This window comes from Streptopelia decaocto, assembly GCF_964273445.1.
Source record: "Streptopelia decaocto genome assembly, chromosome: 1".
NCBI classification, from domain to species: Eukaryota; Metazoa; Chordata; class Aves; order Columbiformes; family Columbidae; genus Streptopelia; species Streptopelia decaocto.
In genome coordinates this window covers 136172809-136244733 of record NC_138663.1, presented here as the reverse complement: position 1 = coordinate 136244733, position 71925 = coordinate 136172809, and the positions used below count along the sequence as shown (strand labels likewise).

Sequence of the window (71925 nt, the reverse complement as noted above, 5' to 3'; positions counted from 1 at the left end):
AAGCAGCTTTATTCCAAGCCCTGGCTCTGACCCCGTCTCCTGCTGCTCCTGATTGGGCTCCCTGACCCATCACTTCACTTTATCTGGGACTGTCACCTCTTTGCCCTGCTCAGGTACCATGGGACTGTGCTGGTGAAGGTGCTGCCCTGCCTGTGCTGAGGTCACCCTCAGGTTCCTGACTTCCCTTCCTTGCAGAGTAGCCCTTACCATGCTGCTCCTGGACACGTGTCATGTTGGCACTGTCAGACGTATCCTGCTATGTTCATTTAATGGCAATAACATGCACTCAACTTTCCGGTTTTTTGTCAGGAGAAATGGCTGAATGTTGCTGCGGTGGGTCCAGAGAGACAAGGAAGTTATGCTTAGAGCCCTCAGGGAGGTGCTGGCATCCAGGTAAGCTTGCTTTAGTGCACTGCACACATCAATACTGAAATTCTTCCCATTGTCGTGGTTTTGCTCTCTACTTTTCTGAGGCATGGTTGTGGTTTTCTTTGAATTCTTCCTGAGACCAGGATGTGTTTAAGTGTTTCAAGCACATAATAGGCTGCTGTTTCTTGTACAGAATAATGCATTTCCTACTTTCAATTGCATTTGCCCTGCACAGGCCAATGCATATAATCAGCACACAGATGTATTTCTCCCAGCTCATTTTCCTGCTTATCATTTTTGCTAGTATAACATGGCAGCTGGGTCTGCAGTCCAATAGAAATCAAATTGGTCATTGATCTTAGAGCAGAGTTACTACAATGGCAGCTGAACAGCTAGCAGTCTTCAGAGATGTCCCTAGTATGTGTGAATCTCCCTGGCTCTGTCACCATACTACAGAAATCCTCTTTGCTGGATGTCTGTGTCAGGTACCTTACAATCCATTACACAGCTGTGCTTCTCTTCTCCAGAGGATACCCCACTGGGAGGTGAAATTATGCTGTTTCTCCAACATCTTCCACATCTGCTCATGGCCTGTATGTTATCCACCTTGCCTCTTGAATTGTTTCTGTGGGGGGCTGTGTGTATGATTTATTAGTTGGCTTTCCTGCATCATGAAAATACACTTGCTCTGATGTAGGAACCATTGTTTTGATGCTGTCTTTGGTTCGGTTCAACTGCCCTTAGTGCTCTTTCCCTAAGCCTGGATCTGTGTCTCTGGACAAACTGGAGTTCCCTCAGTTCAGAGGTGGGGTCACTTACAGAATCTTTAGATCTTTAGTGGGTCTCAACGCTAGATTTGTTGTTGTTGCTTGAAGTACATGTTTCTTCTTCTGTGTATGTTTCTTCTACATTATGTTTGTATAAGCACCAATACATTGTAACTTCTCCAAAAGCACCTTCTCTGAACTCTAATATCCTTCTGGTCACTGTACTCACCAAATATATTGCAGGTTTACCTATATCATGTGGGTGTGGGGTGTTTATCTGCAACCAGTGAATCTCACCTACTACTCAACCGTTTTCCCCAGTGAAACGTGAAAACAGTAGCTTTAACTTTTTCAACTTAACTCCATATGCCCCTTGACCAACGGATGTTAGCACCAAAGCAGGAACACTGCCTTGCAGGCTTGGGCACCTGGTTTTGAGACTGGAAATAAGAATACCCCTGCAGCATTTCTGCAAGCTACTTTCTTTCCATGCAGTCTCCTTCTTGCTATGGATCTTGCAGAACTACAGGCAGTCATCCTTTTTTTCATTGCCACATGCTCACTGAGTAAGAACCAGAAAGGGCTCCATCTAGAAAAGAGAAGTCTCCTTAGGAATGAACACGTCTTTTTACAATGATATGGCAGCCAGCATTAAAATACACGCATGTAGACTGACTTATCAGTTCCCCCAATATTTTCTTGCCACTTCAACACAGACTGCTACATCAGAAAAGGTGTCCTTTGATGGATCTTCAAAATCACTGCAAAAGATGTTCAAGGAACTGTGAGTCTCAAACAATAGATGTGTAGGTTTCAAAGGGTGGAGTCTCCACTTTGTTTAGTAGTAATTTTGCTATTGCAAAGCAAATGTGTGTCAAATCCCTTCTGTTGGAGGCAATGTCTTCGATCCCTGGTAGCTTAGCTATTCACCTGTGGAAGGAGTCAACAGCTCAGCTCTAGTGACAAATTGTTACCCACTCCTTCCTTACTCCCTAGGTTCTCTCTGAGATGAACTGATGGCTTTGGCTTATTACTTGAGAGTCAGAAATAAGGTGTTGGCAGTTTCTTCCAGAGGTCCTAGGCTACATAAACTGAAATCTTCAATATCTGTCCTTCAAAGATAGCCCCTGAGGATGAGTGCTGCAGCACACTTTTGTAACAGGATCTGAAGATGAACTTGCTGATCAGAGAAATGTACCCTGAAACCTACTGATTCCTGCATAATGCTGTTCCTTTTGCCCAGCCCTGGGAATCAGCTTGTGAGAAGCAGTATGATTGACTTTTCCTGCTTACCCACCCAACATGGTGTACGTGCATGAGCGGCACCACTGAAAGCGAACAGGGGATTGTCTGCATGTGGCACCACTTCTAGGCCAGGGAGAGAGAAATGTCTGTTGTGGTTGGTGTGACTTCAGAGTGGCAATTCAGATTTGGGGACTGTACCTCTGTCCTTCTTTGACAAACAATATTACAGGGTGTATGATCCAAAGAGCTTGCTGAGTCTCACAGGTCAGTGCCTTTGTTTAGACATTTAACACACTACTTCCAACTGCCTGGCAAAAGGAATGTGTTTGGAGGTGTAAATGATTTTGACAATTCAAGTGCTGTGTGTTAATACACTGATCAAAATGCTGAGAATTTTCAGGTCGAGGAGCATCTGTTAAGAGGTAAACCCCTATAGCCTGCGAGACACTGAGGAAATGTTGCAGGATTTCTCCGTCTGGCAGTATTTTTTTCCCAGTTTTAACTAGTGTTGCATCTTCACCACAGAAAGGCTTCTGTCAGGGTCTTGAACACTAAACAGAGACCTCATCAGATCAGTGTTAAACCAAATGGGACCTAACAGGACAGCAGTACCTCCACACTGCTTCACAGCATCAGCACTGATGAATGGCTGAAGCAAACTACCATTCATCAACATGGCAAAATGAATGTAAGGAGTTTAGACAATGCTAAAAGAAGGAGCAGAATCATGCAGCCGATCTGCAGAGCTATTGTTCACGTGAGGTTTGGGTCAATTCCCTGCCTGTGCTACCGATTCATTAGATAAATCTGGGCCCTTCTGAGGTTAATGGGAGGTTTCCTGTTGTCTGCTGTGAGCTTGGCTTTAAACTGTCATTGCCCCCTGCTCCCTATTTGGGAAATAAGGATAGTTCTGCTCACCAGGGAAGGTCTCTCCAGGCTTGCACTGCCCAAGATGTAACAAAAAGCTTGATGTCCTGTGGCCATTAAACTTCCTAAGGTGTCAGTCCCACTGCCTAGATGCGATGCATCTTTTCTATGAAGAAATGCCCCAACTCACTTTTGGTGAGTTGCTACACTTCATTCCTAACAAAAGCAGAACAATTTACATTACAAGTCAGTTGCTTTAGAAGATAATGGGTGAAATCTGGAGCTCAACACTTGGCTTTAGCTCAGTCTGTCTTCTGTGGGGAATATTGTCAGCCGAAGAACTGACTGAAGATGGTATAAGATGCACTAATACTGAAACAGTGCATATCTACAATGCTGTTTGTCCAAAGACTCCAGAATATATTTATTAACTAAGGTGAAGCCTGGGAAAATCAGTTTAAATCTTTGCATTGACCTTAAGCAGCTTTTGGATCAGTGCCAGAATAAGGAAATATGCACGTTCTGGGAAATCCTGGCGTGTAGCAAGAAGAATAATCTGTTTCTTTTTTGGGGGTGGAGTAGAGGCACAGAGGTGAAGTGGCTTGTCTGCTCTGCTTGGATAATCTGAGATTGACACTAGGTAAATACAGACGTTTCAAGAAGTACTGACCATAGGGTGAGGATGTTCAGTTGATGTGGGATGGGCTGAACTTCAAAGTGCAAATTCAAATTGCTTCAAGAAACTTTTCAATTAAAAAAAAATCTCAAAACCTCCCATGGATTTGGTATAGCACAAATTAAGGACAAATGTCTTCTAATTGAATCCAAAAAGCTCCCTTGACTATTCTCTCTTCTCTTTCTGCTTTCCCCCTCCTTTGGTGTCTGTGTAGCTGTTATGTTTTGTTTACAGATAATTGGAAATGGAATACTAATTCATTCAATGGGCCCAACTAGAACTCCAAAGAAATCAGCGATTAATGAGTGTATACTTACAACAGTCTCATTTAGAGGCAATAATGATGGATGGAGTGGCAGCAAGAATATTCTGGCGCATGGGGTGAAAATAACTTAGACTATCCAGATATGGCTCCAGCTTTTCCTGGCTTAAGGAAAAGCTTGGTTCCCCATCCTAAAAGCTAGGAACTGACTTCCTCAGCTGCTGTGGATTCTGTGTAGGACTGACATGGCTATGATCACAACTCTTAATTGACAAATCTCTATTGACTTTCAAACAGCTGAAAAACTAGATCCCCATCTGAATTATTGAGTATGGTTCCTATTTTTGTACTACATATAAAACATAAGTAGCTGTCAAGATGAACCAGAACGTAACAGAGGGGAACATGGGACTACTAAAATCACAGCAGGTTTTGAAGAAGGGACAGTTCAGTTCTACTTTCAGTGTTGCATTCCCTTTTCCAGGAGCTGTATCATCCATGCTGGCCGATGGGTAGTTCTTGTCTCCTTCCCTGGGGGTGCCACCTCTCGACTGTTTGCTTGTAAGCCTAGCAGCGCATCACTACGAAAAAGACTCTCCACTTTGACTTTTTCCCCTTCAGTCTACTTAGACATATATGCAATTTTTTTCACTTTCTTTATTAGCCAATATTAAACTATAGAGAAGTTTAGGTTGCAGTTCATATGGCAGATATGATAAAAATAGAGTGGTTCTAAGTGTCACTGTGGACTAATCACTTCCCAACTATTCTCTGCTCATGAGGAGTAAAGGCAGGTCTGCTTATATTCTTTGCAAATCTTTCCTTGCTTTTATTGGCAGTGCTTCTGTTTTGGCAGCAACCTGTCAAGTTTAGAACTGGCAACCACAGTTTTTTTTCACATTCTCAGATGAAACGTAGGCAACATGTTTTCTATGAAAACAACCTTCCTACTCATCATTAGTGTTTCCAACATTATTGTTCTTGGTACAGAAAGCAAACATTGGTAGCTTTCCCTCTCTCACGACCGTAACTTGAATGCAGCAGGGCTGAACTGATGTGGAGTTTTTGACCAGGAAAAAGTGTCCAGTGAAGAAATAAACAAAGTCCCTCTCAGCAAGTCCAGAATGGCTGAGTCTGTCATATAGGTTGATATCAAGGTCAAGAGTTGTAAGTTGTTTTTTGAATGAGCTGGTAGATCCACACTGTGCCATGCAGAGATACTTAATTCAGGATACTGGAAATGCTATAGCATGTTAGCATCACTGCACCATGCTCTGTCCATGTCCCATGCACCTCTTTCAACTCCACAAACTGGTTCTTAAAAACACATCACACAGGAAGCAAAGCAAGTCCAAGAAGATGGGTTTCTTCTCCCACTCAGTGTGTATAAATATATATATGAGAAAAAAAAAATTGCATGCATCTGAGTCATCAACTGGATCAGGATTCTTTTTGTTTGAGCAATGAGCTTGTTAAATTATTTAAAATCCAAATCCCTGTAGAGACCTTATTTTATCATCCTAGATCTCTGTTGTCCTATTGTGTTTACCCTTATTGGGAGTTTTCTGCTGTTGGTCCCTCTCCTGCAGGAAGGTTGCCAGCCCAGAGCATGCTAGACTCTGGTCCTTCCTCATAAAATGTATGTTTCTCTGTTCATTACACACTCTCACTTTGCAACAAGATCAGGGACAGTGGCAGTCCACTTCACAGCTACATGTGCAAAAAGACCTCTTAACATCTTCCAGCACTGTTGTTGACTCTCTGTGCATTTCATAAAGCTAACAAAATCAGTTTAGCTCATAGCCTCTGTTTCCCTAAGCCTCCTACACAGATTTCTGAATTCTTTATCCACTCCCCTTGGAAGATCTGGTAACCTAAGGTGGGATTTGGTTCCCAATACCCACACATGAGGATCTTAAACATAAACTGTGAGGAAGCTAATGTCTGCTGAGAAGCTTGGAGCCTTTTCTCTTGCCCACCCTGGGGTTAGGATGGATATCCCAGCCCCAGTGAAGAGTAACACAGCTGTTCACACTTGTGCTTCCTTTATCCCTCCTAATGGAGCCTCTGTCCCCTCGACACAACTCACTTCAGTGACTGCAATCATTAAAGGCGTTGGAAATAGGGTCTGAGACTTATGGAAACTCATGCCTCAGGTGTCATGACCAATGAACCGATCAAAAATGCCAGCTCCTCTTAGAGTTCTGTCCCTGAATTCATACCCGATGGCAGATCTGTCACACAGTAGCCAAACATGTTAATACAGCTGAAGCCTTTAGGTGCACTTGTACCCTCAAAACTCAGTGGAGTTGCTGTCATCCTCCAACTGTTCGGTGGCCTAGATGAAATTAGGTAGAAGTCTAAATGCAGCTGCTAATAAAGATCCTGTCTTTCTGCCACAGAAAAAGCACCAGCTCCCTTTGCTACCAGATGTCTGCTTTGGCAGTTCGAATCAACAAGGAGCTAAGTGATGAAGAATGAACCTGGTCTCTAAGAGGAGCCCTCAGGCCCAAGTGGCAATGGTGGAAATGGCAGAAGATAAGTTCTCTGTTGCTGCTGCCCACTGGGGCTTGGAGTTGATGTCAGTTCCTGCTAACGTTGCTTGTCACCAGAATCCAATAGAGCTGCTTGTGCTAACTGTCTCCTGCTCTGGAAACTTTTTCCCTTGGCTCCACACAGGTCTCCTGGAGACAGGTCTGGGAGTGGATGGGCAGAGGTTTCCCAGGAAAAACTGCAGAGTCTGAGGCCAGATGACAAATACAGCTTGTACATGTTCGGATTTTTTTGGGAGGAACATGTATTCTACCTTCTATGCCTGCCTGCTACTATCAGAATTAAACTGGGAAACCAAACTCAGTTGGATGGACTATTCTCAGAATCCAAAGCTGGAAATAGAGCAGGACCACTGCCTGCAGCTTTCACTGAGAATGTAGACATGAAGGCTATGTGTAGTTTGAATTCAGCACCACCACCACCTCTAGCAGCAAAAGTTCTCTCCAGCTTTCATTTCATTTACAGCAACAGCCCTAAATCAGATTGCTCCAAACAGCCAGCTTTGGACTGAGCACAGTGGTTTGGGAGCTGGTCACAGAAAATCAATTATCTGAGAAACTTCTACACGCTTTCTCCCTGTGTTTCCAGCTATGGAACTTTCCCCAGGAAGTTCTTCCTCTGTGCACTGTCCCAGAACAGTGGGAGATCTAACAGTGGCCGTCAAAGTTTATAAAACTATAAGTGACGTAGAGGATATGAACTGTCCTCTTTGGGCAATGGAAGAAAACCTGTCCAGATCTACTAAGTATAAAGGCCTCAGCTGCGGCTGAACCACATGTTGTAAGAAGACTGGGAAAGGGGGCTGAGAAGTCCTAGGGTAAGTTTTCCCCCTTCCCTATACTCTTTCCTTGATATTTGCAGCTGGTCAGTGATGGAGACAGTTCTGATCTTTGTTCAGACCCAGTACAGCTCCTTTTATATGAAGCCCATACCAATGATACTGGTAAGGGTGGATGGAACTAAGTAGGTCCCCAAAGGAGCTCATTTCAAAGTCAGATAGGCCACTCTGGCTAACATGGGCAGAGTATGCCTTCCCTGCAGTCATAAAGCATTCACAAGAACAGAAGTGCAGGCATTCATGGATTTTGACTCTGGATTGATAGGGATGTCCAGAATCACTCCCATGGGTCTCAGAACTTTTACTAAAATCCTCCCAGAACAGCAACACTAAGTTTTGGAGAGACCATCCACATTTTCAACAGACCCACAGAGAACAGAGTCTGGCCTGGAATGCGCGCACAGCAGCAGAGGCACCAAGCTTGTTCAGGCAATCACCCACATTTTTTCAGGGTAAAAATACACATCCAGAAAGACCAGCAATTGGGTTGCCTCTTGCTGAAAGTGTTTTAAATTCCTCTAGAATGCATTGTACTAGAAGAGCATGTATTTTTAATGCAGAGGCATCCTTGTCCTTTGGAGGACAAGGGTGACTCTTTCAGATTTCAGTATCATCCAGATCTCCTAAAAAGTCTTTGAATTGCTGCACAAGACATGGATTCTGCCATTTCAGTTTCCTGAAAGGATTTCTCCCATTCAGCCTAAGCTAGCTCAAATTTGTTTCTGTGCAATAGCCCAGAGGCTCAAATAGGTATAAAAACAGAGCATACATTTAACTCCAAGAATTCAACGATGTGATTTGGGCTTGGCATGGCCACACTCTCTCTCTTCTCCTTTCCTAGGTTTTGCCATTCTAAACATTTTTTTTTGCAGCTATTCTGTACCTATTATGGTAGTTTAATACTTCCCAGCAGTCTGGAAAATGTGACCATGATGTCCAAGTGGCCAATACGCTGGTAAGCTAGGTAGTTAGTGTCGCCACATCAAGTGACTCAATACTCTATAGAGCAGCTGCTTTTCTCACCTCTGGCAGAAAAATGTTTGTTAGCTTTTGTTGTATATTGTAGCTCTATGCCTGTACAGCCTGGTACAGTGATCGGCACAGTGACTGATAGCAACAGAAATTAAGAACTAGATTTTTAAAAGTCTGAATGGCAAATTTGTGTACATTTTGCCAGCAACATATGAGGACACTGCCTTCATATTCTGACAAAGACCAATCTGGGCTACAGCATTCAAACACAGACTTCAGACATGCCAGTGTCTTCATTTAAATAGTGTATTAAGCAACAACATGTGAAAGTTGTTGTAATCACAGGATCACAGAATGTTAGGGATTGGAAGGGACCTCAAAAGATCATCTAGTCCAAACCCCCTGCTGGAGCAGGAACACCAAGATGAGGTTACACAGGAAGGTGTCCAAGTGGGTTTTGAATGTCTCCAGAGAAGGAGACTCCACAACCTCCCTGGGCAGCCTGTTCCAGTGCTCTGTCACCCTCACTGAGAAGAAGTTTCTTCTCAAATTTAAGTGGAACCTCTTGTGTTCCACTTTGAACCCATTACCCCTTGTCCTATAATTGGTTGTCACCAAGAAGAGCCTGGCTCCATCCTCATGACACTCACCCTTTATATATTTGTAAACATTAATAAGGTCACCCCTCAGTCTCCTCTTCTCCAAACTAAAGAGACCCAGCTCCCTCAGTGTTTCCTCATAAGGGAGATGTTCCACTCTCTTAATCATCTTTGTTGCCCTGCCCTGGACTCTCTCCATCAGTTCCCTGTCCTTCTTGAACTGAGGGGCCCAGAACTGGACACAATATTCCAGGTGTGGTCTCACCAGGGCAGAGTAGAGGGGAGGGAGAACCTCTCTTGACCTACTAATCACCCTCTCTCTAATACACCGCAGGATGCCATTGGCCTTCCTGGCCGCAAGGGCACAGTGCTGGCTCATGGTCATCCTGCTGTCCACCAGGACCCCCAGATCCCTTTCCCCTACACTGCTCTCCAACAGGTCGTTCCCCAAGTTATATAATGTCCTGTGTGATTCCTGCTTCAGGAGACATGCCAAGAGGACTGACGGCTGAATACTGCTGTGTGTAAACAGTTTGGAACCGACACTCGTCTGGCCGCAGAACTAATGTGTAGCGATTAAATAAACCACACAACAACCTGGAGCTCTCCTTTGCTCCCTGCCGCATTGTCCCAAGTTCCAGCCTGAACTCGAGCACACGCAGAGGACGCGCCGGCTGCGGGAGAACACCCGCCCCAGCGCTATGGGGAGATTTACACAGCCGCCCCCCGCCGCCCCACGGCCAGGCCGCGCACCGGGACGGCCGCCCCGGGGACGGGGACAGGGACCCGGACCGGCCCCGCGGGCGCGGCAGAGCTCGGCCGCCCCCTGCTGGCCCCGCCGGGCCCCGCCGACACTCTTTGTTCCCAGCGTGGAGGGAACCACACACCGCTGTTTATTTATTTATGGGTTTTGTTTGTTTGTTTTTTCCCCTCCTGAAAATGGACTGAAGCACTTTCCTCGGTTCCTTTGATCGGCCCTTTTGCCGGTGGAAGGAATCCGCTCCCCCGAACTGCTTCCTTTGTGTTGGGCAAGCATTGGCGCTTGGAGGGAGCCTCACCGCCACTTCAGAGGGGCACACTTTGCTTTCTGCTCAACCGGTCCCTTTTCCAGAAGTGCGAATTGCTGAGGATGCTGAGCAGGAATACGATAAACTGTGCCCTGCACAAAAAAGGGCAATAATCCTGCCCAGCTGAGTTGCAAAGCCCAGTTCTTGGGCCTAACTTATGAATTATTTCCATAGTTATGCTCAACTTTGGTGTTTAGGTGATTTGAGATTGTGTCAAAGCTGGGTTTAACTGCATAATAAAAAAGAGGTAAGACTGAAATGTTTTGAATCCAGAGTCCCTTCCCAGACTCAAACAGCTGCTAGTGTTCCAACTATGAGCAAAGGGACAGCCAGACTTGATACAGATCTAACCTTCTCCGAAATTCAGATGTAGCCAGGTTCTTTCTTTGTACAGCCAGCTGAACATTTGGACCCCAGCTGGATGTCCATCCTATTGCAGTGGTTCGCCCATGGTCCTGAACCAAATGTACGGGAAGGTCCCAGCTTCCTGAGGTCCTTAGTACACAGGCAGTCAAGCATCTTTCCAGTTGTCAGGACACTGTGATATCAGCTATCACACGGTCTGCACTTTCACATCCAGGATATGTAACATTCCCTGCCATTGCGTCTGCTGGAGAAACCCGATGTAGTCCAAATCTACTCCATTTGAAAGCCTTTCTCAGGACCTCTTTCTACCTGAGTGCCTGTGGAAATCTGCTGGCACATACTAGCTGTAACGGGCAGTTCAATGCTAGCATATTTATCTCATTTGTATTGTACCATTTACCTCAGTGCTAAAAGCCATAGTCTCCATGTTTTCTGCATCCAGAAAACATGTATTGTGTACTCATTTGAATTCACATTACTGCTTCCCTGTTTCACTGTCACTCCTTGCTTTCATTGACTCATATCTGGTACCAGACAGTATATTTCTGAGGCAACAATCTCAACTTGGGAAAATAAAATCTAGTATCGTGGATGGCTGAGAGATCCTTCTGACTGTAGGTGTCCAGGAGCTGCAGGGCAAAGCCAGCTGTTTCTCTGGGATGCTGTGCTGGGTAATGTGTTTGATGTCTTTCTTTTCCTACGCATCAACTGGAATGTCTGAACACAAGGATGACTTAAAACCTGTTTCCCTGGGACAGGGAAGTACCAGAAATTCTACTTCTGGAAGTACCAGAAATTCTCCTTTTCCACTGCCAAGCTGTACAAGCTTCAAAAGTGTTCTTTGTTGCAAAATCCTGATTGTGTGCACTGTCCCTTTCTGGTACTATTGAGTGAGGGTCTTATCTTGCATATATCTTTTGTAGCTGGTCCTATGTAATTCCAAGATCACTTAGTGAACTACAGCTCTTTGGAGAAACAAAGTCCATGAGACTTTTGTGTCTTGAGAACTTCCTCAAGTTGCAAACTGGTTTGCTGGAGAAATGCCCTACTACTACATATAGAAAACCTCTCTGTGGCATCCTAATTATTGTCATAATGAGTCGTTCCTACCTCCCATGCTTAGAGCTAAAAATGCAGGCCCCCTTTACCCATGGATGCTTTCTCTTTTTGTGGAGAAATGTAAGATGTGTCTATACAGTTCAGTAGATTATACTTCGGATAGCCCTGAGCTAGTGGCAGCCAGTGCCTGGCAGTCCACATAGCACAGCCGCTGCAAGCCCAACTGGTCAGACAAGCAGGGCCTCATGAGACTTCCCATGTTGCTGCCACAGTGCTCTTAGGTCCTAAACTTCTGCTAAGTTTGACTGTGAGTTTCCATCTGACACTCAGCAGCATCTGTCTGATGTCTGTCTGTCTTTACATCTTCATTTCTAAGGGGTTTTCCTAAGCTGTCTCACTTCTTTTGCAAGGACAGGACAGGACCAAAAGCCTTATTTTGCAGTTTGGAGTTGCTGTTGAAGGACAAGTTACTCCTGTGAGTTACAAGTTACTCCTCCAGCAGTGGTGATTAAGAAATTTAATGGGGGCCAAACATACTGAGCAGAATAGCAGTACTGCACCACATGGCACACTAGGGTAAGAAGACCTGCTGACATCCACGTGATTGTCCTTGTTAAGGGCATTTTGCATTTTGAGGGCATTGTGAGGGAGCTACCACCTGCGAAGTACCCTCCCTGTCTCCAAGTGCTGTTGCTTCTGCCAGACAAGCCACCTGTAAGTGCTTTTGTGTACTTCTGTGGGATCTCCAGCAGTCTCCAAAGTGAGAGATACAGTCCAAACAAGACTTCTGTACACTGGTGAAAAGGCAGAGAATGAAGGGTATAAATGTCAAGATTATGAGCACTGCCTCAACCAAATTATGACTGCTTGGAAAGAAAAGAGTCTACAAAGAGCACATGGGTTCTCTCAAAGGCAGCGTGGCACAACTCTTCAAGAGAACCGTTCTGAGATACAAGCACTCACCTTTATGTTCGACATCATTATCTCTGTCCCAGCTGCTGCTGGGAGACCACAATGTCACAATAGCAAATCCCGCCTCTTAGGACCACTTTTTTTTTTTTTTTTTTAATGTCTACGTTTTGTGTATCTGTAAGCAAAAAAGCCTGGTTCATAAACTCCTTTGCTCAGCTTGAAACCCCTGAAGGTGATTGTGGTAAAAACAAAGCTCCCACCCCAGGGTGGACACTGCAGATAATGTCTAAGTGATGGGAAACTGAACAGCATCAGGACAGTAGTAACACATGCTGTTGGACAATAAGGGTGTTGGACGCAGATGTGCACTTTGGGACTTAACCAGGGGAGATATCCTGAGAGCAACTATCCACTGTCACAGATATGTGATGTGTGAGAAAGCTCAGATCTCTTTGCAACCTGAACTGAAGCTGTTTTGCAACACTCAACTGTCCATTTAGCAAGGGATAGGGAATCAGCTTCTAAAGCCGTTCACAGTGCAGCCAGAAATTCAGCACCCCCAAGCCTCATCTAAAATTGAAAAGTGCCTCCAAAGGAATTGTTTGTTGCTTTGTTTGCAAAAAGCGCAAACAGCACATCAGAGAAGCAAAAGTGCCTTGGTGGATTGTTTGGCTGAACACTTAGTCAGGGTATATTGTAATGAGCCATATGCTAGCTTTGCATAGTATTATGGGGTAAGCCAGCTGCAATGTGCAGCTGATTAGTCTGGTTGGAAAAAATCTTCATTTTCCATAACAGGAGGTCAGCAAAGGCAAGCATTCTGGCAGGTGCCATCAACCCCTCTGACTGCTTCTGTCATCTTGTTGTGGATCAGATGAAGCTAGGGGAACAACAGAACCTCTGCTTTATTTTTGTCCTAAGGGAGGGACCCTTCTTTATCCCTAAGCTTGTTTAATAGTAACTGTTTTTATGAACCACAACCCTTTAATTTTCTTATGGAAGAGGTTTCTACTACCTCACCCCGCAGCTGCCATTCTCATTGCCTCAGTCAGAGCTCAGTCATTCAGCGTTCAGCTCAGCTGATGTGGTGGAAACCTCCTGTGATGTAAGGGGATGGAGGACAGGAGGGTCTGGGAAGCTGATGTGTGAGAACACAAAAGTGGCTGTACAGCATGGGAGCAAATGCCCTTTCTGCCTCAAATTCCACCTCCTGCTGTGGCCAAAAGCCAATGCCTGGGCAAGAGTATAAGAAGGTATTTCCTCCAGATAACAGCTTTGAACAGTTTGTGTCTCAGGCACATTTTGCAGACAGAGGTGTTTCCTCTTTGCATTTGATAAACCTCAGTGGACTTTCCGTCTGTGTAGTTGTCCAGCCTTCCTTTGAACCCACTTGACCTTCTGGCATTCACAGTAGTCTGAGCTACGGAGTTTCACAGCTTAGTTACAATGTCCACTTATGGACGAGCTGAAACTTCCTCCATCAGGAACAGATCTTCTTTAGATCTCAGATGTGCTAAGTGCTAAATCAATGATTTGTGTGGCCAGCCTTTGAATGGGTGAGGAATCCCCACCTAGAAGCTGGGAACATCAGTAGCACTTTTAAGATCTTCAAACAGTTATTTGTTGTGTTTCCAAGCCAAAATTAACAACCATGTCAAAATCTACTATAAATGAATACAAAAAATCTGGGAACACAATGTCAATGAACCAAAATGAGTTTTTAGCTCTAAGATACCTGTTGGTTTTTTTTTTTTTTTTTTTGAGACAGAAACTTAGCTTGGGGTTATCCCTTTGCATTTACATATATCTAGTGCTTTGAATGCTCTGGGTCATCATTACGTAGAGACAGAAAGGGGCTAAACATACATGGAACTATATTTCAGAATGGCTGAAAAAGAAGCCATGCAGGTATCTCAGTTTTGGGGTGCCCATGTGAATTTGACATGTGAGCCTCTAAAGAACAACACAACCATGAAGCAGTACTAGAGAGGGGGGATTGGGAGCAATGCAGGAAAACCTAGGAGATAGCATATTTATGTCTGAGTAAGAAGCCTGAATCATTCTAATTAAAACAAAAAATCCCCATAGGCAGCATTGTTAAGACTATTCGTATTTGACATGGTTATTAATGAGGAGGAGGAGGGAGCAAATTGCACATTAATGAACTTCACAGACAATAATACTCTGGGAAGACCTGAGAGCTTCAGTGAGGAGAAATCACTGGCTGAGTGCAGCGCTATTGTCGGGGGTCAAGACCCCGGCATGGGTTCTGGCCTGCGGTGACGGAGGAAGAAATGCAGCCATCCGATGCGGATGATAAACATACTTCGTTTATTGACACGAGCCACTGGCCTTTATAGTAAGGCAGAGCACAGACCTTTATAAAGCAGTTCTATTAATTATGCCTACTCGTCAAACACCGATTTGATAGCATACGTAATGAGCCCATCCCAACATACATAATGAGTCCATCCCCTTCTGTGGCCCCCCTGGTATGTGAATTCCCTTGTTATCTTGGAGCTGCCTCCTGGTACTTGTTTATCCAGGCCTTTCTCAGGAGCTGCCTCCTGAGACTGTGAGACTTGTTTATGCAGGCCTTTCCCAGGCAATACCTTCTCAGTTACCCTTGCTCAGCTCATGCTAACTGAGGCCTACTCATGCTAACTAGAAGAGATCCTCTTCGTAGAGAGGGTCTCATGCCCTTTCTCTCGTGGCCATTCTCCAACACGCTATCACTATGTCTCCTCTCCCCTCTTCCCCTCCCTCCCCTTCCACTCCCCTCCCTTCACCTGGGTTTCTTGCTTCACACCTCTGCTCAGTGTCCCATAGATACACTCCTGCCAAGTCCTGTCCTTCAGGCTGACCCTGAAACAAGACTCTTTCTGCCAACACTCAGGTTTCACTGCAAAAAATGAAAAGTCAGATCACTACTAAAATCAGGCATTTTTGGTGGTATGACCAAAATCCACAAGGTTTAGAATGAAGTGGGAATATGAGAGGCTCAGTTATAACTGGGGCATGCAAACTACAAAATCATGAAATGGTTGAGGCTGGAAGTGACCTCTGGAGATCATCCTGTCCACCTCTTTTACTCAGACAGGGTCAACTAGAGCAGGTTGTCCATGACCATGTCCAGTTGGGTGTTGAGTATCTCCACAGATGGACACTCCATAACCTGTCTAGACAACTTGTTACAGTGTTTGACCACCCTGATATAAACAAACAAACAAACAAATGAATAAATATTGTATTCAGATTGAGTTTCATGGTTGCTTTTTTGTGTGGTTTTGGTTTTTTTTTTTTTGTAATTTGTGCCCATTGCCTCTTCTCCTGTTGGTAGGCACCACTGAGAAGAGCCTAGTCTTCTCTCTGTATTTATACACACTGGGAAGTTCTTCCCTGAGCCTTCTCTGATGTCGGCTGATCAATTCCAGCTCTCTCAGCCTCTCCTCACATGACAGATGCTACAGTCCCTTCATCATCTTCATGGCCCTCCACTGGACTCTCTTTGGGAAGCAGGAGAAGACAGCTCCCCTGATAGCTGTCTTCCCCAGGTGTAGGGCATTGCTGGATGGTATGGACATGCCTAAAGCCCACCAGGTAACTTTGGTATGGTCACAACTGGAGGGTGCAGCAGTCAGAGGTGTTACCTTAGCAGGGCCATTGTGGCAGGAGCAGAGCAAGAGCAGCATCTGGAATGCAGTGTCACAGGGAGGTGAATACAGCAGAGAGCTGCCAGTTCTCAGTTGCCCAGGCAGCAGGCAGAGTCTGTAGCTTGGCTGGCTGTGAGAAAGCAGGGAACATAGGAAGGAAAACTCCCAGGAAGTGGTGCTTGAGATCCCAAGCAAGAGGGAGAAGTGCCTGGGGGTGAAGGGAGCACAGCAATTTGGGAGGCAGTACCCTCTTCACAGGAAGCAAGGATTATCTCCTTCCCCTAACTGTGCTCACTTTGACTCCAGAGTCAAGGAAGGGCTGGAAGTTGATGGGAAAGGCAGCAGCCTTCCCTGGCACTGGGCAAGCTGGAATAAAGCTGTGGTTGCCACAGAGCACGGCTGAACTGACTGAGAGGGTAGGAAGGATGTAGGATGTAGAGTGTCCTGAGCACCCGGACACCTCCTCTGCATCTTGGCATGCTGAGTAATAAAATGAGACAAGTGCGGTTGGCTGAACACCAGAAAGGTCCTGACATTTCAGAAATCCTTTGCTGTTTTGGCTTTAATCAATCCTAACTAAGCCTCAAATATGAAAAGAAGTGCTTAGGGCAAAGGTGACTTTCATACTAAGAGTAAATTGCTTTCATGCTTGTCAATTTGCTGAGAGTTTTACAGCGAGGAAATGGTATTATTTCCCAGGCTCTTGGCATGGTCCTAAAGGTCACATCTCATGACACAACTCTCTTCCTTTCCCTCCAGCTGTTCATCATACGGTAAAACCTACAAGCATAAAGATGCTGCTGCTGCTTTTTGGCACCACCAGGTAAAAAAGTCTCAACAATCTATGTTGCTTCATATTCTTGGAGCTTTACTGTAAAGGTGGAATTAAAATGGACTGTGAAGAGCTCATTGCCACTTTGCATGAATGTTATTTCAGAGATGTATTCATCTCCCTTTCATTCATCTTCTTTCACAAACCAGGCCCATTACTTCTAAGTGAGAACTTCTACCACATGTTCACAGTAAAAGGTCCTCAAATAAATAACAAATATTTTTCATAAAACACATTACAACCAGTTTTATGAAGACTGCTGTAATTGAAAGAGATATGTCCTCATCAGGCATTAAATCAAGAACAACAAGATTTGTGTAAGTCCAGAACTGAACTCTAGTGGCACCTACATAATAATCTCACACCAAATTTGGTTTTGTGGCTTTTCCCCCCCCCCCCCCCAACTATCAGCAGATATGCTATGAAGTATAATTACGGAATATTCCACAGTTGAGGTATGTCAGCATTTAGGGGTCTTGCATTAATTTACACAGCTTAAGCAGCATGCACTGTGTGGGTACAGCTTCCCAGCCAAAGGGCTAACACTGGACAATGAAGTTGCAAACCCACTGAGCACAGACTGTAAATTAGCTGTGCTCTTATGATAGAACTGGGTCAGAGCTAAGCTGCTGCATAAAGAATGCCATAAAACCCAGAACCACCTCACTAGCATGGACCCAGAGCGGCTTTCTTGCCAAGGTCCGTGGGGCCAGCATGCTGCCTTGGTCTAACCAAGGATCCAGAGGTAATCATAAAATCATTTTGGTTGGAAGAAACCATTAAGATCACAGAGTCCAACCACAACCTAAATCTAGTACTAAACCCTGTTCCTAAGAGCATCATCTACACATCTTTTCAACCCCTCCAGGGATGGTGACTCCACCACTTCCCTGGGCAGCCTGCTCCAGGGCTTTACAACCTTTTCCATGAGGAAATGTTTCCTAATATCCAACCTGAATCTTCCCTGGTTTCTTCTCATCCTAACACTTGCAACTTGGAAGAAGAGACCAACACCCTCCATCCTACAACCTCCTCTTTACACCTTCCCTGCTGAACAGCTATGACCGGAGCTGCTCTACCCTATGATGACACCCCCCCCTCCGCCTAGCGCCCATCTCGCTGTTGGCAACTCGCCCAAGGCACCTCCGCTCTGCATCCCTGGCAGCCCTCACGCACCCGACAGGCCTCTCACGCCCCCTCAGGCACCTCGCACTGCTCTCACAAACCTCCTCGGGGCAGCCCTCGCAGACCCCACACTGCCGCACGCACCTCTCAGAGTGCCCCCCCTCACAAACCCCCTCACGGTCCTCTCGCACAGACGCGCTGGCAGCGCTGTCACGCGCACGCACTCGCAAACGCCTCACACTCCACCGCTTCCCAAACCCTCACGCCGCCCCTCCCCGCTGCTGACGGCCAATAACAGCCAAAGGCGCACGCGAGCCTCCCTTCCCTTGCCCCCCCCCCTCCATTTAAATGAGGAATGTGCGCGTGCGCTAACGGCCGTAACGGCAATACGGCGGCTGTTGCGTTTCCGCTTCCCTAGCAGGTGCCGGGGAAGGAGGAAGGCTGCGCATGCGTCTCTGGGTGGGCCGCTTCCCCCCCCGCTCTACCCGGCGCCTGCGCATGGGCTCCGCCTCGCACCTCCCGCCCTTTCCTCCTCCTCCTCCGCGAGGGCCCGGCCGTCACTCTGCGCCCCGCCCCGGAGCCGGGGATGCGCTGCCCGGCGGCCGCTCTTCGGAGCTGCGCGGCCGGCGGGGAGGGGGATGGAGGTGGAAGAGGCGTTCCCGCTGGTGGGGCAGATGGGGCCCTACCAGGTGTATCTGTGCGTCCTGCTGGCCGTGCTCCTTCAGGTGAGAGACCGCCTCCCCTCCCGCCCCTTTCGCAAGGGCGAGGGGCAGCGCCCTGGTTGGCGGTGGGGAGGCGGTGCCGGGAGGGAGGGTGCCCCCACCCGCACAGTGTGGGTGCTGTGAGCAGATGTCCTCTCAAGTGGTTGGGTGGATGTGCCAGTAGTGATTACTGCCTGGTGTGAAGGCTGGTGTTGGAGGTCTGGGGGCTGCTGGTGGCAGTAACTGGTCTCCTGCTCTGGATTTAGCCTGCAGCAGTTTGCTGTGCTCCTGGGGGCAAGGGTGATCTCTGTCCAAAGGCAGGGTGAGCTTCTGCTGAATTAATTTGGGGCAAATGGCTGATGCTGTCTGTGCCATGTTGTCTGGGAAGTTATGCCTTGTGTCACTTGGTGGGCAGATTGGGAGTATGCAGTTTGTCAGGTGAAGGGCTGGTTGAAGTGAAATTGAACTGAGATTTCCATGACCTAGACTGGAAGAGAGTGAGTTCTGTCAGAGACTCTGCTGGGAATCTTACACAGCCTACAGTTAATGGCCTAGGCTAGTGATTTCTAGGTTGTGTGTGGCTTGTTTGTGGTGGAACTGTTTGAAGAGCTACATGTGGTCACTGATACCTCTGTGTGCAGAAGTTCTTGTCTAATCAGGTGGTAGGCTATGACTTCATATGGTACTTTGTTTTGCCTTGACTTAACTCTTAGAAAGTAGGGGCAGTGTCTCTGCATTAGGCATTTGAATGAGGCTCTACATTTTAGGTAGTCAGTTTTGTATTCTTTGAGAAATAAAACTGGAACTCTCATAAGTTTTGTGATAAAAATAGAGTCCAAAGTAATAGTGGAATGCTATAATATAATTCAGAGACTACATGACCAAGTGATGTGCTCTGCAACCAGGTTTGTCGTCTTCCAGCTTTACTTCATGTTTGTGCCTGTACCTGTGAGAGTGGGATGGGGAGACGAGGATAATGCGTGCACCTTCATAGTCAGGCCTAGGCATGACGTATATTTTCAATCTGGCAGGAAGTTGGTTTACTCTTTGTTAACTCTTCAATAACTTAATTGTAGTGAATTCAGCTATGCTGACAAATGCTGGGTTACTGTCACTGCAGAGACTTACCAGCTGCAAGAGGGAAGAGGGGAACTTAAGTGTCTTTCTGCTTCTGCTGACCAGTATTTTGTAGTAATCAAGAACTTCCAGTCATGAGCTGTAAGACTTGAAGATGTCTTCTCCTGGCATCTAGAGGACTGACAGAAGTATTAAGAAGCTTTATGAGATGACCAAAGAAAATTCAGATGCCCAGTCCTGTCATTTGAGAACTCTGTACTTGGTTGCAAAACTATCATGATGGACAGTAAAAACTTTGTAGGTTTCTGTTTCCTTGTACTGTTTTTCTCTTTTTTTTTTCCTATGTTTTTTAAATACTGATTTATCTGATTAATTATTTAAAACTAAATATTGCTTAAAGCTTGTTCTCCAGGTTGACTCGCTAGAAAATTTTTATGCTCTATGAAGATTAGGGATTAAGAAAGCAATAGTTGTTTTTTCTTCCAGTATTGGCCATGTTCTGGAATGAATTGCAACCATGACAAATGCTCTGTAGTCCTAGAGTTTTAAGTAGTGTATATCAGCTGTTCTGTAACACTTTTGTTTTCCTTTTAATGGATTAACTTGTATTTCTCATGAGAGAAGTAAACAAGGAGTTCTTTACAAATCCTGGAACTAATTCAGAATAAGGAAGGAAAAAAAAGGTAGCAGGTTTGCAGGTCTGTTTTTTAATTCTCATATTAGCTTTAATTATTGAACTTTACCAAAGAGGATCATCCCCTGACTGATGTGTACAGGAATATGTAAGGGATTCAAATGTGAAGCTTGTTGTCTTTCAGTTCATTAATAGATTTGTACTTACACAACTGGTTCCTGCTTGAGTGGTTGATTGCTTTCTGTGTTCCTTTATTGGTGCCAAGTTACATAATGTGTCACTGGGATGTGCAAGAGCAAGACTGAAGGCAGGTTCCACAACTGGTGTTAGCCTTCTGTCTGGTTTATCGTCAATCTTTGGAGGATGAAGCCAAAGGTAAGTAATGTATCTGGTGTGTGTGACAGATGTCGGTAATCATGGGCTCTTTTAGTGGATTAGATGCAGCAGCATCTGACTGCAGAAATAGAACTCCTGTTAGTCTATGTTGCTGGCTTTACCATGGACTTATTATTCCATTTTATTGCTTGTTTCCCTGTCCCTTTCCACATGCTCTCTCATTTGGCTTGTGTTTTCACATTGACCTATTAGTATAAAAATAATTCTACGTTCTTAAATATAAGAATATCACATGGGTGAAAACTATTTTTGTCTTTGCTGTGTTAAGTCCCTTCATCTCTGATGCTAATATTCTCTGCTCTCCCTAGCCTGTAAGATTACCAACAGATGTGCTTGCTTTCCTTGTAGGTTCTTGTGCTTTTTCATCTCTGCATGTTTCTTATCTCTTGAGTTTCATACTTTATAGATATTTTCCCTCATTTTAGTGTTTTTCTTCTCATATAAATTTCTACAGTAAACTACTTCTGCCATGTAGCCTTACTGATATTCCAGGGTATCTGGTCTCTGAGCTCTAATGACAAACATAGTTTAGCTCACAGAACTTCTTTGAGGCAAGTTGTACCAAACACTTATGTCTGTATGGGTGGGACTTTTGTTAATGGTAGTCAGTTTTCACGTGGGTTTGAGTGAACTGGTGCTTGACCTGTTGAATGCCCTTACTGACACTCTGGCAAAAAACCCTCTAGATTGCTTGTAGTCAGAAATATGTTTGTGTGTGTCATCAGTGTAAAACTAGATTAAGTATATCTTGTGGGCTGCTTTTTTTCATCTTCACTGATTTGTATTATTCCACTGCTACATGCTGCTAACTTGCTATATTTTTTTCTAAAAATAATCCTAAATGGAAGGGAGTCATGAATACCTTATCAGCTGCCTGCATTTCCATCTTCCCTGAAAATATGTTCTGTCTTAATCCAAACCAGTGCATCATCTATATAGCTAAGGTTTAAATTTGTGCTTGTATGCAGAGGAAAAGTATGATCAGGGCAAGCTTGAGGTATGGAAGAAACATGAGGTGTAACTTTGAGACCTTCACTTCTTTACCTGCATCTGAACTGCAAAACAGATGTAATTTAGCTCATATTTAGGTGGCTCTTAAGTGTCATTCACAATTGCTGGGTCTTCTTGCACTTCCAATATCACTACATTCACTGTGACACTGAAACCACATGTATGTGACACATCTAGTTAGCTGTTTAGTTTAATTTACAAGGCAGACTTCAGTTTCTGTGCAGTTCAGTCCTAGAAGATGCCTGTTCAATGTGCTGTTGTAAAGACCTTAACAGAATAATTGCTGATGGGCAATAGCAAGAAGCATGAGTTTTGGCAGAAGCACAGAGTGATAGACATTCTGAAGGCCTAGGAACAGAGGGAAGGAAGCAAATTGTTCTGCCTATTTACATTGGAAAGAAAACAAACAAAAATCCCAAACAACAACAAAAAAGCACAAACAAAACTTTTTTGTAAAAGCGAAAGCTTCATGCTATGTGAAGAGTGAAGTTGTCAGAAGGAACTCTTGCTGGGGTTCTTTAGCTGTGGCTGAATGCTTTGCTTTTGCAATGTCTTTTTAACTGGAAATGGAAGGTGCCTGGGAGGCACTGTGTCAGCAGTGATGGGCATCTTGATATGAAGTATGGGTAAAACAAATGGGGAGATGTTTTCAGATTATTAACAAAAAGTAATGTTATATGAAATATCTTTGCAATGGGATGATATTTGGATTCAGTGGGAACTGAAGCAATCCTATCTTCTGCTCTTGAGATGGCTTTCAGCCTGAAAAACTCTTGTCATTATCCATCTAACCAGTTTACCTTCTGAGCACCCTCAGAAGTTGAGCCTGGGAGTCAACAGGCATAATTATACTGGATAGCAAAGACTATGGATTAAAAATACTTGTACTATGACACATGATCTCACTTTCCTTCTTCCCTGCCCAAGTGTACACACAGTCTCTAACTTCCTGTGTTTTTTAAGCAATAAATTACCTGTATTTTTCCACTAGCAAGCCACATCATCAAGGCTCTCCTCACTGACATTTCCTCCATTTTAGAGACTCTAATTGCCTTTTCTCTCAGGTGGTAAAACTAGTAGATGTGTAATCGAACTCAAAATAATTGTTTCCAACTGTTGCTCTTTATTTTTGACCCAAATAAGGTTTTGTGCTCTGAAATGCCTTTTTTTTTTTTTTTTTAAACTGGAGTAGTTAATACAACTTATTCTACTTATAGGTAATGTAGTCCTTCATGTGCATTGTTTGCATTAAGGAAAACCTCTGTTTGCTTTTTGCAGGTACCAGTCCAGTGGGACTGGAGTCCTTCTGGAGCAATAGCATCTGGGTTTTTAGGTCTTGTCTGTTTACAGTATAATCTCTGACTAAGGTTGGGGCCTAACCTGGTTAAACATTGTATTTGTGTTCTCCTGGTCATTTTCCTAATCCTGGTGGGCTTGGTGGGAAAGGGTGTTAAGAATTTGCCTTGGAAGGCACAATGAAGCTTTTGAGATCCTCAGGTAAGGAAAGCTGAAGAGAGTTGTCTGTATAGCTTATTCCAGCTTTCTGTTTGTGGTATGCTGTGTAGTTATTGGTGTCTTAAAAATATGTAAAGACCAGAGCTTTTCAATCTCTTTGAATTTGCGGACACCCCTACAGATGTTAAATCCTTGTATGGGTGAATTTAAGATTGCTGACAGCTTTGTGGTTTGTAATTATTTTTCCCAGAACTTTAAGAAGTAATTCAGGGATTTCTGGGCCTGTAGGCTGTAAGTTGAAAATCACTGGTTTAGCAAATTCCGCCACAAAACTGGAAAGAAATTGTTCTTTCTTTTCTGGTGCATCATGTGGCTCTGAAATAGCAGTAAACCCGAGACTTTTTTAAATTAAAAAAAACCCAAAAAACAAACCAAAAAACAAACCAAACAAACATGAACAAAACACAAGTAGTTCCAATTGCTTATCCTCAAGCAAGTCCTTAAAATTAATAAAGGAATGAGAGCAGCTTATAAAAATGTCATCAATGTCTTTTAGTCTGGATACTTAAATAGCATGAACTTCTGAAGTAATCAGTGTATGTGTTTATCGCATCTTTTTACCAAGTTAAATGCTTTAATTGTTTGATAGCAAGGAAGTCCAAGCACAACCAAGAATGTGCTCTTCTCATAGTCTTAGCAGAACTACTTCTGTGAGATCAGGTTGCTAACCCAATATTCTTTGGCAGTGTCCCAAACCAGCATGCTAAGGTGAGAACTTCAGTCTCTTATGATACTGGCTGGGACTCGGATGTGTTGATAGCCAAAGCAGACTGGGAGATATAAAGAGGAACAAGGGTGAAATGCCAACAAAAGAATAATTATGCTTGTGGAAGGAAGAGCTAAACTCTGCCTGATACTTGTCAGCCCACAATTCCTGTTGTTTTTTTACCAGCAGTTGCAGTTTTTTCCTTTATGTTATCCTACAGTGCCATTAAGACAGCTCAGTCCTGTGCTGGTTTATAGTCTGTTCATAAATTGATATAGGAACTTATGGCACTTTTTAGCTTTCTTCTATAAGTACTTCTTTACGTAAAAAGGGGGGAATGGCACTTTTGATGTGGCATTGATGAGACTGTATAGCTGGTGTTCAGTTGGAGACTCTTGGCACATGATTGCACATTAATGTAATTTAACTTTCTTGAATATTCCCGTGCAAGCAGAGGTAGGATTTATAGTACTTTTCATAATATTGATTCTTGTTTATTGGCTTGGTTCTCTAAGTTACCAGTGTGTGAGCGTTTTTGGCAGAAAGAAACCAGAAGTTTACTTGTAGATATTTTAATAAGGTGCCTGCCTTTTGTTTTTGAAGGCAGAAAAATAATTCTGCCAACTTCCTTATTCATGTTCAGAGTCCTGTCAACCTATGGTGTGAAGGTGACTTTATTTCCCTTGCTCATGGTGATACAGTTGTAGTACTGCCAAGTCCTGTTCCAACCTTCTGAGGTGCAGTATATGCGTCCATGCTAGCTAAGTATGTTTGCTTTTCTTGAGTGTTGTTGCATGTAGTCTAGCATACTACAGAAATGCAAATGCTTTAGGCTATACTGCCTGAAGCAGTTCTGGACTCACGTTTTCAGTCTACCAGCATGCAGTCAGCTGCTGCGCTGTTTAAATGTAGAGGAAAACTTCTGTTAATTTCTGTCACTGAACTCTCTGCTTTGTAGGGCAAAGCTGGGAGTTTTGGTGGTGTACTTTGTAATGTACCAGAAGCTTTGTAAGCACATGCTTCTCCATTCTAGGTCTCTAGAAAATTCCAGGTCTCCTTAGTATCACATGCATTGCCTGTATCTCCGATGTTATTTTAAGGAAAAAAATGTATTTATGGTTATTTTTAAAGTTTCTGTGGTAGTAGCACACTAGGTGTGTTCATTTAGTCAAGAGACTGGTATACCACAGTAGTCATACTGAGCACTCTTCAGTCCTGTTAGTTGTTTCATCTGTCCTGGAGCAAACCAAACAGATAACTATCTTGCAAGATTTTGCTTCAATACAAGACTGACAGGCTGACTTCTTAACGGCAAACTCATTATTTGTATCTATAGCACTGTGGAGAAATCCAGCTTCCAGGAAGTCATAGCAATCTGTCTTTTAATGGTAAATTTTCTTGTTTGTGTATTATGGTGTTTGGAAGAACAGGATGGTGGAAGAAGTAGAAGAATCCAGTGCTGTTGGCATCATTTGATGAAGTATGCATATTCACAATTGAACTTACTCATGTGATCTTTTATGAAGAATGCAGTTCTGTTCTTGGACAACCCTTTGTGGAACTTTGTTTTGACTTTCCTTTGTCACTGTCTGCATTCCACTCTGTTTTGCTCTCCACTTATACACTCTGTCTCCAGATATACCATCTGTCCTGGATTCATTGACAATAACTGAGCAATCGTAAATGGTATAGATTTACCTAGAAATACTGGATCTCTCGGATGTCACTAGTGAAAAAAGTGCAAGGCTGAAAGTACTTCACTAAATTTTGCTGGTAAAGATCACTTCTGCATGTTGGCAGAAAAAGGGTAGATTCATTTGTTGTGATAGACTACAAAATACCTATTAAAGTGACTTGAGCACCTAGATGAGTGTTCTATCTATAGGTGCAGTACTATCACCAAAGCTATAAGTGGTTTTGTCATCATTAGGTGGTCAGGAGTACAAGTACAAGGCTACTATCTGGTCTGTCTTTGCAGAGAGCTTGTACAAGGAGGTTTTTTGCTCTTGAGACTCAAACACTTGCCTATGATGATGGGATGTAAAGCAGTCCTTGTCCGTGCATGTGCTGTTTGGTGGAAGCAATCAATCTCCTGACTAATTGGCATGTGTGCTGGCTGGCCAGTCTGAGCAGAAGGAGTACCAAACCCTTATCACTGCCATTGCCCATCAAAATGATACTGAGCATAAAACAGAGTTCAGGTGTGTGTTTGGATGTTTAGAACAGAGGAGAAGGGGAAGCTAAAGGGACTTTTTCCACAAACCTGTAGGAAATGAGGCTCTGAGCATTGTGGTGTGCTGTATAGTGTTAGATTTTATTGTAGATGTTGAAGAGTTTCTAGAATAAAGTTATGTATGGGTTTGGACAGACTTTAGACTTTTTTTTCTGTGGATTCTGGAGGCCTTCATTTTAAGGTCAAAAACCTTTAAATTGGGCAGGTTTTCTCAGTTTCCTTACAGAAACCCAAAGTTCTTTCAAAATATGTGTTGACTGTGTGGTTACACAGGTAATGATCAACAGTGGTCGCATTCTTCAGGGGGAATATCTCTTATCAGTCTGGGGTTGAGGTTATTAAGTGTTACAATGTGTTCTTCTGCACATGGCGATTCTTTGCTTTCTAACTACAACATCGCTTTTCCTTCTGTCTTATGGTGTTCTCTCTCTTACTGTGGTACCTAGAGGGGAAAGAGACTTCAGTAGAAGAGCATATTGTCAGCAGCAGGCAATAATTTTGCAGCAGAAAGATGTTTTAGGGCTTTTCTACACAAGAGAGTTATTGAGGGGAAAAAATCATGTGAATTTAAAGACAGATCACCCTTTTGAAATAACTCAGCAGATGAGATTGTCAGTCTTTCAAAAATAAGGTGGCCCTCCAGCTCTTCAGCTGCTTGTCATGGGTTCAGGAGAAATTACTCTAATCCTAAAATGTAACTATCTCTTCATCGTAGGCATCTACCAGAGGAAGGTTATTTGTTGTTCTTTCTTAATTTCTGTCTTTTCACAAACTGCAGTTTTAATGTTTCTGTATTTGAAAGGTCAGAAGTTAGTGGCTTACTCTTTATTTGCTCAGCAGTGAGTGCTTCAGCTGTTACTTATCTAGAATGACCAGGCCAGTTATGAATTGCTAAGGAGCTGATTAAAAAGGTTGAAAGCACTTAAGTCTTGCCTTTGTTTTTCATTTGTGCCTCATAATGGGTAAATTATGAGGTCTAAAATAGCTTCGTACATTATTTTTGTGTATCTTCATTATACACAAATGAAACTATTTAAGTTCTTCCCCTGCCTTGCTAGTCTTAGAGATTAAACATTTTTCTTGGAAGTAATTTATTATGAAAATGAACACCAAAAAAGCTGGTGTAAGACATTCCAGGCATTTATATTAATATTAATTTTAAGTTAATTTCAAAACTTTTAATGAAATAGCTATAAATGGCTAACTAAAATTCCTTCTACTTAGCAGAGAAAGTGAAAGTTTGATTATTAAGATGTTGCCTTTTAATAAATCTCCTTACAGCATTGACTTCTAATCTAGACAATTCTAAAATTTTAACTGAGAATCTAAACAAACAGAAGAAACTTAAGCAAAACTAACAAAAGTCTAAGCATTTCATCAACAGAGATTATGAGCTGCTACCTCCTCCCCTTGTGCTTGGTGTTCATTTTGATTAATACAGATCAGTGCAGGGAATTTGGTAGGGAACTGTTAACATCCATGTAGAGCCAGGTAAAACGTTTTATGAATACAAGGTATACATAAAAAGACACAAATTTGATTTGTACTATATGGGTTGAAGAAACTAAAATGCTTTGTTTTCCATAGTGCATATCATGTAGCCATTTTATACCTTATAAATTTGTTATATAATATTTCTATTCTGATTTGATAGCATTTTATATTGATGACTAGTCTACACAAGTATGTTATTGCTAAGTGCAAGCATTTAGAATTCTCTAGGGGGGAATCTCCAGATTTACTAACAGAAACCCCTGCCTTTTATTTGAATGTTTGAACCTGTATTCTGAATTTCTTTTAAGCTTGGAGTTTACTTTGTCGTGTTTAAGACCACTTATAGAAAACATTTCTGGTCTTCAGAAATGTAAACAAATTGGGGAGGGATGTTTTGTGGGTTTAGGTTTTGTTTTGGTTTTGCATTGAAATGAAGAAAGTTTAACATACCTGTTAGTCAAATACAAGGCAGATGATCACTAGGAAAAGAGTCTTATGACAGCAGTGACTCCAGTGAATGTGAATATAGAACAATACTGTTTGATAACATCAAACCATGTCCCCATCTTTACACATTTTTCTGATTCAACAGATCAGTTGAAAGTGTTTGTATCTTTTATATCCTTCCTTGCTGCAGCCACTAGGATGCTTAAGTCTGTTTTTGTGTGGTTTGATTTTATTTTTTAATTGAGAAAATATCTGTGGTGTTTCTTGGTGTGCCTGCAATCACTTATATTTTGTCTTAGCTTTCTGTAGCTGGGGTGGGTTTCACCTAGAACAAAAATGAAAGCATTATGCTTTTTCTCTAAGCCAAATGCCTTGAGGATTTAATTTCCTGAGCTATTTCAAAAATATGTTTATTATTTCACAATACAAAAGCAAAGATGTTATCACTTAGTCCTGATGTGAAATTGTTTGAGCACTTCAGAGTACAGGGATGCACAACAGTTCATGACCAGTAATTCTTATTTCTCAGTAATTTTAGACTGTTCTTGAGAGTACTATATCCATACATCCCTAGCAACATGGCCACTCAGCATTTTAATACCTCTTTCCTCATGTAATCTTAGTCATTGCTTTCTTTTGCAGATGAGGTCTTTTACTTATCATCATCCATCTAAGAAGTTGTTCTTTAGCTTCAACAATAGCATAGCTAATAAGTTATGGTGTTTCTTCCAAATTTTGTATTAAAAAATGGAAAGAGAATAATATGTGAAGTATTTATTTACCTCCTGTGACTACAGTAGCAGTTTATCATGTAGAATGCAAAAAGGATCTAATAGAAAGGCGTTTGTGTTAATTTAATTGTAATTCTCATTTAGATCTGGGTGTAATTCTGACTGCTCAGCTGACTCTCAGCTCAGAACAGAATAGGATTACCTGGTGTGGCTTGCGTCAGAATTCATGGATCCTCAGACTTCTTTTTTTGTGCCTATCTCTGGTCTTCTCAGTTTTGAGAATTATTTGTGTAGCAGGCTTTTGAGAGAGCACATGTCCTGTTGTTCCATTCTTCCCAGGAACATAGGGAGGAGATGCTGGCAGCAGAGCAAGGACTGTACTCAGGATGTATCTGAAGTGGGGTCTGAGGAATCGAGTGGCATGGTTGAAGTGTGGGTTTATTGTTGTTGTGGGTTGTGGTTTGTTTGTTTGTTGTTTTTTTGTTTGTTTTTGTGGGTTTTTTTGTTTGTTTGGTTGGTTTTTTTTAAATGGAAAAAGTAGGCAGGAGAAGCAACAGGACAGGATCTTTTTTTTTTTTTTTTGTCAGAGACTACTGTACTGAGTTACTGTTCCTCAGTGAGGGCTTGAGACAAGAGGCAGTTTTATTTGGAGAGTGAGGGTCTTTGTGTTGTTACCAGCAACTGTTTCTGTCTCAGAGTTTGTTGTCTCTGTCTTCTGTTGCAGAACACGTGATGCTTCTGTGTTCAAAAACCATGGGATTTTTTTAGATGGAGTTGCAATGTAGGCTGTTAAAGCGGTGGCCTGTGAAGGTTGTTGTGAGCAAGCAGTAGTGACACAGCTCTAGGTCAGGCTTGAAACATCTGAGTTTCCAGCAGTTTTATTTATTCTTTCCTAAAAAAAAAGAGTCAGCTGTTAATCATTGTATTGAGACTTTGTCTGTGTAAAGTGTGTAGATATATCAAAATGCATATGTACATTCACATATGCGCCTTGTGTCTCTTTAAGAGTAAAAAGATTAAAAATTAATTAAGGAATTAATTGTGGTAGAACTGGGAAGATTAGATATGAAAGAGTGAAGAGGAGATGTATTCCAAATAACAGGTTGGAGGAACGAACAACACAAGTGGAGAGATAAGGTATAGTAGAGTAATATACTTCCATTAAACAGTAGTTTTATTTTGTCTCCTTAGTACTACAAGTTCTCATGCATCCAGGATATGTGTGTGTGTGTTGTGTGGGGAGACTCTGACTGAGGGAAGGGTGTCAGGAGGGGAACTTCTTTCAAATAATCAAAAAAAGTTGAAGCTGTGGTTCTTTAGTACCTGATATTTGGTAGATGTGGGCTATACATAGCATCTTGTAGTGGTAGAAGGCAAATATAAAATAGGATTATTTTTTTTTAATACTGATTTGATCCAACTGCAGAGGAAACATTTCTTGGATATGTTTAGCATCTCTGTCTCTTGTCTTTCATGCCAGCTCTATGTGGCCACTGAAGCCATCCTCATTGCGTTGGTGGGTGCGACACCTCCTTACCATTGGGATCTCCAAGAGCTCTCAGCTAATCAGAGCCATAGCAACCAGTCAGCAAGTGAGCAGAGAGCTTTTGGGCAATGGCTTCTGACCGCCAATGGCAGCGAGATGCGTAAGCACGTACACTTCAGCAGCAGCTTCACATCCATAGTCTCTGAGGTAAGTCTGAAATGTGTTTTGCTGTCTCGTGTCTGAGTACTAAATTTTATTGGGTCAGTTATGAGGGGCTCGATGTACTGCTCCTTTCTCCTATATTAATGTGTGTTTTGATTAGCAAATGAAACAAGTGCTGCCTCCAGGCAGAGACCATGTAGGCTATTAATATCTGTACTGGCAACAGAAACTAGCTTTATTTTGCTGTGCAGGTCTTGACCAAAATTCTGCTTCAAAACTTCACACCTTTTCCATGTGGAAGTTGTGTTGGATCCTGTAGCCTGCTTCCACAACTGAGCTGGAATCATGTCATTCATTGTACTAATGTGCTGAAAATCCTTTCTGGACCCTGAGCTCTTTCTGGCCACCTCTTGTGATTCCCTTGCTAAGATCAAATGCATGTAGTGCTTCTGTCAGGCAGTTGGTGAGCAGTGGAGTAACTGGAGAGAGGATGTGGTTTCTGCAGCCTTTGCAACTGCAGATATGAGGGAAGACATAGGCAGTGGGGAGTCAGGTGGACAAAGCAACTCCCCCCATTCTATCCCAAAACAAGCTTTAGCTTTATTGCTGTGGCTTCTGTTCTGTCTTCTTTCGTGGTCTAGCCACAGTCCCTACAGAAACTATTCCAAACTCTGCACTGATGTGTGCAACATCTGCCCTTCCTGGGGCTTTCACTATCTGTTAATGTCAAATTACAGAATCACAGAATGTTAGGGATTGGAAGGGACCTCGAAAGATCATCTAGTCCAGTCCCCCTGCCGGAGCAAGAACACCTAGATGAGGTTACACAGGAGGGTCTCCAGGCGGGTTTTGAATGTCTCCAGTGAAGGAGACTTCACAGCCTCCCTGGGCAGCCTGTTCCAATGTTCTGTCACCCTCACTGAGAAGAAGTTTCTTCTCAAATTTAAGTGGAACCTCTTGTGTTCCACTTTGAACCCATTACCCCTTATCTTACCATTGGTTGTCACTAAGAAGAGCCTGGCTCCATCCTCATGACACTCACCCTTTATATATTTGTAAACATTAATAAGGTCACCCCTCAGTCTCCTCTTCTCCAAACTAAAGAGATCCAGCTACCTCAGTGTTTCCTCATAAGGGAGATGCTCCACTCCCTTAATCATCTTTGTTGCCGTGCACTGGACCCTCTCCATCAGTTCCCTGTCCTTCTTGAACTGAGGGGCCCAGAACTGGACGCAGTATTCCAGGTGTGGTCTCACCAGGGCAGAGTAGAGGGGGAGGAGAGCCTCTCTTGACCTACTAACCACCCCCCTTCTGATACACCGCAGGATGCCATTGGCCTTCCTGGCCACAAGGGCACAGTGCTGGCTCATGGTCATCCTGCTGTCCACCAGGACCCCCAGGTCCCTTTCCCCTACGCTGCTTTCTAACAGGTCGTTCCCCAACTTATATTGGAACCTGGGGTTGTTCCTGCCCAGATATAACAAGGGCAAGTGTAGAGTCTTGTATTTCAATAAATTTTTCCCCGTCCAACTCTCCAGCCTGTCCAGGTCTTGCTGGATGGCAGCACAGCCTTCTGGCATGTCAGCCACTCCTCCAGTTTGGTGTCATCAGCAAACTTGCTGACCGTGCACTCTGTTCCCTCATCCAAGTCATTGATGAATATATTGAATAATACTGGTCTCGGTACTGACCTTTGAGGCACTCCACTAGATACTGGCCTCCAACTAGACTCTGCCCCATTGACCACGACTCTCTGGCTTTCCTTCAGCCAGATCCCAGTCCACCTCACTACCCGATCGTCCAGACCACACTTCCTCAGTTTAGCAGCAAGGATGCAATGGGAGACTGTGTCAAATGCTTTACTGAAGTCAAGGTAGATCACATCCACTGCTCTGCCATCATCTGTCCATCTCGTTATGTCCTCATAAAAGGCTATGAAGCTGGTCAAGCATGACTTCCCCTTGGTGAAGCCATGTTGACTGCCCCTAGTGACCCTCTTATCCTTGATATGCCTTGAGATGGCACCAAGGATAAGTTGTTCCATCAGTTTCCCAGGGATGGGTCTGGTCTATAGTTACCCAGGTCCTCCTTCTTGCCCTTTTTGAAGACTGGAGTGACACTTGCTTTCCTCCAGTCCTCAGGCACCTCTCCCATTCCCCACGACAATCCCTAACATTCTGTGATTTTGTGACTTAGCAAAGATGATGGAGAGTGGCCTAGCAATGATTTTAGCCAGCTCCCTAGGCACCCGTGGGTGCATCCCATCTGGATCATGGATTTATGGATATCCAGACTGCTTAATTGCTCCCTAACCCAGTCCTCATCAACCAAGGCAGACTCCTCCGTTGTCCTGCCTTCCTCTGGGGCCCCAGGGGTACAGGGCTCCTCAGGACAGCCTCCTGCAGAGTAGACAAAGAAGGTATTCAGTAACCCTGCCTTCTCTGTATCTTCTGTCACCAGGGCACCCACCCCATTCGTCAGTGGGCCTACATCGCCTCTGGTGTTAGTTTTATCTGCCATGTATTTGAAAAAGCTCTTTCTGTTGTCCTTAACCCCTCTCACCAGGTTTAATTCTAAGGAGGCCTTAGCTTTCCTAGTTGCCTCCCTACATCCTCTGACAGTAGTCTTATATTCTTCCCAAGTGGTCAGCCCCTCCTTTCATGATCTTTAAGCTTTCCTCTTCCACTTGAGCTTACCCAGCAGTTCCCTGTTTAACCATGCAGGTCTCCTGGTTCAAGAGCCCTATTTAAGTGCATCTGTTACAAGACCTGAATTTTAGAGTTTTACAGTTGAGTCAAGTGTAGTACCCTTTGATAATTCATGGCTCTTGTCCAGAGGTGTTAATGCTATCTGAATTAGTCCTGTAAAGCACTTAACTTCATTGGCTCTGAGCATCTTAATAAAAACTACCAGCTTTGGAATAGTATCAAGCAGTTGTGTGCAACAGGCATTGCTGCTTATTCCAGTAATAAAAAGGATATGAGTGCTTATGCTACTATTTAAATTAAAATCCTAATGAACAGTTTTTTAAACATTATTTAAAGCTCAGTAGAATTTTAAAACTTTCTCTGGGCTTGTTCTCTTTTGCTTTTTGATTTACCCAAGAATCTTTTGTTGTTTTAAACTTGACAAGTCAGACATGTTTGTGGAACCTAGCAGTGTGTTTTAGGACATAAATTTTGTGAAGATTCTTGTGCTTTTCAGTTCAATAGGTAAGAAATACAGCTAAAGAACAATGTTTACTTGAAAAATGCAGAACTAAAAAAAGCCCCAACCAACAACAACAAAAAAACCAAACTTCTCAGTAGATGTTCGTGTATAAGATCTTGTTACTTCTCCCATTTCCCACTGTTAAAATACTGTTTTTCTTCAAAATTTGTTAGCTGAATGTTTGCTATGTTTTGAAGTTATGTGCTAAATACAAATATTTTAGTGAAATTGCACATATGAGAGATCTCATCAGTGGCTTATTTCATTACTGATGTGTAAAGAAGCTTTTCCTACATTTGAGGAGGATGTTTTTGATGCTTATCTTGTAGCATCACTTACTAATAAAACGAACATTGCAAGTTTACACTGAAAAATATTCTGATGTAAAAAATTGATTTATGAATATCAAGCATACATATATAACATGCTTTATGTACAAGAGGAAAGCCTTGAGACCTTTAAAAGGCTTCTTGGCTGTTGAGATTAATTTGCAGAACAAATTTTGCTTTGCAACCAAATCATCCCTTAGTTCGTGAATGGGCAGCATCTAACGTCACTGAGTTTCAGTGTTGGCAGCTGTAGTTTTTATACCAGAAGTTAGGGCATGATTCTTATAGCTCTTATAAAACAAACTGGCCATGTTGTTTCAAGGTAAAATTAATCTCATATGCTATTATTATACAAATGTATTTTTCTGGGAATTGTTTTTAAAATCTAGGGAAGCTTGAAAAGCTGATTTGTGGTCACATGATTAGTTTTAGAATTGAATTTTATCGGTCTTGATGCTTTATGGCCACATGACTTACCATAGTGGTAAACACCTCACCATTAAAGTGACAATTCAAAATGAAGCATATACTGAGAGTAAGCAAGTTATTTTCTTGGACCTTCTGAATGATTTTTTTTTTTTTTTTTTTTGTTAGTTCACTAATATTGGTGGGGTTTAACTGCATGGCTCTGTTCTCATGGTGAAGTAGTTTATAACTGAGCTTTGAAATAATATAAGCTTTGCTAGAAAGGATATCTAATGGGATTTTGGTAGAAGAAAAGAAGATTATGAGGAGAAGATTAGAGTGTTATTGCAAGGATAATGACATAATCACCAGCTTTACCAGCATAGGAAGAAAAGTTGGGTGTCACTAAAGGAAAACATTGTCTTGAGAAGCAAGAGGTGTAGAAAAAGAAAATAATACAAGATGTGGAGTTTTTATAAAAGGGAATAATTTTGAACAGTGAGAGCATGGCATATTTTCATTCTACAGTTTTGTGGGGGAGAAAAAAATTCCTCCCAGGTTCAACCTGAGACACTAGGTCTGTAACAGTGTGTCATTTGAAGATCAAGTTTGTATTTGAAATTGAGAAGAACTGGAAATGACACAAAGTACACTACAAAAAATATGAGTATTTGCAATACCAGAAAATCTGTGTGTTACCAAAGTGTTTCTCAGTGACAAGGCAGTTCATAAAGAGGAGCATATGCAGGATTATCTTTCGATATAAACCATGATTTCTGTTTTTGCATAGTGTGCCTACATACTACAGTGACACATGTCAAGAAGTAGGAATGAGTCTATTTAAGCTAATAGATTCATGTGAGAGAAGGCAATAAAGAGGAGAGTGGGAGATGGCTGCAAACGTTACAGTATTCTGAGGGATCAGTACTTGATTTCAGAGTCAAAGACTACACATGATTTGGGGGAACTCTGCAATTGGTTAGTACCACCTCGGGAGTTGGGGAGACAGCAGTTTTGTTTTGGTGATTATCTGATGACACTGAATATGACGTTTAGCAGGTTTTATGCAAAGTTTGGTCTTCCTTAAAGTATGTGTCAGCCCCTCCAACGGTTAGCTGTTGGTGAACTTCTGAACTACTTGGCTTCTGGTTAATTTTCCTGTTTGTTTTTGTTTGTTTTTCCCCCACCCAGTGGTTTTTAATTGGAAACACCTCGTACAAAGTCAGTGCTGCCAGTTCTTTCTACTTCAGTGGTGTGTTTGTTGGAGCAATCTCCTTTGGCCAGCTTTCAGATCGCTTTGGGAGGAAGAAAGTCTATCTCACAGGTAACCACTGCCACGTAACAAAATGAATGAAGTGGAGGTGTTGTGTCTCTGAAGATCAGTGGCAAGAGCCCAGTTTCTGCTAAGAGCTTGATATGCAGCAGTGAATCACATGCTGCAATTTTATTTTTTTCCTTCTGGTATACTTCAGGAATATAAGTAGGGACAATAAATTAATATCTGACTGTTCAATCACCATCTGAATATCTGAGAGGTGTTCTGAATTTAGGAATTATGCCATAAGGGCTAACACACATCTCATGCTTGTGGGATCTTTACAGGATGCAATTAATATTTGTAGTAATTTGTTATCAGTGTTCTTACATATATAACCTGATACAAATTTATTGCACCTTTTATCTCCCATCTGCATGATTTAATTTTTATGTATTTGTGATCCTCATTGTGTTTTAAAGCTGATGGGCTTTTTTGCTGTTCCTAGATAAAACAACATTTGGAACTTCATGTTTTGTATATGAGTTTATGAAGTTGAGTGTCAATGGATGAGCATGTACAATTAAAAAATGGATTATTTTTTTAAAGAAACCACCTCATTCAAAGCAGATAAAGGTGGGCCTGCTTTGCAGTGCAAACTCCCCTTATACCGTCCCCTGGTAACATTTCTCTTCTCTAGTTTGTACAGACTACTTTCCAAGAATGATGGGAGATATTTGGTCTTGTATTTAATCTGTGGCTTCTATATGGGGATAAATATCAAGCCATTTTAACTGGAGCCAGACAGTAGTTCTGAGTACATGACAAAAATTGCCTACTGTGAACTGAATTTGAAGGTTTAGTATGGCAAATTATGTATCAGAAACCACTCCTTTTTTGTCCCCCCCTTTATGATGTTTACCTCAGGAACTTAAATTTCTGCCTAAACCTGTGGTGTTGACTGTGATTACTTGGGAGAGATGCCACTGAGCATCAAGTAAAGATACTGATAAATGATTCTGTTTTTTGTTAGGTAGTCTTCTGAAATAAAACCTCTTGCCTTGTTTTCCAGGTTTTGCTCTTGACATCTTGTTTGCCATTGCAAATGGACTCTCACCCTCATATGAATTCTTTGCCATCTCTCGCTTCTTGGTAGGGATGATGAATGGTGGGATGTCACTGGTAGCCTTTGTTCTACTGAATGAGTGTGTGGGTACTGCGTACTGGGCGTTAGCAGGTAAAGTATGAGTGCCAGTGTCTATATTTTCAGAATTTATAGATTTCAGTCCTCATGCCAAAGCTAACACCATAGCAGTTGTGAATTTAACTCTGCTTGAGTGTTTGTGTGACCCCAGTCTTTGAGCTCTGCTTTGTTTAATATGAACCTTAGACAAGTGCAGTAGGTAAATTGGGGCCATTTATATTTCTGCTTCACTCAAGTTGACAAAGGTCCAGTGAAACATCCCCTGTGAATATTACACAGCTAAATACTCATCTGGGTTTCATGATAGTTGGACTCTGTCCATCAAAATTTTGGACTCTGCTAAACCTAAACAGAGCTTAGTGTTTGTATGTATGAAAGTTATCTATGAATTCTTTCATTCCTGGCAGTTCTCAAAAAGAAATCAAAAGTTTTTTTTATATAATGGGAAGATGAGACAACTGTTGTTTATCTGTTAAAAGTTGTCCCATGTGGTAATCAACCTTAAAACAAAACATACAGATGCCCTTAACTGTTTTGGTTGCTAGTGTTGAAGCTGTCCTTCAGATATGTTGTGTATACATCATACTAGTACAGCTCTGGGGCCTGACTTAGCGAACTGTGACAAGTGCCAAAGAAGTGCTATGCCAAGACTGTTTTAAAACAGGATATCTTGCAAATTGTGGAAGCTGCAAATGAATACTATATATTCCTTAAGATTTCAGTTTTCCAATGGTTTGTGGTGTTTATTTTGACACATAGCTGAAACATTTTTGGAATTATGAGACTTAATTGTTCATGGGGTGTTGGTGGGTGAGGAGTATGTAAAATGGTGCTTCCTGGACTTGTATTGATCTTTGCAATCAGGTGTAATACTTCTCCCCTGCATGGGTGAAGGACAGAATGTTCTTCAGTCAAATAGCTGTGGTTTCACCTGTATGACTGCTTGAATTTTTCTTAATGAAGTGTTAGTTTCTGTCTGATCCCATGTGTTGAGAGTTACTAATGTTCTTTAAAGGAGTGATAATGTTTTGCTTTTAATTGTATTTTAGGATCTATTGGTGGCTTGTTCTTTGCTGTGGGAATTGCCCAGTATGCTTTATTAGGCTACTTTATTCGTTCCTGGAGGACTTTGGCTGTTGTGGTTAACATGGAAGGAACAGTCGTCTTTCTTCTCTCTCTGTAAGTTATATTTCAAACTGAGTTTTGTCAATAAAGATGTCATAAATTAGAAAATAAAAAAAAAAACCAACCACCACCACCAAAATAAAATAAAATTAAAAACAAACAAACAAAACCAACAACAACCCCCTCCCTGACCAACAAACCCAACAGCTAAGTCAAGGTGCTTTGCTAGAATGGTGTGAAATGGTGTAACTGAGGTGCACTTCAGCACTGAAAGCTATATGATGCAGCGTGTTTTTCTTTTCTTATATACACCCTGACAGCAGAATCTCAATAATTGAAAGGAAGTAGCTTTAGCTGCTGTTTAGAGCTTTTTTTCCTTCCAACATCTATTTAACTTCAGTAATGAACTTTTGGATAAAGCTCTTTGCTGAGGAGTCAACACATAGTTTCAAAGGAAGCATCAGAATTCAAGGGAAGTTCTTAAAGGCTGTTCATGAGGTGAAGACCAGAAATGGCACTTCTGATATTTCAAAACTTAAAGTGGTATTTTTGGCCTTTGGGAAAATTTAACTTTCGGATTGAACTGTACAATTTTTGAAGTGCTTTATGCTTGGGACTTCAGAACTGTGCTCAGAGCCATATCTTACTGTAATAAAGGATTTTCTTTTTTTTTTATTTCAACCTTCACATTGCTTAAAAACTACTCTGTGCAGGAAATGCCATCATTTTTTTTTATTATGGGGGAGAAAATGTGTTCGTTTCTAAGCTCTTATTTTATAAAACCACAGAATTGCTTTCATTTAAATTTAAAGGGAGAATATCACTTCTGGTCAGAGGCAAAAATTTTAAAAAGCTTCTGGCAAAAGACTAAAGTTTGAATTAGTTTTGGGAATCTGAAAGTAATACAAGAAGACTTGTTTTGTAGACTATGTTGGAGTTATAGAGCTATCAAGTGAGCAGTGCAGGTGGGGAGCAAGAACATGACCTTTTCACAGCCTCTGCCTTCCTGTCTACGGGGGAAAATTTGGGAAAAAGTTAGAAAATGAGGAACAGAAGGCAACTAGTTAGTGTTACAAAAACATCCTGTGGTAACTTATAGTAATGTGGTGCCTCCTTATTTCTGAATTCTCCAAAGGGGGAATCCTAATGATACTGTAATTTGTAGTATTGTGTGTATTTCTGTGTGTGTGTATATACTTCTACTCAGTATAATTTCTTAGCATCTAAATTACGTATGACTTATGTTCCCTTTCCTTTCAACATGCTTTGTCTCTGTTTCAGTAAGTGAATTATATGCCTGAAGGGTTGTTAGAAAAATTCTTTGTTATACTGAAATGTATTTCAGCCTTATTTCCATAGACAAGTCCAGCCTTTTGGAAGAGAAAACCCCTAGGGCTCTCTGTCTCTCTCCGTGTTTCAGATTCATTCCAGAGTCCCCACGCTGGCTTTATTCACAAGGGCGGCTGAATGAAGCAGAAGATGCCCTCTACCTCATTGCGAAGAGGAACCGCAAGCAAAAGTGCACTTTTTCATTAAAACTCCCAGCAGAGAGGAGCTCCAGAGAGACTGGCAGCTTCTTGGATCTGTTCCGATACAAGATTCTCTTGGGACGCACCTTGATCATGATGTTTACCTGGTACTTGAAATACTTTGTATGCCCAGCTGTGCTACTGTTGCTTCTTCAAGTCTTTGAGAGAATATGTTGCTGAGAATTGGCTTATCCTGCAGATTGTACTTAGTCTCAGCCTGTGCTACTAGGGACGCGGTACCTAAAAAGGATCCTTGTATTATAGTATTTCTTTAGTACATTTGTAATGTGAAGCCGTTTTTATAATCTAGTTCTGAGGGGTTTTTATCTTTGAATTTTTCAAGCTTTTTAAGTCTCAAATTAGTTGAGAACTGTCTTCCTTTCTGATCCTCAAAGGTTGCTGAGATTAGTAAGACAGTCCCCCTCTTTGGCCCGATGCTGTGTGTCAGTACTTTTAGTCACATGGATTATTCTTTTTTTGTGTGTGTAGGGAGCCCATTAGCACATGGGTGGCCTACTCCATCTAGTGAACGTTTATTTTCTTAAGAAAAAGTTCTGCCAGTTCTAGCAGTTGCTGTAGTAAGGGCCAGGAACCCATGATGGGAACATGGAACAGGAACTACCTCTAGTGACTAGCAGAAATTTAACTCTCCAAAAGTGCCTGTTTTGTTTCAGGTAGCTCTGCTAGCCCTGAGGTCTTTTGCTGCCACTTTGAAATAAACCTTATGTATGACATGGTATGTGAGTCCTCTGGTATTACTGTTCATACAGTTGCTTATATAATACATATTTTTGGGGAAGATGTGTTGATTAAGACAAGAACAAATGGCATTACTGTGTGAGCAGACAACACAAAACTTTTTCTGTCGCTTTTCCAAATGCTTACTGCAGAATAGTTGATTTTTCTATTCCTTAAATGAGGATTGCTAATTTCCTGCAGGATGAATTAGTGACCTGTTCCTTTCCACTCCGTAAAGAAGTCAGCCAGTCAGGGTTACAAAAGAAAAGTAAAAAATCAGAATCAGAGAATAAGTAAATGTGGGCTAGGGTGTAGAACTTAAAAGAAGACAGAAATGACATCTCAACTGTTTGAGAACGGGTTTACACACAGTTGGAAAAGTATGGACTAAAGTGAAACCTGATAAAAATGAAAAGGACAAAGACATCATTTCTCAAGTCAAATAACATAATTATAATAATATTTTAACATTATTCTGGTTTATGCACGTTCTTCTTAAGCGTAGTCTTAATTTTCACTGAGTAATAAGTCAGGTATTGGGTCTGTGTGGAGACAAGATGGTTTCTTTACCTAGAAAGCATCTGTTGAGGGTTTGATTGCGGGGTGAGAATAAAACTGTGGCAGATATATTGCTAAACCCCTCTCCCCTCCCTTCCTTCTTCAACCCCACCCTCTTCCCCCTTCCCACTAAGGACAGGTGATTGGGAGGGAAAGAAGGACAGAGAGAAGGGAGTTGGAAAAATTAAGTGTTTTACTAATGCTACTAATAAAAATAGAGAAAATAATACAAAATATACAAAACCAATCTTGAAAGTCCTGGCAACTGCTCTGGCAGATGAAGTGCCAGCACCCGAAATCCTGGACTGGACTCTGCAGTCAAGTCTGTCACTAGGCCTCAGTTTGCAGGGACGACTCGCAAGGTCCTCTCCTAATGTTGACCATAAGGAAAAGGGACGAGATCCTCATGATCTCCCACTTTTCTGTCAAGTATCATGTGAATGGGATGGTATACTCGGTTGGTCAGTTCCAGTCACTACTTCTTATTGCCCCTCTCGTGGGATGTACATCCATACTTATCAGTTCAGCAAACTTGCATACCATTGCTATATCTACCAAAACATGTATTTGGCTTTCAGGAAAGCACAGTTAGTAAGAAGGCTTTAGCTGACAGGGAAATTCACTAAAAGAGAAACTTGTTTTTAACAAAACCAGGACAGCATCATACACTTACAGCAAAACATTTTAGATCTATCTTCTGAAACACTAAATATAGTGTATAGTGTATTGTGACAGACCAGTGCTTTGATTTGGCAGGCAAAACAGCAGCTCTGATTTTACTTTTTTTCTGTCTTTTGCAGGTTTGTGTGCAGTTTGGTTTACTATGGTCTTACCCTTAATGTGGGTGACTTAGGTGGAAGTATTTATGCCAATTTAGCCCTTTCAGGGTTGATAGAAATCCCAGCATACCCAATCTGTATTTACTTGATTAACCAAAAATGGTAAGTATGAAATTTATTAACCCATTCAGGGTTTGGTTTTGTTGTAATTTTTATCAAAGATAGGTTTCCTGTATATTGCATCTCCTAGCTTGTATCTGTTGCATGGGGCTTCCTGCTTCAGTTGTTGCTACTTCATTATGTAATCCTGGGAAATGCGTTTTCATTTGAAAGTGCCGATTGATACATCATTACTTCAAATAACAACAGTTTAACTTCTTCTCAGTAGCTCACTTATTAATGAGCTGTCTAAATCTGGCTCAGAGGTGAGGCTGATCTATGTCAATCAAACCTGGCTGTGCTGGCTCCATGCTAACACAAGATGTCATTCTTCCTACCTCTGTTGTATTATCCCCATTCTCACTGCTATGTCAAAGTTATTGCAACTAAACTCAACCAAAGCTGTCATGTGGTTTTGTGTTATAGTCACTACGTGTACCAGTATGTTAGAGCTGTTGATTCATATGTTTAGACTTTTCCTGAGCCATGATTCTCTGGACAATATCTTCTACTTTTTGTAGAATTCACTTCCCAGTTTCTACTCTACATGTCTCCTGAAGAGTTTTACAAACGTGCACGCACAGTGGAAAGCAAATCGAAACCCTAGAAATTGTCAGCCACTGCATAAAAGCTTCTTGGTGTTAATTTTGTTAAGAGTGCAGTAGAATCTTGTTAAAAACAGTGTGAGAAGAAGTGTTTGGGAGATGACATTCAGAATTTCCAACTGCAAATAAAGAGGCAATGTGAATTTAGAGGACTCATTGCTCTGTGAACTACAGATCTAATGCAGAATAAAGCTTTGTTATCCTTGCACGTCAGGTTTGGTCGGAAGCGAACACTGAGTGCTTTTCTGTTCCTGGGAGGACTGGCTTGTCTTATTGTCATGTTTCTTCCTAAAAAGAAAGGTAAATGCTTCCTTTTGTTTCTGGAGTACATGATAAGAAGTTGTAAACGTGGCATCCTACAAACTAAGGATTTGGTGGTTGTCAATAATGTAGGCTCATACCACATGCAAGTCTCAATTTTTGAAGCCAGAGAAGGTAATTTCCAAAAAGGATAAGTAGCAACCTTCTGAAGACCTTAAGGAAGGCTTGTTATAAAGGCTTGGATTTGAATGTTTGTCTTTGGATTCTGCTACTTACTTCTGATCACATCAGTCATTCCTTTCTAGTGTTTCTGACCTACCCCAAGAATCCTCGTTCTTTGGGATTATCTGTTAGCCATGTGATAGGTCAGTGTAAGTAGTACCCATGGAACTTGTACCTGTCTCTCCTAGTGAAAGACCAATGTCAAAAGATCCTAAGAACTGAATCTTAGAGCAAGTTTCTAGCTTTTTCTCACTGCTCTGTAATGTTCAAGGCTACGTGATTGTGGTGTTAGTAATATGGCCACATAACTTGTAGCTCAGAGAACATTCTGAAAATTTTCTGAAGCAAGGGGTCTTTAAGAAATGTGAAATGAAATGTATTTTTTGTAAAGACACACTAATGGTAATTTCTTAATTTTCAGATGTTTTTCAAAATGATAGAAACAAAATTGCACAGTGAGCAATTTTTCCTTTGAAAACTAGGTACAGAAATTCATGTCAGCTTGTAAGATTTGTGCATGTGTAACACCTGTCATAAGGAGAGAAGGTGCTTCAAACATTTGAAGCATGGTTCAAAAAGATTAAACGTGTATGCTGACAGTATGCATAAGTTGCTCTAGATGACAGTGAATCCAATAGGTAGAACTTTTTTTTTTTTCAAGAGGTGCAACTGAAATCTCCAGAAGTATTCCAGATGCTAGAGCCCAGATACTCTGATATTGTGATTAGGCTGGTACCAGTCATCAAGTAGTGTTTGCATATCAGTCCAAGTAAAACATGCAAAAAGAGATTTTTTTTTTTTTCAGAGGCCAGAACTGTCAGACCTCAGACATCAGCTGTGTGCTGAACTGCCAAAGTCAGGCAGGAGCAAAGTACCTTAGGAAGTGAAATGGATGACTGGCCAGAAGCAAGCACCTTGCCTCTACTGCCTTGAACAAATCATGCTCAGTAATGGCTTATGGTGTAGCCTTCCTTGGCAGGTGTTTAATGTGTGTTCTGATATGCCTGGTGAATAAGCACTAGCCATTCTGACAAAACTGAGCTATGGGATATTTGGTATAGTTCTTTACAGCACTCTCATGTCTTTTGTTTTTCTCCCAAAGTAATAATGTTAGAAGCATGTTATCGTACTGTGGAATTGACACTGAATAGGGCTCTTGTCACTAAAAAAACTTGCTTACTTTTGAAAAACGTAGCAATTATTCTTCAACTTATCAGGAGAGCTAGTTTAGTATTTTATTAGTGGTAGACTCAAAAATTCTCCTTTGTTTCAGCTTTCACTATGTTTATAGGATTTTTATCTTAAGTTTCTAAATTTGATGTTCTAGTAGAGCCTTAATGCAGGATTTTAATGCATTAAAGGTGTTGCTTATTGTAACACTGAGGACAACGAAGGGAAAACTCAGTTGCTGTTTTTTCTGGTATTGAGAAATAGTTCCATTCTGTAGTCTCAGGGACTGTTCAGTCATTTAACCCAGTCTTTTTCTGTTGGATTATATTTAATTGAATGGAAACAACTTTGGGCTAGTAGCAAGTCTGCCATGAACTTAAAATCCTCTTTTTTCAGTGTGTTACATAGAGAATTTTCCTCTTTGTGCAAATTTGGTTGCACGGATAAAGGTAATAAGTATTTAGACACAGAATATAAATTGTTGGATGATTTCTGACATTGCTACCTAAAAGAAGGCTCCTTGAATTCTCTTGAGTTTTGAGAGTTCTCCTGGAGGTACAGATTACCTCTGACAAATACCGTCCTTTAATGGAAAAATGCTCAGCTGTCATAACAGATTCTTCAGTAGGTTCCTTTTCACTCCATGCTGTTGCGTGGTTAAAATAATTACAGAGATGTATTTGAATGCTTGAAAGCCTTAAGGGTCACATTTTCTCTCTTAGATACTGGAGTGTTTGCAGTAGTGAATAGTCGCTCTCTGTCTTTGCTGGGGAAACTGACAATCAGTGCTGCATTTAACATTGTCTACATCTACACATCAGAACTTTATCCCACAGTGATCAGGTAATACAAGTTAATTTTAAGGTCTTGATTTTTCTGGTTCTCTTACCTTATCACCTTTTACTTCTCTGTTACTTTTTTCTATTAACTATAGTTTTTCATTTGACATTTTCAGTTATTATGTGATTATCTGTAGGTTTATATGCTAAATTTCTTCCTTTATTTTGTTCTCATTTCCTCCATTGTTCCTCCATTGTTGTGCTCTCCTCAGACTAACCATATTCTTTATGCAACAATAAAATAGTCCTTTGGCTGTTTGGTATGCTCACAACCCTCTCCACTCAATACTGTTGCTGATATTTTTTATTTTTTTTAAAATGAGTGATATCTGTAACTTTTTCAGTGCTTTATAAACCATACAACTCTATTAAAATGTTCATACTTGCTTAACCAGCAACACTGAAGATGACTGCTCAATAAGCTTTGTAAATGTAACTTGATGCTTCATAGGCCATATGTAAGCAACAGTAATGTTTCACTCAGTAGAGGCAGAAGTACCCGCTGCTTGTGCCGTCAGAGCAGACAAAAACATCTATCTTATGCTTGCAATTTTTAATAGATATTTTAACTGGTGAAACTGTACTGTGATGTTTTTCATGGGTAGGCAAATCTGCTGACAGATATAATTTGGATAAAGGAACTTAGCCAAAGTTTCAGGTAGAGACAAGATGTGTTAACTGAAATCACACTTTTTTCACCTTTTTATATGTGTATGTTTGTTAGAATTCTGAATGTGCAGGTGTTTTTTGCTTCTCTTTAAGCACAAAGCATACGTATTAATTCCTGTTTAGGGATATTTCCAGTTACATTTGACTTTGCCAGTTAATGTGGTCTGGGTTATGATTGAGATTTATTTTTTTTCTTTGCTCAATTACACTTTTCTAGTCGTAGTTTCTTCTATGCAAATGTCACTGATTAATGGTTTTTGTTTTCTTAGGAATGTTGGAATGGGTGCCTGCTCCATGTTTTCTCGTGTTGGTGGAATCATTGCACCTTTCGTCCCCTCATTGGTTTGTCTGAACTTCTCACTGTTATGTATATCTTTGTTTGTGGCTCTGATGTATCAGAGGCTTACAGAGGTGGGAATATTTTGGATAAATTATGTGTATATACTAAGATATGAAAATTGCATGTCTTAACAGTATTGTGGTAGGCCAAAGGCATTGCAATATAATCTGTGTGATTAGACAAAAATTCAGTGTCATTTAGTTCAGGTGTTTTAGCCCTGTAAGAATTCTGGGACTTAGCCAATGGACTTCAGTGGTATAGTGATTTCAGAATACGAAGGTAGTGATACCCAATTTTAAATGCTAAGCAAACAATAGCAAAAATCCCACATAGTTAAAAGATCTGTTGCATCAAGATTAAGTATGTGGGCTCAAGAACTTTTTTTTTTTTGACAATAAATGAGTTTTACCATCAGTGCACTTCATGGAATATTCATGTATTATAATTATCAGCAAGGTGGTTTATCTTTGAATGAAGGTGATGATACACTGGCAAGGCTTTTGAGCACAAACTTCACAGCAGTCTGTCAAGGCAAAGAGAAATTCTGAAGAATGAAACATGGGGATGATGCTCTTATTTTGCTCTATGTTCATAGACTTGTGTGTATGCAGGTAAAAGAGTGTGCCAGTTTTTCACATAAACTACTTGCTGAGGTCAAGTAACAATTCCTTTAATATAGTAGATTTCATCTGGGATAACTTTCCCATCTGCCATTTGCCATCTTGTTATGTCAGGCAGAGGGCTTGCAAAAGGGCACATGAGCACAGTGAGCCTTTTAATCTGCAGAATGAAACTCTGGGTAGTTGAGAGTGTGAGCACCTCTGCGATACAACAGGCAAAGCTAAGACTGGTGTAGGTCTCCCAGGTAGCTTTAATAGGCAGTTTTTATGTAGCAGTTGGGACATTCATTATGTTGTATCAAGCACTACAAATCTTGGATCATCAACTTTGAATGGGTCCCATGAAAGTGCAACTAGCTCTGTTTAAATAACAAATTAACATTAATTTGAGGGAAGAATTTTCGTGTTTTGGAGTTTCTTCAACTATTTTAATGTCTTTTTAGTATCTTTTGTCTGGGTATCTTATAAAACAGGGGAGAATGGAAAAAGTTAACTGCTGAGATAGATTAAATGTTGCTCTTCTATTTGATCACAGCCTGTTATTTTATCAATTTAAATTGCTCTCTACTATACAAAGTGAGTTTTTGAAACAAACAGCTAATCTCTTCCCTGTTTTGTTTTTTTTTTTTTAAATGAGCCTGCTTCATTGGTCGTCTGAAAGTGAAAGTACACATTTTGGAACTATTTTGTAGATGACTTATATTTTTGCACACACCTTTTCCCAGTGTAGTTTTGCTTGTAACAAGCCATGTGAAAACAGGGACAGGCATCAAAGGAGGAATATAAACATTGCTTAGGCTCTCAGGGGTAATGACAGAAAGGGAAAAGCTCACTTGAAGCTAAAACTAGCAAGGAGTTTAAATAGGGATTCCATCAGCTGAAGAAAATTTAGAGAAAATATTTAGTCCATTGTTGAATGGGATGGACATCCTATTGGTGGATGAGACGGAATAAGCTGAAATACTTAACACTTTTGCTCTGGCCTTCATAGGCAAGGCCCAACCCTAAGACTGTGCATTTAAGCACAGTTGAGGAAGCAGATGGCCAGCCAGCAGTAGCAGAGCAATAGGTTCACGAACATTTATAGCTGAAAGCTTTCCATTCCATGGGATAGGATTCCCTAAGAAGTGGTGAAAGAACTGGCTGTGATAGTGAGGCAAGTCTCCATCTGTTATAAACTTTTGTTGTAGAGAAAGATCAGTGATTACTGGGGTGGGGGGTAAAAAAAGCTAATGCTGTGTGCATATTTAAGATCAAAAAGTGGATCCGGGGAGTTACAGGATGAGCAGCTCAAACTCAGTCTCTGGGGTGATCATGAGACATGACTGCTCAGTCTGTTTTGCATATGAAGGCCAAGAAGTTAAATCTGGATCAGCGAACATGGATTTAGGACAATTCACTATCAGCCAGCTTGATTTGGTAGTCAGCCATTTCTTCACTGAAGGCAATATGTATGAGGAAAGAGAGAAAACCAGGAAAGGCTTTTGTAAGGCTTTTGACACTGTCTCACAGCATTCTTGTTTGGAAGATGAGGAAGTGTGTCCTGGGTGAAAGGAATATTAGATTTGAATGTTGCATGGACCACCAGGCTCAAAGGGAATACTGACTCAAATACTGACAGGCTCAGTATTTGACGGCTGGTGACAAGTGGAAGACAAGGCAAGAATATGTCCTCTTCATATTTTTAGAGGATGCAAAAGGAGGAGTGATTGTCACACTAAATGGTAGATCTTGAGTCCAGTGGGACCTTTTGGACCAACAGAAGTCCCATGAAGGCCAACAAGAAGAATAAAATTCTGTTTCTGGTGTGGACTAATTACATGGTCAGTACAGGTTGAGAACCAACTGGCTGAGTAGCAACCTTCCTGGACAAGACCCAGTTACGATGACAGGTTAAATGGGAGCCAACATTATCTTATCATGAACAGGCAAACTTTGAGCTGCATCAGGCCCAATTCAGTATATGGCCCACAGATTAAGTTCCCTTCTGGTTTCAAAGGAATGTTGAAAAATCTGGGGAGGGTCTAGCAGAGGGTAAGAAAGATGGTCAGGGGCCATAGGCTAGGCACATGGCTTCAGACAAAAGCTTGAGGGAATATTGCACCTTTGATTTCCCCAGCAGTGTGGAACAGTTCAGCAGGGGTCCATGGCCACAGGTTTTGGCTTGGGGGTTAGATAGGAAATTTGGAAAACATTCTTTTTGAGAGGCTTAATGCAGCCCTGGAATAGTCCACTTAGAGCGGGAATCTCCATTCTTGGACTCTTTTCAATACTTGGTTACACAAAGCTATGATTGACCTGGTCTAGTGTGGGCTGTAGTTGTGCTTAGAGTAGGTGATTGGCCTAGATGACCTTAAGAGATCTCTTCCAACCAAGATGTGTGTGATTCTGTGATACCTCTTCCCTACTACAAAGTGATGTTGTGTTTGTTAAAAAAATTGTGGAAAATAATATGTTATTGAAAGTAATTTAATATAAATTCAGCAGGCATTTCTTTTAAAGTCCATCCCAAAATCTGTGTGAATCTAATAGTATTGGTAAGATAAAATTGAAAATATTGGTTAAAAAAATCAGTAGGACTGGTTACTTTTATGTTAAATGTAAACACAAATGCTTGTCAGATGGAATGATTGTAAAGGTTAGGTGCTTAAAGATGCAGTATGAAGTAGAGGAAACTAATCTCAACCTAACTCTCTCTGTTCTTTTTTACAGAAATCTGTACAGTGGTCTCTGCCTTACATTGTGTTTGGAGCAACTGGTCTTTTGTCAGGGCTCTTAAGTTTATTGCTGCCAGAGACCTTAAATAGCCCTTTGTTAGAAACTATTTCAGACCTGCAGGTATGCTCGTACTGGAGGCTGGGTGATGAAACCATGTCATTGCAAGCCCTAGATGGCTCACAGGTATATTCTGTTTTTTTTTTCCTGTTGTGTTTATTTTGGCTGTCAGTTTGAATATGCCACTCTACTTAGATCAGGATAGTGATTCTTGTCCTGTGGAGGACAGGCCCCAAGGAGAGGCAAAGATAGTTTAGTAACCTTATAATCACATCTGAAATGTTGTCTGGAAATGCAGGCTGGAACATAACTGGGTTAATTCATCCATTCAGGACTGAAAGCTTATGATCTTTTTCCTTTGGGATAAATGACTTGGTGGTGTCTGTGGCTCTCTGATCTCTAAAATGGATTGCTGCAGCGTGCTTCATGCAAAGCTGGCCATTGAAGTTTGACAAGCCTTAAGTTAAAGAAAACAGAACTCTATTTCTGAAGGGCTGTTCTCAAAAGCAGCACACTGTTCTTCTGCCCTAACCTGCACTGGCTGTTCTGCAACATCAGTTGACAGGTCTATTCTAAATAGTCTTTAAATGGGTTAAATCTAGGCGAAAGTCTGAGATCTGTCCCGCTGTTCTGTAAAATGTGACCCATTGGAAACATTGGAACTACAAACCTCCCAGGCGTAAGCATAAATAAATGCTACAGCAGGATGGGTTTCAGTGAGGTTTCCTTTAATGTCATTTGTTCATATTACTTTATACATTTTGTCAAACTCCTGGAACCTCTTGAGGTGTGTATATCTTCCAGTCTGTGGAGGTTTTTTTACATGGCTAGTCCTCCATGAATGGAGTAGGATTACAGAGAAGTAGCTAGAGAGCTGGAAGTGGGTGTTTGAATTTGGGTAAAGTTTTAATGTTTAAATCCTGATCCCAAAATTTTGAGTATAGAGAGGCTAGTAAAAATCAAATAAGTGGTCAGAAGACTTGAAGGGGAGCTCGTAACAAAAAATGTTATTTGTCCCATTCAGCTGAGGTGAGATACGATCCTTATAATACCTTTTACTGTGATTTGGTTAATTTTTGGTCAAACAGCCTGAGATTCAGAGGTAGTCAAACTCATTTTCACAGAAATCAGGAGGCAGAGTAATTTTCATTTCTAGAATGGGAGCAGTTGCTTCTTTTCGAAGGCTTCAAGGTATTTCCTTGTTTACCAATTTTATCTGTAATAATTCTTGACAGGACAGTGTGGTTCAGTGACAAAAGCACCCTTGAAGAAAGCTTGAAAGAGGCAGCTACTTTACATGCACATTTTATGAACATTTTTAACCATACTGGATAATGTGTTGTGGCACTGTGTTCTTGCTGGCTATACAAACCCATCATATGTATTTACATCAAGTTTACACCAGCTGTTATTTAGGTAATGATATCATTATTATATCTTAACTGTGCAGATGGCTTACAAAAAACAATTCTAGCAAAGAGTGCAGGTGTTAGAGGGAAAAAGTCACATTTTTTATCTTCCTTTCTAACCAAGTAAGATCAGTACTGCCCTTTAGAGTGACAGGTATTCTCTATCTATCAGTATTTGCACAACTTTGTTGACTTATGTCAAGCAGTCTTCTCAAGTTTAAATCTTCCCCGCTTGCACTTCTGCAGGCTTCTTAAATATCCCATCGTGAACAGCATCCACAAAACGAAAGAAATAAGAGAGCATTCTTCAGAACACTTTTCCTTGGGTGGATTAAAATTATTGAATCCAAATGAAGAAAGAGTCATTGGTTCAGGCCTGAAGCAGTCCGATGATTTCAGTGAAGTTGTATCTGCAATGTCTGTGACACATTAGGGGTTTATTTTAGAACTCACAAAGAAAACACTGATAAAATAAAGCTGTTAAACATTAACCTTACTTGACAAGGCCATGGAAAGGTCTTATGAAACTGCTGTAAGAAAGATGTAGAATTTATTTGGCATACTCTGAAGTCCCCCTGTGGAATCCATTGTCCTTTTGTACCACTTTCAGGATAACATGCATTCTGGTTGTTCCTGTTATCATACATGAATGTGATATTCAAGTTAGACAGCATCCAGTGATAGCCTGACTTTCCTCAAATAATTTTAGAAATCCAGAAAAAAATCGTAACACGATTCCCTTTATATATTCTGACAGGTCTTGGTACTCAAACTGTCTGAAATTCATTTGCAGTTAACGCACATTGCTGTAGCAAAACTTCTCTGAAGACAGATCTAAAGCTACAGATTTTGCTTGCATGTTACTGTCAGTCAGGAACATCATTTCCATTTATCGTTTTTTTTTTTTTTTTTCACCCTCTCTCTCACCCTTCCCCACATATGACTAGGCAGGCGAAAGTCTTAGGGTGGATGCAAGCATACTGGGGAAAAAAATCCTAAATATTCAAACTAGATGGAGTTTATACTAGCAAGATATTTTTAACTGGAATAATTTGTTCCATGGAATCATCAGTTCTGTGGAAAAGTGCTACACTGGCCAAATAAAAATCAATTAGCTGTAATAGCTAACTTTAGTTTGGGTATGATATACTATATAATATAAAATATGTTGTTAAAAGAACTCTGGCTGGAGTAGGTATGCCTGTAATAGGGAGTTTACTCTCTGAACATATGAAGGGATACTGCTTTTTCCCTTTTCCATAACACCTTTAGATAGTATTGCGGGGGAATCTTTTTAATTAAAATGAAAATGCCCATGCTATACATGGAGAAGTAATAATTTGGGATTGAGAAGCTTTTACCTCTAGTTAAGTAATTTATGTGTTCTGAGCCCTTAGACTTAAGAAAGCTGAGTAGATGATCACTTCGGAACCATTCTAGCTAGTCTCTCCTCTGCACATATTCCGTAGTGTACTGATGGAGCAGAGAAAGTCCATCTACTACAAGGCCATCTCTTTTAGAGAGATTTTGAAGAACCAAGAGCACAGAGAGATCTTCGTTTGCATGTCTTTGTGACAAAGTTTTAATACAGTGATTTGACCTGTCCTTTCTTTTTCTCTACCAGCATTCCAACAGAGGTGTAATGGTTCATGCTTACGTATTCTGAGATTAATTTAGTGGCTTCTGCACTAACCAAAGACTTCATTTTTCTTTCTAGTCTGGAGACAAAGACAGTTCTGCAGGGAGTGGAAGTGAAGATGAGGAGTTTTATGATGCTGATGAAGAGACTCACATGATCAAGTAATGGAAAGAAGAAACACTGGCCTGTTTGATGCCTTTTCTTACTTGTCCAGTCAGTCCAGCTGTAAGACAAGTACTGAGGACCTCGCCTGTCAGGGAATGTAATTGGGCAAGTGCCTGTGTTTTTTCCTGACTGGGAGAGGGGTTTGAATACTATTCAGACTAATCACACTACTGATGTTCTCCATATGAGACAGCTGTTCAAATTCTTGTGGTTCAGAATGACAGTGCATAGGCCACATTTCAAACCAGGTGACACAGCAAGGGTGGGATAATATACTTCTGAAGCCTAGGTAGACAGATTTGGACAGATCATTAATCAACATGTTTCTCTTGTATCTTCAAGGTGGTTGATTTTTGGGTCAGTATAAATTGTTAAACTTGAAACCATCCACTTTTTTTTTTTTTCTGTAGGGTGAAAGTGGTCACAGAATGTACTCTGTACTACTTCAGTGGGAACAAATGCCTGAAATTGTATGTTAAAATGGCTTCTGCATATTGAGTAGGGGAGAGACAACTATAAACATAAGGTTTCTCTTGCTGCACACAGACACCTGTTTAGAGTTACAGGGTGCAGCTGGTTAGTCATGAGCTGTGCATTAGCTTAGTGATAATGAAAGGCCAGGAGAAAAGACTACACAAAAGAGCAACCCATGAAGTCTGCAGACATAAAGGATATTACTAATTCTTTTCTTTCCTTTTCATCTACCAAGCATTTTCTTGGACTGTCTTATGCATATGTTTGGCACATGTTCCCCACATCTCCACACTGCTGTTTATAGAGCTTTGCCCACTTTTACCTTGTCCTCACTTTGCCATACATTTTGAAGCTCAGCAACTTCTATGTGCAGTGAAATAATTCTGTGAAGGATATAATTTCATGGGTGGGACATAGAGTATGTATTTCATTTTTTTGGATCTATCTCTGTCTATTTCTAGAAAAAAACTTAACTCTGAAGTGATAAGAGGAACTATGGGTTTCTGTTACAGTTTGGGGTTTATTGCCAGGAAGCTGCTATAGCATTTATTTAGAATTCTTATGTGTAGATAAAGTTCTCATTTAAAAAAAAAAAAAAAGACAAATCTCTTTGAGACAACTTTTGGTTACCTAACTTTGCTTCTTAACCAGGTGCTTGCTCAAGCACTTGATTACTTGACCTTATTGAGGATGACAACTTCAGTGTCCTGTTCACACTGAACTTTTTGTAAGTGTTTCATTAGAAGGATGTGGAATCTTCAAATATGAAACATGAACATGTGACATGTTCCAATTACAAAGATGAGTCCTTGCAAGGATGCAGTTTTCTTGATTACATTGTCTTCATCTTCCAACCTGTGGCTTTCTATTTATTAAGATTGATTTCCATAAAATATTTGTTAGTCTTTCTACTTGGAGTTCCTATCAAAGTCCTACACAATGGCAGCAAGCGTATCGTCAGACTTGCTAGCCATTTTTGTGGATGTTAGACTAAAAAAAACAGATGGAAAAACATAATCTAAAAGGTGACTGCTGAATATTTTCTGGTTAAAGTAGGAAGCTCCTTTACTCTGAGAAGAAGTGAAAGTGAGCAACATCTGAAGCTTGCAGCTAGCTGCTTGAGCAGAGGCAGCCCAGAGATTGCAGCTTCATATATGCAGTGCTCCCACTTGTCCTGAACTTGATCCAGACGCTGACTGTGAGCAAAGCTGTGAGCTTCAGTCCCTATGGACAATGTGTCAGTATTCTTGTGATTTTTTTTTGCCTGTGTTAGGAGCTTCTAGTCTGCTGTCTTTACTTGCTTTTTCCAGACTGAATAGTTGTTGCAGATGTGGCAGGGCACTTTTAAATTGAGCTGGATAGTCTTTCTGCCTTATTTGGCCCTTTTGTGTGCAAGAAAATTGTTCCAAATAAGGTACTCAGAAATACTTGGAAAGGTGGAATCTATTTGTTCAAATAACTTTTTAGTTTTGCATTCACATTTTGAAAAATGTGCATTCACAGCTTGAAAAATGATTTTTTTTGTTGCTGATGGCTTCTAAAGAAATAAAACCTGCTTACTTAGAAGTCAACAGTGGCAAGCCCAGTGGTATTAATGTGCTTCTAAGACCCAACAGGTTTTTTTAGGTGTTTGCTGCCTCTGTCCCTCTCTGGACGCTAGGTGGAGTAAGTCACCTGAGAGGCAGACAGGCGTAGTTAACCTTCCTCCTCCCCATAGTCTGACTGTCATTATCGGGTACTGGCAACCCTGGTCATGCAATGGGACACCTCAACATAATTTTCATTAGAAGAGTAGGGTGCTGTAGTGGTTCAGGTGTAGGTGATCACTCTTCACAGGACCTGAGCTGGATTTTGTGACAGTCCTCAACTTATAATTAAACTTACTTGTCCACTCATGTACTTTTATACGATAAATATACATATATAAAATTGCAAAAACAAGAGTGAAAAAAACATCAGCTTTTTTTTGTTTTTTTTTTTTCTATAGAAGTTGCTGCTCTCTTTTAACGTTACATCTCTCCTATGTTTGCACCATAGGAACTCTCTATTGTTACTTTTCCTGGCCAGTTAATTCAGAAGTTTTATAGGAGAGAATGCCTCCAGGAGGAGCTCAGCTATGTAGTATCAGGCTTCTTGCAATTACTTGCTCTCTCCCTTTGTTCAAATCTATTAGGTGCATTAAGTTTCTTTTCAGAAAGATTTGTTTTGTAAGAACTGTCCTTTTGGTACAGAAAACAATCGGAGCACTTTTTTTCTTACCCATAGAGTATAATGCTTTATAACATTGAGATACTTGTGCTATATGTAGCATTCACTGGGGGGAGATGCTGCACAGTGTTTTGTAGCCTGTGTGGTCAGCATTTTCTGTATCTAGATAGACCATTATTGCTAAGCTGATGTTCTTCAGTTGGACAGTAACTGTTGGTATGGGTCTTGCAACCATGTTACTTTAAAACCTGTCAGAAGGTCAGAGAGGAGTGACTTTGAAGTTATATGTAAGCAGTCTGTGTAGGCCAAATCAATAAGTCTTAGTGTTTGGGCACTAAATTTGCCCTGAGAAGCTACTGGGAAGCAAAGGCTGTTATCTAGATAGATCTAGCACTAGATCTATCCCAGTTTGACATATTGTAATGCTAGGAGTCCCCATGTCCTTGCTATAGTTAAGTATGATGACATTATTCCACATTTTTTTTTTTTTTGCTAGAGTAGCTTTGTATACTAAGCAACCTGCACTGTTAGCTGACTTTTGTGTTGTGCAGGCACTAGGATACCTACCCCCAAGATGGAAGTTCTTTCCCTGGATTCCTTCAGTTTTGGTAACTCATTTTTTTCAGCCAGCTCACTTGGTGGGATTATGCTAGAGATGAGAGGCTTTCCTATGGTGCTGATCAGTCAGATCTTAATACTGTCTCAGGTGAGGTATGTTTGGGATTCTAATATCTGGGAACCTCACAAGTGATTCTTGAATACAGCTAGGAGTGAAGGAGAGTGACAGGTCATGTAAGATAGCAGGGAGGAGAATTAGCTGGAGGGAGCTGAAAGAACAGAGGATTCAACAGAAACACATTAGGGCAAGGATGTCATGAAGGGACCCCAAAGTCAGTTTTAGGCGGCAAAACAAGTTCCAAAACAGACTTTATTCTGGCTGGAAGACTATAGCCAATGAACCAACCAAAACAGGGTTTATACAATCAGTTAGCCCTCCGATAACATAAGATGAAGGTTCGGGTATCAGTTGAGGAAATTTTTGGGGTGTAGCAAATGAGAATAACTATGATCCACAGCATGCATGTGCACATTCACAAGAAACAAAGCCAGAGCTCCCCCCTGACTCCAGGATACTACACTTGCCTGATCAGCAAGGACTTAGAGTAGATTATCACTCACCGAAACGAGGAGGTAAGGTGCTTCTAATCCCGGGAAGTTTCCTTAGATGACATCTAAGAGGAGGGCTTCAGCACAGACCTGCTGCTCCAAGAAGACCACACAAAGGGAATCTTTGGCAGGAACCCGGTTTTATAGTCTGATCAGATCTGGCTGTGGGCATTCCAGAAGCTTTCTCAGTTTTTCTGGGTCACTCCTCCTCTGCTAACAACGCTGGCTAACCAACTGAGGGTCCCACAAAAGAGCCATTAACTGCTCCATTGAAGGAGAGGGGGATGTACAGCTGCCACAGTAGTTCTCAGAGGGGTGAAGTGCAACTGCCATAGCAGTTCTCAGAGCACGGGGGGAAGTGTAAGTGCCACACAATCTACCCTGTGACCACAGTCATGATCTGACAGACCATTTTGGAGTGGTGGTACAGTCACCTCTTGCCTCCAGAGTCAAAAGCAGTCATTCTGTTGGTGAGTTTTAATGTCCACTGTGGATCATCATACCTTATGTGTTATCTTTACGAATCAACCTACTAATAAACAATAGAATAATGCAAATTACAACAATTACAGTTATTAGCAGATATTGGAGGAGGCTGGTTAGCCTTCCGGGTAAGGAAAACAAATACATCACCAGTTGCTCCTCAGTACAGCAACAATTGCCCGAGTCCTCTGTTATTTGTCTTTGTAGTGGTTCTTGTAATGGCACACAGCTTTCTATATACATCTGTTCCTTCAATAGGATCAAGTGTAATGGAGCCTGGCTTTGGACAATCCTTCTGTTTTAGGGAGCCTATGTGATGTCATGCATAGAGTTCATTAGTGTTTCCAGTTGCCGGCTTGCCTTCTGAATGGCCTGTTGGTGTTGCCCTGGTGTGACCCTCATTCCAAAGGCTGACTCTAACCACCCCTCAGTTTCAGCAGGAACTTCTTCCACCCCTTGCCTTTGTAGGAGCAGTCAGGATTGTTCATATTCCTTTTGTCCTGCAAGAGAACACAAAGACAGGCCTCGGTCCCTTTGGAACCGGGCTTTTGTAGCTAGAAGTCCGGGACTATCCACTGGACACTAATACGGTGGGTTTTCTCTTTTTCATCAAGGGCCTCCCAAGCATATAGCCCTCTAGGTTTTGCTGAAGTCATGGGCACAATACCAATGGAAGGTAGTTTCACCATGACAGGCTGGCCCACTTGTGTTCTTGGCGCCTGGTCTTTCCCTTTATCTGTTATAGAGTCACTGTCTGTTAGTGGCCTCTCAAGGCAAAATGCCCTGATTTTGGGGCTTCCATAGCTCCCCCAGTGGTTATTGACAATGAAGACAGCTCGTGCCAACCGTCCTTCCCAGCTGTGTCGTGAGACGTCTGCATGTTTTTTAATCAAACCATTGGTTCGTTCCACGATCCCATTGGCTTGGAGGTAATAGGGTGTATGAAACACCCACTTAATACCTTCCCCCTTAGCTCAATCATGAACCACAGGAGCTGAAAAATGTGTGCCATTATCACTTTGTATATTCTCAGGGGTGGGTAGACCACTAAACCACCCACACAGTGCTCGCACTGTTTGATCTCCAGTGGCAGTGCTGACAGCAGTGCCCATTGATAGTCCTGATACCACCTCTGCTCCTCCCAGGATGTATTTCTTTCCATGAGAGGGTTTTAATGGCCCAACGTAGTCAACTTGCCACGTACTCCAGAGAGTCTTGCCCTGTCTGATATGCTGGGCCGGGGCCTGATTTGGGTGATCAGCTTTAAGTCTTATCTGGCACTGTGGACAGGCTTTAAGAACTGCTTCAGATGTTCCCATGGACACTAGCCATCCCTGAGACCAGCATTCATAATACAGATCTGCTTTCCCAGAGTGGCCTCGCTTAATGTGTAGCCATTCAGCTAACCGTACCCACTCCTCTTGTATGCCTTTAACCACTCTAATTTGGGCTAGATGGTCAGCCTGTTCGTTCCATTTGGCAGCTGGGGTTCCATGTTTTGTGTGTCCTTTTACCCAGCCCACACTCAAGGGCCATGACCTGCCTATCTCTAGTAGTCTTTGCCAGTCTTCAGCTCTCCACACTCTAGTGCGACCTACTTCCCACTGATTGGATTCCCATTGGCATATCCATTCAGTGGCACCCTTATAAGTTGCATGGGAATCAGAATAAATTGCGGAGGCTCCTTCTGCTGCTGCTAATAAGAGAGCACACAACTATCCTGCTTACACACTACCTTCTCCCTCCTCTGTTATTGTTTTTCTGGTGGTAATCTCCAATGCTGCTGCCTTATATTGTCACTTTGTGACATCAGTAAACCAGACCCCTTGTGTGTCCGAGTCCTGGGTTACCTCAGGTGCTTCTTTAATTGGGGAGGGCTTATAAGGCAGGCTCAGCAGGACTGGATCAGTGTTCACAGGTTGTTGGAGTTTTGATATTTTGACAGAACTCTCTTTCAATGGCAACAACTGACTAACTCCTTCCAAGTAGGCATACCACTTCCATACTGTGCCACCCCCTTGTGGCGGGGGGGGGGCATGATCCTTCGAGGATTGAATTTAGCAGAGGAAAAGGGCCTTGCACAATAACGTCCTGTGACGTACGCAGCCTCTCTACCTCCTTAGCTGCTTGGGTGAGTAAGAGGAGTCCCTTTTCCCGCTCCAAGTATCATTGTTCAGTTTCCTTGAATGTGGTAGAAGAGAACAACGAGGATCTGGCTGGCCCTTTTGGCCCCCTTTGGAATATACTGCAATAGGAAGCATGTTCTGCAAAGCCCCATTCCACACTTAGCAGGTCTTGTGGATGCGGTGGGCCCAATTTCTGATAGGTTTTAAGCTCATGTTTTAGAATGTTAAGGGCCTCTGTATGCTGTAAGGTCCAATCCCATCTCCTATTTTTCCAGAGTAGGTCATATAGTGGGTGGGCAATCACAAAATCCTGGGGTATGCTTTCTCCAGTACCCTAATGTACCCAGTAGGCATTGCAAATCTGCTTTGCTGTTTGGGGTTTGTCTCTTTTCTATAGTAGCTAGGGCATCATCAGGCACTGCTATAGCTTCCACTCACCCAGATGAGGTTTTTTTATTATCACTCACCCAAATGAGGAGGTGAGGCGCTTCCAATCCCTGGAAGTTTCCTTAGATGGCATTCCCACCTATGCTGAGGGCTCTGGCACAGACCCGCTGCTCCGAGAAGACCACACAAAGTGAATCTTTGGCGGGAACCCAGTTTTATAGTCTGATCAGATCTGGCTGTGGACATTCCAGAAGCTTCTCAGTTTCTCTGGGCCACTCCTCCTCTGCTAATGACCCTGGCTAACCGACTGAGGGTCCCACAAAAGAGCCATTAACTGCTCCATTGAAGGAGAGGGGAATGTACAACTGCCACAACAGTTCTCAGAGGGGTGAAGTGCAACTGCCATAGCAGTTCTCAGAGCAGTGAAGTGTAACTGCCACGAAGGGTGAGTGAAAACAGAAGACAGTAGCCACTGGGTGGAAATATCCTTCTTGTTGCTTATGTTGACTTCAAGTGTCTCCTTTCAGAGCTAGCATTGATTCCAGAGTGTCCTGTTGGGGCAACTAGTTTGATCATTTCCTTTTTAATGTCAGTTTTGTTCAGGACTGCTACTTCAGTAATGAAACATTTCATCAATATAAAATGTGACATGCTTCAGTTTTCTTTTGGACTTGGCTTTTTTTATGAGATGGTGTGTCACTAAAATAATTAAAATTTGTAAAGCGCTATTTGGAGAATGCTGTATAACTTGTCATTGCTTAATTTACTAGCTTCCCTTTAGAAAGACTGGAAGAACTTGATGCATTTTTGTCACACAACTTGTTATGAAGTGAAACTTCAGCCTTCTAAAAGGATTTTACTACCTGGCTGTTTTTGATAGGCTGAAGAGAATAAAATAGAATAAAATAAAATAGATTTGACTAGTTTACTTTTGAAACTACTTCCTTTGAAAACAAAACCAAGGCTCTCCATTTAGGCACTGGGAAAGTGCTGTTCAGAGATTCCCTGACAAACCAGAAATTTAGAAGCTCTGTGTTGAAGGAAGCCCACAAGTGACTCTGTTCAGGTCAGGGTGCTGAGTGAAGAACATGTCCACATCTCTCCAGAGACACCTAATTTGCACAGAGCAGGCTGTGGCTAGTTGCCACCTTTGTTACAGTCGAATCTTTAAGAATTGAAGCCTCATGCTCCTCTGATCACACTGCACAATCTGTGTAAGGGTTCTCTGACTCTATGGATGTACTGAGGTTAGCAGAATAGCCTTTACAGGACTATGGGGAATGCAGAATGTTTTTGTTGTGCTGAGGAAAAGGAGAAAGTGAGGAGCAAACTTACTTTTCCTGGAGTGTGTTAATGAAAACATCTGAGGTAAAACTCCTTCCTGAATCTTCTGCAAAGTCACTGAATGCATATTTGGTTAGTCTTATTTTGTTTTAGCTGAAGGATAGTGTGCTATGCATACCTTTTGCCTGTTAGAGCTTCTTTGATTGTGCTCTTTGACACAGCTGAATCTAGGCATCTGTGCATGCAAGTTGTGAGCCTTGCAAGTAGGTATGTTAGAAAAGCCCAAGAGCACTGCTGTCATTTGATGGTGGAAGTTAGTCTGGCCTAACACACTTAATGCCTGTCAGAAGTGTCTGCATTCATAAGTTTACCACACAGGAGACTGAAAGTATAGCTGTATTTTGAGTCTCATTGCTGACTTGTATCTTACTACAAGAGGTATTAAGTGGAAGAAAGATACCTACATAAGAAAATCTCTGTGACAGATCTAAATGTAGAATTGGAAGGTGAACAAATTTATATAGAATTTTTCCCTGCTATGTATTTTTAATGCTTTGTCCAGTCTATTGTAGCTTTCCAGGTGCTACTGTTATTTAAGTCTAATAGAGCTGGTTAAAATTTTAAGCCTGACAATCTGAATTTACCGAGCTCTCTCATCTTATTTTTGGTACTGCTGGCTGATTCTGTCATTCTGAAAAAAGCTCCTATATTGCCTAATGGGGAGCAGACTTTTCTGTTCTAATTTGAAGTGCCTGCTTTATAGAAGTCATCTTTAATTTCCTCAGTCAACTTGATATGAGACTGTGTGTAAAGTAGTATCATAGAATTGGATTATATAAGTGCCAAAGACAGTTTTTGCTGGAAAGCTATGGTCCAAAACTAGTTCTAGCTGCATTCATTTGGAATTCTTCCATGCAACCTGCTAAAGCTGGTATTTACAAGCATCTCCGGAGCTTTAGGGGACAGTAAGAGAGTTACCTTTGCTTGTCTTTCATTGCTTGGTTCACTTAAGTAGCTTTTGTTTCTGAGAAACCAAAGAAATTAAATGAAGGATTTAAAGATAAAGTGGAGGTTTTGTAGAACATGGAGAATTTATACCATGTAGCCCTAATAGAGAAAGCAGAGCTTACTTGCTTCTGAGTTGCAAATGTCAAAAGCTTACTCTAAGACTGATAAAACTTGGTTAAAAACCGCAAATTGGAATTTAAGTTCATTCATCAGCCTTACAAATTAGCATTGCTAATAACAACTTGTCTGGAGCTTCATAGGATCTAGCAGTTTTCTATAAAATGCACAGTCTGTTTGAGGCATTGCTAAGTAGTAATGTCAGGAGTTTAAATCCCTGTTACAACTGAAATTCACTGCAAGTCAGCCCTGTCATGGCTGCCTGTTTGCCAGTAAATAGGCAAGTGCCTAAAACCTTGTGCAGCAAGAGCTGTCTGCCCCCAAAAGAATTGTTTGAAAGGAATGAATGAAGTGGGACTGTGGGGTGTCAGGATCTTCTCATTTACAGCAAGCTTATAGAATGGAGGATGTTTAAGTAAGTACTTACCCACCTTCATTTACAAAATGTTTGTAGAAGGAGACAGGTCTTCAGCATGCATGTTACTGCTTCCCACCAATACATCTGAGGTGCTCATATTACACCTACATTATCAGGAGGCGGGCAAAAAGTATGGCAGTAAGAAAACCTTTGCTAATGTAGAAAGTTATATTTACTTAAAGATGCCCAGTGAGAGGTATCTAGCACTTCTGTGTTCAAACAAAATGTCTTGAAATGATGGCAACTTGATTGAGAGAGGCATTTCTGATGTTAGTTTGTAGGAAAAAAAAGGTGTTGCAGGCACTGATGAAAATTGTTACAGAGCAGACAGCTGCTGGGTGATTTATTGTAAAAGATTTTATTGTGATTGTTGTGATTTCAAGTATGCCTCTAAAAGACTGGGTTTGAGTTTTTGATCATTATCATTCCCCAAAGTCTAACCCAAATATTATTTTTTTTCTTGTTAAAATTTGAGTGAGTCATGTAGAAAGTGGAAGTATGTTTTTCATATGGATATTTTTATTGCACTACCTTTCCTTCCTCAATGTAATAATACTTCGATTTTTTTTAAGCTACCTCTTTATGTTGAGCCTTTTTGTCAATTTTGTATTTAATAGTTTTTTGTTTTTTTTTTTTTTAGGAAACTGCAAATTATTTCCTTTTATTTATGTGGGAATCCATTACTTAAAGATCACAGGTCTTCCTTCTGTTTAAAGATTTTTCTAAAGGCCTTTAGTTAAAAGACTTAAGCTTTTAAAGGAGCATATTAATAACACACTTAAAAAATAATACACTTGAAAAAAAGTTCTCCTGTGTGTACTGTTTGCTTTTAAAAGGGCCAAAAAGCCCCTTAATTTTATGAAGACATGGATTTTTGGGGCCAATAAAAAGTTTTGAGTTGGGGAGTTTTAATGAATTTTAATTTTTTGCCAATTAAATAGCTTTTCCTCTTAGAGGAAAACACCACTGTTTTCTTCCAAGCGTTACTCTTCCCTCTCTCCCCACATGCCATCCACCACCCCATGGTGCTTTCCGGTTCCTTGGCTGCATGTTATGCTCAGTCTCTTTGGCAAGGCAACAGGTGGCACAGGAGATCAGCATCAGTCTGTGCTTGCAAGGAGCGGTTCTTTCACTGCACCTTGTTTCTTACTCAACTGCTCTTGTGTGAGTTTCTTTACCAGCTGCAGTCCCTTCAAAATTGTGGTTCCTTCTGAGTCTACTCTCAGCCTCTGCTCAGGCTATGATTTTCTTTTGGCATTTCTCCTGCTCAGCTCTTTCTCCTTACTGCTCCTTTTGTGCTGGCATGGTCTGATCCTTTCTTCCTCCTCCTGCTATACCACTGTAATGTCTTTTTCTTGGCATTTACTGCCCTTTCTTAAACGTGCTTTTGTAGAACTGCCCGAAACTCCTCTAGCAGTGGGTCAGTGCCCACTGTGCCCAAGAGCCAGTGGACACTAACTGAAACACAGGAGGATCCATCTGAACACAGAGAAGCACTTTTTTTACTGTGAGGGTGGCTGAGCATTTGCACAGGTTGTCTGGAGAGGTTGTGGAGCCTCCGTGTGTGGAGATCTTCAAAAACTGTCTGGACATAGCTCTAGGCAGCCTGCTTTAGTAGGTGGCCCTGTGTGAGCAGAGCGTTGGACCAGATGACCTCCAGAGGTCCCTTCCAACCTCAGCCATTCTATGATTCTGTGCTGCATGTTGCGGAGCTGGCTGGGACGAGCACAGGGCAGCCCCCTCCCTACCAAACCCCTGACAGTTATGCTCAATACATGACTATGCAGGGTCTTCTTGCAAATCAAGTCTCACAGTTCGGGCTGACAGTTTTTGTGAGCAGGAGTTGGTATTGTGTTCTCTTTCTGTGTTACTGTTGTCTTAGGTCAAGTAAATGAAACTCCTAAGGATATAATCAGACATTTATAGCCAAGTTCTGTGTCTGATTACATTTACATCCCTGTTGATTTCAGCAGACAGAGCTTAGATCTCCGCTTGATCAGAGCAGCAGCCAAAGGGGTGAACTACTTTTTTTTCTGCTCAACCCTTCATCATCATGAAATCAAATATTTGTATAGTCTCTATATCCTGTAGACTTTATATTGTTTCCTCATGCCAGTTTAATTTGAACCAAGAATCAAAAGGCTTTGTCAGCTGAGAGTTGAATTACAGGATAATAGGAATGGGGGGAATAGATTTACTGCTTCCAACAAAAATCAAGTTGTATATAGTTGGTGTATTTTAAAATATTTAATTTAGATTACTTGAATATACTGAGTGTTTTGAGCATTCCCACCTTAAAATGAGGACTCATATTTCAGAAGTACTTTATCTTCTTTAACTGTACAGTTATACTGCTGAAAAGTCTGTTAATAGAATACTTGATCTGAGAAGTCACAACTAAAGACAGCATAAGCTTTTCCACAATAGACCTTTTTTGGTGGTATATTCATATGTTCTGTGAACAGCTTTTGGGTCCATCTTTTTAAGATGTTCATTGCCATAGGTGAGGGGCCATAACTAATACTGAAATATTCAGAATAATTGCACTTACCTATTTTGTTTTCTTAATGTATTTCCTATGCATACTGCCTTGCTTGTGTGTACTGTACTTCACTGAAGGTACAAAAGGTAAATATCAGGTTCCTAATTTATAAATGTAAATGAGTTTTTTAAATAATTCTGTAATAATACATATTTTCCAGTGTTTTAAGCAAGAGTTATGGTGATAAGCCCAGGTGAATTTTGTCAAAAGTTAATGTTGGTGGTCTTTACATTCTCACTTATTTTCTCTATGATTTTGATAATTTGAAATATATTTTTCTTTTAAGATTTTTGTAGAGGCTAACCTATGTTAGTAAGCCAACTTTTAGGTGATTTGTAGCAGCTCTGATACTGCCTTTGTCTCATACAGTTCATATATTGTCTTTGTAACTTATTTTGTGCCTTTTCTTCCCTGACACACAATCTGTCAATAAAAACAAGCTCTTTTGCAACACTGCAAACCTATTTTATTGTACTGATTTTTTTTTTTTTTTTTAATCTTGCCTGACCCTTTTGTTTTGTTTTCTGGAGGGGCTGAAGCTCTCAGAATAGAACAGATATTTATAACGGACTCTGAAGAAAATTGACAAGGTGGAAAGCAGGTCATTTTGGAATGGCAGTGCTACAAAGAGCCTGGGAAACTGGGACTGTCAGTACTAATCAATATATTCCACCATATCTATCACAAATCATTTCTAACAAAAACCGGCAGCAGTGGAATGTGAGAATCAATTTACTACTGGCTTCAGTTGTGCTGATTGATGTTGAAAGACTGGAAACACTTTGGGGGCTTTAGTAACACCACTGCAGACATTTTGCTTTGCTAACATTTGTACTGGGGGAGTTCCCATGAGCACTGGTTGGCACTTAACACCCCTTCTTTGAAGTGCTATGCAAATGCACAAAAACATAGTCCCTGTCCTCAGGGCTTCTACCTAAATATCTTGATGAGGAATGGCAGGGAATAGCAGAATTTGAACATTTGTCTTCATTACCTGGAAATGAGGTGATAAATAGCTTGACTGTGTTGCCTGTCCCCTGTCCAGTGACAACGAAAATATTGCAAAGTGACTCTGAGAAACAGGGGTCTGTGTTCTACTTTAAACTGGATACTAGTTTAAAATATATATGCCTCTATATATCCTAAAAAAAAATAAATCCCTCATTGAATATCTAGTCCCTTGAGCAGGTACCAAAGCATTTATCTGTCAGTATTTTAAAGTGTAGATAATATCACCAGACCTTGTGTTGTGTTGCAAGTTTACTCTTCCTCAACATGGAGGTAAGAACAATAACCCAGCCAGACTCACTGTTCACGCTTCCTGGAAAAGTCGTCCTTTGCTCTTGTATTGCTTACTGCAAAAGAAAAATGCAGCCATCTTAATTATGTCTTCTGATTAATATAATATCCTTTCTAGAATCTACTGAAGCCTTAAACAAGGAATTTTGAAGTCTCTTGAACTCAAAGTATTTTTATCAGCAGCCTTTCCAGAATGAGTAATTAGAATATATGAAGCATACACCAGCATCCAAAATCACTTATATTGTTCATTCCTTGATCTAAAGTCACCAGATAAAGTCCATCGTTTGTTCTTGTTATTTCTGTTTCTTTTGAGTCTTACTTTTATTTCTGGTACTTAGTGTTTTACTTTACTTTACACTTTTGCTGCTGTGTCACCATGGAGGTGATGATTGAAGGCCAAGTTTTTCACATGTGTCTAGTTATGTGCTCAGCATAGTTCCACCTATAGCCATTCAAATTTGTTGTTCCTTTGTGCTGGTTTTGACTGGGACAGAGTTAATTTTCTTCACAGCAGCAAGTATGGGACTATGTTTTGGATCTGTGCTCAAAACAGCATTGCTAACATTGCTAGTTGTCACTGAGCAGCACTCACACAGAACCAAGGCCTTTGCTGCTCCTCACACCACCGCACCAGTGAGTGGGCTGGGGTGCACAAGAAGCTGGGAGGGGGCACAGCTGGGACAGCTGTTCCAAACTGGCCAAAGGGATCTTCCATACCATATAACAGCATGCTTAGCATATAAGGCTGGGAGAAGAAGAAGGGGGGCACATCTGGAGTGGTGGTGTTTGTCTTGCCAAGTAACCATTATGTGTGATGTTGCCCGGTTTTCCTGGAGATGGCTGAACACCTGCCGGCCTATGAGAAGCAGTGAATGAATCCCTTGTTTTGCTTTGTTATTGTGCACAGCTTTTGCTTTGCTTATTAAACTGTGTTTCTTCCAACCTATGAGTTTTCTTACTTCTACTTTTCCGATTCTCTCCCCCATCCCACTGTGGGGGACTGAGTGAGTGGCTGGGTGGGGCTTGGTTGCTGGCTGGGGTTAAAGCACAACATCTCTCCTCTCTAATATGTTTCAACTACATGCTGCAGGGAATTACTGGCCTGGAAGACTTCGTTGATTGTCGTGTACATGAGGATAAGGAGTGCTTCTGTGAGCAGCCACTGGGTATGGCAGTATGACCTGCCATACCCAAGGGTTGATTTACACTGAAGCACTTTTTGTTTTTTCTTTCTTTGGAGACTGTTAACTCGAGCTGCTCTTAAATGCAGCTTGCTCATGCTTTGTCTGGGAACTGGCTGTATCTTGCTGTAACCAGAGACTGTTTCACTACCAAACCATTGTATTGTGCTTCTTGTTGGGCCAAGGTAAGTAAAAACAAGGTGAGACACCAAGAATGGGGAAAGGGGCCACAAATTACGTGTGGGAAGGACTGTGGTTCACACGGCTGTGAGATACTTTTTAAGTCAGAGTAGCTGTAACCTTTGTGGTGTTGTGCTGCCTCTGCTAGCAAAGAGACCTATGGAAGTTATCAAATGGGAGGTATGGAACTAAAGTGTCATCCCTTGAAAATGGGGACATTTTGAAAAACGTGCTTGTCTTTTGCCAATAACAGCCAGTACTGGTGTTGAGGTGGCAGTAGTAAGTGTTGCCTACCAGCTGCCATGCAGCTATTGGGCAAAATTGCTCAGTTCTTCCAAACTGGACCAGGCTCAAATTTAACTGAAGTTACCTTATTTCTATGGAACTCATAGACTATTTCCAAGTAGCGCGCTTCTGAGAGAGAATCACTCTGCCTTTTCCAGCTTTGTTGTCTTTCATCTTCTTGGTTATGCAGACACAAGACAAATATTTGTGGTCAAATTCTCTCTGTTGTGGTAAATACAGGTGTTTAATTCTTCAGGGAGGAGCGGGGAACCTCAACTTATTGATCAAACTAGGTAACAGCAGGTGATATAATGTCATACTCGGAAAAATGGTTCTTGGGTGACTTATTCTTTCTTTTTCTAGTAAAGATGCATCTGATCAGATTTACTTCCATCTTGGGGAGGGAGGAGGTAATACGCACCAGAAAAATCGTAGCATTTCTTTTGATCTCATTTTCCCTTCCACACTTCTGCTACTGAAAGGTAGCTAAGATATGGCAATCCTGCAATCTGTTCCTTAACTAAAAGTGTGTGATTTTGTTCACTTTTCTGCAGTTTGTATAATCCATGCAGTAGCTTGGCAAAATTGCAATGGGGAATGTTCTGAGGGCTTGTTGAAGGGAAGGCTTACTGATCTATGCAGATGGGATTACTTGGACGTTTGCAACTTGAGAAACAATTAAAAATCTAGTTCGGCTTTAGTTTGATTCAGCTGTTGTTTGAGCCATGGATGAGACCCTGAAGCTGGAGTGCTCTAATGTGCTTTTTTAGTTTATTATTATTTTTTTAGGATTATTTTGTTAGTTCTTGCATGCCACATCTTGCAGTATGAGACTCCTGATCCCTAACCTGTCTTCCAGTTGCCTTGCTTACCAGCCACGCCAAAACAAGGTGATGCCTTTGCTAATGTCATGGTGGAGCTGTCCTCTGAGTGTGCTTAACACAAGCAGAGAAACAAGGATAAATGTCGAATCATAGAATCTTTTCAGTTGGAAGAGACCCTCAGGATCATCAAGTCCAACTATAACCTAATTCTAGCATCATGCAGGTGCTTTGTGCAAGTAAAAACTATTGATAAACTACTGTTCAGCATAGGGTAGTTCCTCTCTTGATCAACTACTGCTTCTTCCAAGAGCTCCCAAAGCTATTAGTAGCATTTGGATTTGGTAGAAAACTTTTACCTCATTTTGGATGGTGAGTGTACTAAATAGTAGAAACTACCTCTTCACAAGTCCTAGTAACTGACTGACAGTTTCTCCCTCTTCCCCAAATAGAAGGGAACTTCCAAACTCTGGGGTCAAGTAAAAGTAGAAGCTGTTAGAGGAAGTTTTCTGTCTCCTGTTACACCAAGGAGCCAAATGCAGCTCAGTGCAGAGCTCCCTTGTGTGATAGGAGGGCAGCAGGGCTCCCTCCTTCAGCTTGTCCTGCTCTTTGTGAAGATAGATTTACCCTGCCAGCTTGAGCCTGCAGAGCTTCCATTTTTTTCTTTTTTTATGGTGCTGGTTTCCTGTTCTGTGGTCACACTTGTTTTTTCTGTAACAGTGGAAGTGGATACTGGTACTCCACATATTGTTTTTTCCTCCAATTTTAAACCTGCATCAAGGCACCTCGCCAGCTGTGTTGCATATTCTGACCCATGGATACGTTTGCAGTGGGTACCAAATAACCCACCCTGTTGCATATTAAACAGCACTGGGAGTCTTGTGCTTGCACAGGCCCTATTCTGTTTGGGTCAAGCTCTCTTTCTGGTTTGTTTGCTATTCACTTTGAAATGTTTGATTACTACCTTGTTAAAGAAAGTGGCAATAAATCCTCTCAAGCCTCTGTAAACCTGTCAATGCATCCGCTACTGACACAGTGATTAGGACACAACCTTTGAACACCGCAGCTGAAATTAGACACCGGCTCTGGGTAAGTCACTTTTTCTCACCAAAGTTTGTTGTTTTCTTGAACACTCCAACCATAATCCCATCTATAAAATAGAGCCAGTGTGAGTTTGCCAGACCATGGGTTATGTTCAGTTAGTGTTTCCAGTGCTGGGTAGGGTGCATCTCTGTTGAAGTTGGTATGAAGGTGTCATAGAGAAACTGAACATTCCTAGGAAATCAATTTTTAATGCTTTGATTGTTGCATGCTATATAGGGAGGGTGAGCTTTTGGGATGGCCTCTCAGAAACAGTATATGCAAGGGCAGGAAAAAGTGCTTGCACAGTGGCCTTTTCTCAGGGATATTGGGTTGTTTGAATTGAGGGTCCATTATTTTCTCTAAAATTTTGAATTACAGCTGTGGCTATTTGCTCTTTTTTTCTCTTAGCTTTCAGTTTGTTAAAGAGCAGTGAATGGAATAGCAGTTCACTCAGATGAAATCTTTGTTGTCCCTGATAGCAGGAACTGGACTGAATGACCCTGTGCTCCTATGAATGCTCTTCCCCTTCCCTTCTGACCCAAACTCAGCAAGGTGGAGAAGCAGTCCTGCCCTCTACTACTGGATGACCGGTAGTTTTGTTCACCTTGTTTTCCCTCCTAAATATACACATACATATCTCCTGCCCTGCCCTCCCTCCATGAAAGCCCAAGGAGCAAAGAGATGGCCTGCTCTTCTGTGCACTAGCCTGGCCAAGCAACTTGTTCTGCATATTCCCATTGCTTTTATTTTGGGATTGTTTCTCCTCTCCCACCCCTGCTTTCAGTGTCCTGAATCTGCATTTAACTAGTTCTAGCCCTAAACATCTACCCTGTTTCCTATCACTGCCCAGAGCAGATGCAGCACAAACGATTGACCCTCTCCCTTTGGCAATGTGGCTTTGACTGCACAAAACAGCCAATAAAGTAGAAAGGGCTGGGCAGCTGATTACAGAGATCAGCTTGAAGCTGTAATAGTTTTACAGTCTAAGATACAGGAGGAAGTGTTTGCTTGAAAAAAGCAATTGCATTCCTCCTTCTTTCTCCCACTGCCTGCTCTTGATGATGACGAGTTTTTTAAAGTTGCCAACTAAAAGAATAGCACACGTATTTGCCAGACACAGCTTGGACTGGAGGCTATTAGCTCATTTTCCAGTGACTGAAGCTGGAGTGTGTAGCAATGCAGGTCATGATCTAATCTGTCTGGAAATTCTCTGAAAAGACTTGACTGAAGCCTCTGTTGAGACTCTCTCAGACAAGGCTGGTTCTTACTCGCTTGTCTGCTGAATCTTTTGATCTGCTTTGTGGTACGTATAGCATACTTCTAATAAAGAGCATCTCTTTTCTCACCTCTGCTGGTGCTCTTATTCTTGTCTGTATAGTAATTGTTCCCTCATGGCAATTGTTTCCCTCAGGGCCCTCACACTATAGAGTCTCAATGATTCTCTCCTCCCCTCCTTTCTTCCCACCCAAAGCATGCAGTTGTCTGGCCTTTTCCCTGTGCTTTTCTTGAGTCACTCCTACAGGAATACTGACAAAATCTGCCCTTATCCTGATTACTTCTTCAGCTTCTCCTTTCCATTTTCTCCTCAGTGCCGTGTTAGCCTCGGAACACAACACAGCATCCAAGTTGACATATCTTAGGGATCACCTATTTATTAGCTGTAAGTCTGATATGTGTTATCAGTGTGTGTGAGATGACACAAGCCAAGAAGTTTGATCAGACAGTTTTTACAGTAGATTGGCCGTGCTGCTAACCAAGAACACACAAAGCCACAGCTATTTTGATGTGGTTCAACTTCTTGCAGAACGTGGTTATCCAGCCCTCTTCACTCGTTTTTGTTTTGCCTTTTTTTTTTTTTTTTCTAATATCACTCCTCTCCCATGCAAATGTATCCCTCAGCACTCAGAAGTAGTTCCCAAGGACCAGGCTCTTTGGGTCTGAAGCCCCTTCTCAAGTGCTTGCTGAAGCTGACCTGTTTGTTCTGCAATAATTATGTTTTCATCAAGAGAAAGGAATAGATCTTAGGGGTACATAGCTGTCATTGGCCTGTGAGATATGAGACCTAGTTTCTTGTTCTGGCTCCAATGAACACTTGCACA

General features: G+C 41.5%; 1 protein-coding gene across 2 annotated transcripts; it reads left to right on the top strand.

The window, feature by feature from the left end:
* Positions 1-18785: 18785 nt before the first annotated feature.
* Positions 18786-63267, top strand: SLC22A15 (solute carrier family 22 member 15). 2 transcript variants are annotated; one of them, XM_082076020.1, is made up of 13 exons: positions 18786-18887; positions 30588-30800; positions 35891-36023; positions 37027-37191; positions 38208-38337; positions 39704-39919; positions 41909-42049; positions 42866-42951; positions 45027-45147; positions 46082-46154; positions 49485-49673; positions 52674-52756; positions 63073-63267. In XM_082076020.1, the coding sequence occupies exons 1-13, from the start codon at positions 18801-18803 to the stop codon at positions 63170-63172; spliced, it is 1737 nt and encodes a 578-aa protein (XP_081932146.1). In that variant the 5' UTR covers positions 18786-18800; the 3' UTR covers positions 63173-63267. The 2 variants fall into 2 exon arrangements, with proteins under 2 accessions (XP_081932146.1, XP_081932147.1); XM_082076021.1 differs by lacking the exon at positions 63073-63267 and having other exon boundaries at positions 52674-55593.
* Positions 63268-71925: the final 8658 nt, after the last annotated feature.

Excerpts from the sequence above, each read along its gene's own strand:
- SLC22A15 (XM_082076020.1), top strand. The coding sequence starts at position 18,801 with ATGGAGGTGGAAGAGGCGTTCCCGCTGGTGGGGCAGATGGGGCCCTAC. Across the intron at positions 46,155-49,484 it reads CACCTTTCGTCCCCTCATTG|AAATCTGTACAGTGGTCTCT; the intron begins GTTTGTCTGAAC and ends TCTTTTTTACAG. Across the intron at positions 52,757-63,072 it reads GAAGAGACTCACATGATCAA|GAAACTGCAAATTATTTCCT; the intron begins GTAATGGAAAGA and ends TTTTTTTTTTAG.